Source organism: Rhea americana, unplaced genomic scaffold (assembly GCF_003343005.1).
Source record: "Rhea americana isolate MKP2758 unplaced genomic scaffold, rheAme1 scaffold_21, whole genome shotgun sequence".
In the NCBI taxonomy this organism is placed as follows: domain Eukaryota; kingdom Metazoa; phylum Chordata; class Aves; order Rheiformes; family Rheidae; genus Rhea; species Rhea americana.
Window position 1 is genome coordinate 899,096 of NW_028186258.1, and position 66,050 is coordinate 965,145.

Consider the following 66,050-nt stretch of genomic DNA (forward strand, 5'->3'; position numbering starts at 1 on the left):
CCCCCGCCGCCTGCCCTCGGGGCCTTTCTCGTGAGCCCTGAGCATCCCTGTACCGCATAGCTAAGGGCCAAGTCACCCAGCTCCCAGCAGGAAGCAAGCCAGGAGCCCTGGTCAAATTAGGAAGTTGGCACCTCCACCCTCAAATACCTCCTGCCTCCCTTCTCTAGCGCTGGAGGCGAGAAGGCGTCTAATTAGCCTGGCTTTAATTGGCTCTTGGCAGGCTTTGCTGGAGTTGGAGTCGAGCAGGCTGGCCCTGCGCTGCCCCAGGGCTGGAGCAGGTGCTTTCCCATCGCCGCAGAGCGTTTGGGAGGGACGGCGGCGACGCGCGGGGCCTCGTCACAGGCTCCGCGTCTGTCGCAGGTCACAGTCACCGGGATTCGAGGCTGGGCAGAGTCTCCCGCTGCGCCCTGAAACCGCTCCGACGCGCTCCGGCTGCGAGCCGGTTGCCTCTTGCAGTGGCTGCAAATCGGAAAGCAACAGCGGAGCAAAGCAGGACGCGCGTGGTCTCCCTGGAGGGCGTGCGCGCGTCCTGCCCTTCCCTGCTCTGGCTCTAGCCCGGGGCTAAGGGTGGGACGGGCTGCGGGGGGGGCTCGGGGCTTGGCTGCGTCGTGGCTCCACGGCCGCCTGTGGCAACGCGAGGCCTTTGCTCCAGGCTCCGGGAGGTCGAGCTGCTGTTTGGCCCTTCCGGAGGCAGGGCCAGGCCGGGGCAGGTCCCCTGGGCGTCTGACCTGCACGGCTGCAGGCCGCTGCTGGAGGAGAAGCCACGAGGGCTCCTGCCTGGGCGCCCTGTGGCTGGGTGGCCAGTCGCTAGTGGACACGACACCGTCGGCAGCTTTGGGAGGATAACGAGGCGGATGCTGGTTAACCAAAGGCTCCGCTCCCTGCAGAGGCACCGCGGAGAGGTTCCTCTTCGCAGGGACCGCCGCCACCCGGAGCTGGTTTGCAGCAGCCTCCAGGATGTCACTGGGTCTCAGAGGCTTGGCTGGTGGCCTGAGATGTCCCCCTGCCCAGCAAGGGATGCTCTGGCGTTGGCACCTGTGGTGTTTGCTTGCAAGAGGCACTAACGGAAGGGGGAAGTGCTGGACAAGCTGGTTGCTCACGATATTGGGGTGCTGCTCTGGGCTAGGATGTGATGGTGCCGGTGGGGGGAGGGGGGCTGCGAGGGGCTTGGCCCCAACCGGGGGCTGCTCACCCCGCTGAGGGATGTGCCTGGGCATCTGCAATCAGACCTCGCTCTGCCCGACCGCTCGCTGGGCGCTGCGTCGCCCCACGGCTTCGGTCGGGCCGCAGCCGCGCTGCAGCTCATCCCTGCCGCTCTTCAGCGGTGTTTTGGGGTGGGCTGGTGGGAGCAGACGGTCCCTGGAGCTTTGGGGAGGCCAGGCCTGAGAAGAGGCTCTGCCACACAAAGGCACGTCCTTCGCCAGGCACCCCGCTCCTGGGGCCGGGGGGACGATCTCCCGGGGCAGAAAAGCAGCTCTTGTTTTATAGCAGCTGCTGCTTTTGCTGCAGGGAAGATGGAGAGCCTCAACGGTGGGGCCGGGGTGAAAGGAAACTGCTCGCATAGCAGCTGCCTCCCTTTGCAAAACTGTGCCCAGCTTTTCTTTCCTTTTTTTTTTTTTTTCTTTTTTTTTTAAGAAAGCTTCTTCCTTCTCCTTTTCCTCCCATTTTTTCTTTTTCTGGCTCGCTCTCTGTCTGTCTGCCTTCTTCGTATTCTCTCTCTCTCTTGCAAAGTCTTGCATCAGGCTTGGATCAGAAAGTGCAGCCATAAATGGCAACATACTGGGCCCGGGAGTTTATTCCAAGACAATTTTCTCCCTGCTCTTTGCAGCCTGGGATCTTCGCTTTTCCAGCTGTCGTTTTTCCCCGTCCCGTCCATAGACACCAGGGACTCCCTCTGACTGCGGAAAAGCAGGAGGACCCACCAGCCACACAGCCTCCTCCTATCCCCTCCGAGACGGGAAACCCATTGCTCCGAGGGGTTTGCCCGGGGGGGGTAGGGGGGATGGAGGAAGCAGAGAGGAAACGGCCTTGTTCGGCCAGAAAAAAAGCTGAAAACCAGATGACGCTGCGATGGCGAGTCTGAACCCTGTCTCCCTTACAGCAGGGAGCTAAGTTTGGCTCTCCTGCCTGGGAACCTTTCCCTCGCTCCGGGATAGGGCTTTGCGTGGGCTGATAGAGCTTTGGACACACAGAAATGTCTTACAGGTATCTGCTCCTTATCCCAGGATCTTATCCCATCTTACCCAGGGCTGCAAGCCTTTGCTGGGGTGTTGGAGCCCCTTTCCTCTAGGACTGGCAATGAAGTCCCAGGACTTTGTTGCCCATGGTGGCAAAATCAAGAGCTGGGGGTTTTGGAGGGCCAAGTCCAAGCTTATGCGTCTGAGCCAAGCCTCATTTGGGGCATCAGCACCGAATGAGGCCCTCTGTGGCCAGCGCTGTCCGTGGCTGGAATCTCCCAGGAAGTCTCATCCTCCCTCCTCCTTGACTTAAGCCTCAGCTGCTGCAGTCAGATGAGTACCCAGGCATCTCGGTTGCTGGCTGCTGAAACCAAAGGGTGAAACCACGTTTCTGGTCATCTAACAAATGCTTAAGCTCTGAAGCCAAGACCTGTCAAAGGACAAGACAGATGTATCGTTGCGTTAGTATTTAAGGTTGTCGGATTTGGACACTGAGGTGGTGGGTGCTGGTTTTGGAAAGAGGGCTGTGACTCTGAGGCAGGTGTTGGCTGATTGCACTTCCCATGGCCACCCTGCGAACTCAGTTCTCCCGAGCTTGTTCCTAGCTGACTCCGCTCTGGGGTGAGTTGTCTAACTTCGTTACCAGTCCCCCCCTCGGTGGCACACGACCAACCGTGCTGGCCTTTCTGAAGCCCTCAGCAAGCGATGGAGACCAGGCGCTGTTCAGATGCGCGTGTCCCCGGCACGGGAGCTGCCGCCAGACCTGGCAGGTTCGCAGGCGGGCGCGGGCTGGGGGCGCCGGGGGCCGCGCCGGGTGCGTTCCCGGGCCCGCGTGGCCTTGGGGCCGGGCAGCTGCAGGCTGCTGCTACCACGTCGCCTTCCCGAAGCCCGCGGCGCCGCGAGCTTTGTTCGCTGCAGCAGCTGGCCTGGGCGGCCCGCGTCAAGCCTCCTCCAGATGCTCGCGGATAATTCGCGGCTGCCTCCCGCCGGCCCGCAGCGCTTTTCGCTGCCCTCTCTGCCGGGAGGTTTCCTTGTTAGGCGAGCGCTCGCTCACACAGAGCGGCGGTCGCAGCGCTAGGGTTCTTGCTTCTCCGGCAGCTTGTGCTGCCGTCTGGACCCGGTCCACGTATCCCCTCGCTCCCCCCCGGTCGCTTGAAACGGTCTCCCCGCGTCGCCTCCGGGCTGCTGCGCTTCGAGCAGAAGCTTGCTCTCGGCCGCGGGGCTACTGAGAAGGCCCCCGGGAAGGGGAACGGGCACAGCGGCACCCACCAGCAAAGACACGACTAAGGAGCCAGCCCTGAAATTTGGGGTCGGTACGCGCGCGTGCGTGCGCGCGTGCAGTTTTTGTCCCTGCCGGCTGTTTTGCAAGCCTGCTGGGAGGCTGCTCCCACCCCTGCTCTTGCTATTTTGTGCCGAGGCCAGCCGGACACGATGTACCCGGCCCCTGCCCACGCGTATCCTCCTCTGCGGACACCGGCCTGGCACAGCCCGGGGAAAGGTTCAGCCGAGAGAAGCGTTTGGGCTGGGGAGAGGGCAGGGAAAGGAAAGCTTTGGCCGGTTTTCAAGGCGATTCTGCTTTCAGAGCCGACGTGGGGCTGAGAAAACAGGCTAGCCCAGAGCAGGGGGGGCTTCAAAGCGATGCGACCCTGCGGCCGCGGTGGGGAAGGCAGCAAGCAGAGCGGGCGTTACGGGACCGAGCGGCTCCTTGCCTTTGCTCTCCTCTGCCCCCTCCTCCTGCTAGCCTGGATCTGCTGCATCAGCGTGCCGGGTTGCTGCCTCCGGCCAAGCCGGGCCGCGGAGCCTGGCGGCAGGCGAGACGCCCTCCTTCGCCTCCGCCGGCTCCTCGCGAGCGCCCCGGCCCCGGGGCAGCGCGCCCGCGCGCGCGTGGAGGCGAGCCGGCGAGCGCAGCTCCGTGCTGAGCCCGAGCCCAAGGCCTGGCTGGAGCCACGAGCGTTTCGGGGCTCTTTTTGGTGTTCTTCACGGCTGCGTCGCGGCGTGGCGCGCGGACCGGAGGGCAGCTTGGGCGTCGGGGCAAGAGGCAGCTGCCGGCTGCACAGGGAGATTTGCCGGCGCTGCCAGGGCTGGGGTGGCTAGTGCAGCACAAGGAGGGCTCGGGAGCGTTTGCCAGCCGCCTGCCCAGGCACGGAGCAGCCCTGCCGCTGTTTTGGGCCGGGCAGGTGCACCAGCAGCCTCGGGAGGGCTTTGGGGGCTTTGCTGGGCTTGGGGAGCAGCAGCAACAACGTATCCCTGCACAAATGCAGCCCTGCTGCTCCGCCGTCTCAGGGTAACGCAAAGCCCGCGTGCCGTGCTTGGCCGCAGGCTTGGAGGGGCACGGCAGGAGGGTTCGGTGGCCTTCTCTGCCTTGGCTCATTTAAAGCAGAGAAAAACAGAGTCCGGGGCTGCAAACACACCTGTGAGAGGTGCCTTGCTCGCGTTGGGAGTTTGCTGAGTTTGGTGATGTTACGGCAGCCTCGGGGGTGGCTCTTGGCGGCGGTGCGGAGACGGCTGACGGCTCTCTTCTCCGTTCAGGCGCAGAGCAGCAACTTGCCTGATGCTTGTGCGTCAACGTGGCGAAAGATGTTATCCTTCGGGCAGGATGGGGATCTATCAGGCTGCCTTAGCGGCGATAAATCAGCATCTCCCCGCCATGCGGGGCGGCAGGACCTGTGCCAGCCGCGCGCGGTGGCTTTGGGCTGGCGGTGGTCCCTTCCCGTGGGCCAGCGCCGCCGGTCTGGAGCAGCACCTGGCTCTCTCCTCCCATCCCTGCCACCACGAGGTGCCCGCGGGTAGGCCGGGTCTGCTTGGGGGGCACGATGGGGCCTGGGAAGGCAGGCAGATGGGGACGGAGCTGGGGCGCAGGAGGGGAAGAGAGGTGCTGGCACCCGGCTCCGAGCGATCCAGGCAGAACAACGTCGTGCTCCGGCGAGCTACGAGCTGCCGCGGAGCCGGGGGTTCCCAGGCCGGCTCGAGCCACGTATCGCCATCGCTCGGCCTCCCGGGCTGCGCTCTCCCCGCTCCGATGAAATGTTTCTTCCTCCGGGTTGCAGCTGAGACGCCCTCCTTCCTGGGAGGTGCGGGATGTCTCCCTGCTGGGTGCTCCCGGGTCTCGGCAGGGCGCGAGTGAGCACGAGGCCCCTCCAGGCAGCGTCCCCGCTGCTCGCCGGGGCTGAGCCCGTGGAGCCTGCGGGGCTTCGGGGTGCCTGGGAGGCAGGACGGTGCCAAGCCGCGACGGTTCCCCGTGCTGGGCGTGTGAAGCTGCTGGGAAAAGGCAGCACCCACATTTTCTACTTGCTTCTACCGGCTCTTCCGCAGGCCGCGTTCTGCCTCGCGGGGGATCCGCTGCCCCCGGCTCGCCGGCTGGAGGAGCCGCCTCCGCCGAACCCCCCGGGGCCAGGGCCCGGCGTCCCCACCCCGCCGCCTCCCCGCGTGCCTCTGCCCGCGTTTCCGTGGCCCTGCAGCCACGAAGCGGCTGGTTTGGGTGCTGCCCCCGCTGCCAGCCCGGCCCTGGGGCTGAGCGGGCGTCCAGAGGGATGCGCCCGGTTCGGAAGCGGGGCCCGATATAGCGGTCGCTGCTGGGGGCGGGGGGTCTGGGCGGCGCGTCCCTCCGGGGAGCCCGCGGGCACGGCGGCAAGCAGCAGCCGAACGGCCGTGAGGAACGCGCCTTCCTCGCTGGTGACAAACTAACCTAGTCCCGGGCTCCGGGCTGCGTGCCGCAGGGCCGGCCCTTCGCACGCGCGTGCGCGGGGTCCGTCCGCCTCGGGCCGCGCCGGTCCCTCCGAGCAGCCGGCCCGGCCGCCTTCGTGTCTCCTGTCCCACGCGGGGCTTTGCCAGGTGCTCGGCTCCGCCGGAGGGAGGCCCGTCCGCGGGGGCCTTGCCCCGAGCGCCTGCCTTTTCTCCGAGACCGCGGCGGTCTTTGCTCTCCCCGCTTGCCGTCTGCGTGGCCTTCTTCCATGTGTGCTGCAAGGGGAAGGAATCTGGGCTTGATAAAGCTTGTTGTAGCTTATAAGAGGCGACTTCAGGCATTTCCAAACTTGCTTTGCATTAAAAAAAAAAAAAAGGGTGTTGTTTAACTGCTGCTCCTGCCCCTGCTCCAAAGATAAGCCGGGCAATGGGAGAGCCTGGGCTGCCCGGGGCCGAGGGGCAGAGCAGGGTGCAGGGGTCCCGAGGCAGGCGAGGGCCCGCGGCTGGGTCCTAGGCGAATCCCCCTCACGCCGGCATCGGTTATTCATCCCAGCTGGCTTCTCAGTGAGGCCGAGGAGGCGCTGAAGTCCCCGCCGTGGCCTTATTGCAGAGTGGAGGTGAAGGGGGAAACCCGTTCTTAGCACATCGAGGTCTTGCAATTCGTGCAAGAAGCAATGAGGACTTGAAAGTATTGGACGCGTCTCGCAAGGAAACTGGAAAAACAGGAGCAGAGCAGTATATTTTCAAACAAAATCATCCCCTCCTGCACGCTTTCTGGTGACTTTGCCTTGCTGTGAGCCTTGCCTCCCTATTCTCCATGGATGGTCCCTTCAGCAACATGTGCATCTGCCCGCGAGCCATGTGAAGACATTGGGCTGGGCATAAGTGCTCCAAACCCATATGGCTGGTCTCACTCAGCCCTAAACTAGCAGAGTATTTCTTAAAAACTTTAATTTCCTCTTTCATATGGAGAGATTACTTGCAATTCACGGGCCTTCACTGGTGCTAAGGCTCAGTGGAGAAGCAGGTCCACCAGAGAAGTCTTCAGAAGGCTAGTTCAGGCCCTAGCAAGGTCAAAAAGCCAGCCAGAAGAAAGCAGATGAACGAACATTGCTTGCTAGTGAGAATCCTTTTGCCCTGTTCCCTGGAAGAGGCAGGGAAAGGGTAACCGGCCCTCGCCTGGAAAGCTCCGGTTTGGCCGCCTCTCTGCCCAGCTGGGCCCTCAGGCCCTGGCCGGGCACGGCTGACTTGGTGCAGTGCCTTATCCTCATGGCTCCTCTGTTTTTAACTCCCTCCAGGAGGAAGATCCAGACTCAGAAAACGAGAAGCTGGTGGTGAAAGAGCCGGAGGATGAGGATGGTGAGTGGCAGACGAGACGGCAGCTTGCAGGGAGGATGCAGGCGAGCCTGAGGGGCTGAAGCCCTCGAGTGCTTGGAGATGGTCTCCTTCCTCCAGGCAATGCAGAGGAGGGGGACCGAGGTCCCAAAATGAAAGGGAAATACGGGCAGAAGCAACCCCCTGGGGCCCTTGCAAGCAACCGGAGGGTGCACTTCTCTCCCCGCTGGTGGCAGGGCCTGGCAGAGGGGAGACGGGGCGAGCGGGTGCGCAGGGCAGGAAAACTGCTGCTGTTTTAATTCCCCAGCTGCCACGGCTGGCAGAGGGAGAGAGGTCAGGGAGGCCAGGCGTGAAGAGCGCCATGCCTCGCAGGCCAGGTAGCGGGGTCCGGCCCTGCCCTGGGGAGCCGTCGTGAGGCCGTCACCGTCTATACGCACGAGCCCCCAGACAGGAGAGCCCGGGAGCCGCTCGGCCCAGCGCCGGGAGGAGAAGCGGCCCGCGATCAGCCCCCGCAGCGGCCGACGCTGGGGCTCTGCCTCCTCCCGCCGGTGGAGCCGCGGACCCGGGTGCTCCTCGTGCCAGCGAGATGTAGCGGTGGTGGCATCAGCGGCCTGGCTGCCCCGCGTGGGGACGAGGTGGGCTGCCAGCAGAGACCTGGCCAGGAGCCCGGAGCTGGGGTGGGCGAGTAGCAGCCCCTGCCCTGCTCTCCCCATCCCTCCGGGTGCTTCGTGGCACGTCAGCCCCACACGCGCCATGCCTGGGACGGCTCTTCCTCGTCCTCCTTCCCCAAGAGCAGCCCCTTTTTGCCTCCCCCTCACATTTTGCCGCATCCTTGGGCCTTTTGCCATGGGGAAGGCTTGTGGCTTGGCTTTGTGGTGAAGCTGCCCAAAAAGCTCCTTGCTTGCATCCAGGAAGATCTCTAGGGGCTTTAGCCAGAGCCATGTTTAACTGATTAGTCAATTACTTGATTGGAAAATGATTAATTGACTAATTGGGACGACAACTGTGTTCCTAAGAAAATGAAACAGATGGTGACAAGCAAGAGCACGTCCAAAGGGGACTCTGTCCTCCTGAGCAGCCTTAGAGATGCTGGGACATCCCGGAGGGCCCCTGCTTCGGGGTGGCCGCGGGGAGATGGGAGCAGCAAGAGCTTGGGGTGTTCCCCCTTCCCTGCCCCACTTTCCACCTGCCCTTTTTAAGGCGCCGTGTGGCAATCCCCTGGCTCAGGAGGATTACGCCTAATACTGTAGAGAAGCAAACTTTAATCCTGGTGCCGTGCCCACGAGGTTGGAGGAGCGCCTGCCCCGTTTTGGAGACATGAGCGTGAGGCAAGAGGAGCTCAGGGAGGTGGCCCGGGGGCTGCTCAGCTCCTGGGAAAGCTGGTTTCTGGGACTGCTACAGCACCACTGTGCATCATCCTGATGTGGCTATGGTTCAGGGTGAGATGATGGCCTTGGCCATGGGTCATGGCTAGCCCAGAGTCTTCCCTAGGCATCTGCCGCACACCAATTCCTCTCCTAAATTATTTAGAGCATTTCTTAGATGTTTCAGTGGGACTGGATAAAACGATGCCTCAGTTTGGATTGCAAGGGGTCAATCTCTGTCCTTCCTCTACCGTGTCTCCTATGCGTTATGTAGGTCCTGACCCAGTAGGGACCTCTCACCACCACAGATCTGCATCTGTTGGAGTCCCTGAGCAGATATTCCCCTCAGCTCAAGCGGAGATTTTGGTGATTACCCAAGCAGTCTGTTACTGTGCCAGGAGTGGAGCCCAGGCATCTTGGCTGCTGCTGCTGCTGTGGCCAAACCACAAAAGCAGTCTTCTCCACCCTTTTTGGGCAGTAAGGATTAAATAGGAATTGGTGGGGAGGTGGCAGGTATTTACTGTGCTGCCAGGGTGTGCTGGAGCATGCATGGGGGGCATAGGCAAGCTCCAAAGGGCGCTTTCCCCCTTGGAGATGCTGCCTGCTCAAATGTTATCCTGCAAGCCTGGGGTCAGGCACTTGCAATGCAGGGAGAAAGATGAAAGACAAATGTTTTCTTTAATATTAACTTGCTGAGGCTCTGAATAAGTAGGTCACCTCATACTTCTGCACTGTTTTTGTAGCCCACGTGAAAATCCTGCCTCCCATTTTCCATTTGTTTTCAGTCTGCAAAGAAAGTTCCTGAGCTTAATAAACAGCCAGTGGTTTTAAAAAGCTGCATGCTGGCTCCTTTTTAACTGCAGCATGTGGGCAGTGAAATAGGTAGCCTCCTCTCCTCCTCCTTTGTTTATTCTTTTCTGGTGGAGTGGCAATTAAACTGCCCTTTTTTTGGACAGGCAAAATCCCAAATCTCAATTTACTTGGCAGAAAACCACGTGAGGGAAACGATCTTAATTGTCCTTGGTATCAGGAAAGCTATGCAAAGGTAATAAAATGGCTCCCGGTCTGCATCAGGGTAAGAAACAGGATGTTACACCCTCTTTTCTTTTTTTCTCCTCTTAATATCTCCCGAAGCAGCAGCCAGCTGAGTTTTTTTTCAGTGCACTTTCAGAGCCACCTCGAGGAGCTGATAAGCTGCAACATTACTGCTTGTTTCCAGCTGGCCAGACTTGTTTGTCTGCTGGTGGTGGTGGCGGTGGGGGTTTCCACCGAGGGAAGCGGGATATGGCCGAGTTGAGCATTCAGGGACGGGGTCCAAGGGCTGGGGTGCTTGCGTTTGGATGCTTATAAAGGTGTTGAGGAAAGGGTTAGCCTTGTTTTTCCCTTAGGAGGCCAGACAGCGTTTTAGGATTAGAGAAATGTTCCAGGTCGGTTACTGATCCATTAGGAATTCACAGGGAAGCTCCCCAGGACCAGTGATGCATGGGAGCTGTAGAGAAGAAGGGAGGAAATGTTGTTATCTGCAGGGAGGAGATGTCTGTGAAATCTCTAGCCTTAACTGCTCACAACCCGCTAACATCATGTCACACTGGATGCCAAGCATGTTTTGTACATTGACTCACTTCCTCGGACTCCTGCGGCAATGACCTTGCAGCCTCTGGGACACCCCGGTCCTGTACCTGGCTGTGCAACCTTTGCAGCTTGTTTTCAAGATCTCAAGTTTCCCCACCTACAAAATGGGGCTCTGACTTGCCGATTGCGTGGGAATCCCGCAGGCCTGTGAAGTTTTGGCTGCAGCAGTACATGAGTGAGCTTGGGATTGGAGAAGTCTCTAAATCAAGCGGTTAACCCTTGAGAGGGGGAGAAAATCCTTAAGGACAGTGTGAGCAGGAAAATAAAGAGAAGTAATTGATGCTGAGCCCTTCTGGATGTGAAAAGGGGAGAATGAGAGAGGCTGTGGTGCGTTTTTTCAGTAGGGCAGGTGGAGCAGGAAAGACATCCTTGAATGTGGTGCCTGCCATAGCTGTGGTGTGGTCTGGAAGCAGCTTCTCGGGTAGCTTAGGACAGAGGAAGGGTCCATAGGTTACATACAAGTTGGAGCTTTCTCTCCTGACACAGAAGACCACCTTTGGGGTTTTGCTGGTGCCTGGAGCTATCATCTTAGATATTTAGTTTGTGGATAACAAACAACTGTTCAAGTACATGCAGACAATAAGATACGATTCGTCTTCTGTGGACCCCTTGGAAGTAGTTCCGGGGCTCCTAGGATCCAGAGATTCTGTGGAAACAGCAGATGTTTCTATGTGGATATGGAAACGGCAATGCTAGATGGCTTGATGTGAGGCAGCCCAGTCCTGCAGTCCTTGGGAGATAAAGGTTCACAGATAAACAGCCCACAGATAACCAGTAAAGGCAACTACTCAGAGAATCCGCTCTTCCTGGGCTGCCCTTTGGGTTGACCTCCACTCCTGTTGTTTCCTGCCCATCTGCAGGAAGATAAACCAGAGGAGAGATTTTTAAAAGCAAATAGTGCTGTAACAAAATCCGATTGGAAAAGGATCAGCTTTGGCTCAGAGTCCGTGAGCTTCAGCACTCTAATTAGCACGGGGCTGAGGCTGAAGAGTCGGAGGTGGGTGGGAGTGTGGAGGAGAACACCCGTGCTGAAAGAAGGAGGCCCATTCCTCTTCAGGTCTGTCAGCTGATGTGACACAGAGAGAGACTTGGGCACAGCTGTGGTTGGTGCTGTCGGGGTGGCTTTGGCTCACTTCTGTTTTCAGCCCCAGGATTTGCAGTGTGGCAACCTCCTTTCTTCACAAGCTTTGACAAAGGCTGCAGTTTGAAAGGTTAGGCTGCAGAGAGAGCAGATGGAGCTGACAGGGGCTGTGTGGCTTGTGGCAGCTCTGCTTGTAGCACCCAAAAGCATGGGAAAGGGCCCCGGATGAGGAGGGGGAGAGAGGAGGAATTGATGTCTGGAGCAGGAAAAAGCAGTAAATGTTGCAAGCTAATCAGAGCAGGATTAGCACATCTTGATAAGACAAGATGGACCTGCAAGACTCTGAGTCCAGGCAGAGAAATAGCACATGGTTTCCATGCTTTAGGATTTACTTGTGTCCGAACAGAGCCCATCATGCACAGCAGTCCTCACACTAGTAAAACTTTCACAGCCTTGGGAGTTTCCAATGCTAGCTGCAGCCAGGACTCCTGCTGTCCTCTCCAGCCAGCAAATGCCTTGGTCTCCAGGAGACTGTGGACCCAACTGTGATGGAGTCTGCTGGGATGGCATAGCATCTGCGGTGTGTCCTTGGGAGGAGGGGTCAGCAAGCAGTTCAAGGGAGTGAGCCCATTGCAGTTTGTCGTTGGTCTGCAGTGCCTGCTCTCTGGCTCACATTCTCTCCTGCTCTTCTTCGTCTCTTCCTCCCTTTTTCTTTTGCTCTCCAGCTGCAGATGAGACCTTCTCCTTTAAGTACAGTCCTGGAAAGCTGAGGGGAAATCAGTACAAGTCAATGATGACCAAAGAAGAACTTGAGGAAGAACAAAGGTAAGTTGAGCTTCCTTTTGCTTCTTGCCCAACACCATCATGTTGGCATCCTCTTGAAGCAGTTGAGTGTGTTTAGGTCTCTCTCTCCCCAAATTACCTTGGGAGACTTGGTCCAATATCTTATCACAACAGTCCTCTCCCACCCAGGAAGATGTGAGAACAAATAGAAGAAATGCTGATTTAGGAGATGGAGACACAGTGGCCATAGATTCCTGTGGAGCTGTTCAAACTCCTTCCCTGCATGCTTAGACCAAATTTCCAAGCTGATGCAAGTTGATGTAATTCCTCCAATCCCATAAGCAGTCTGCTGATTTACATCTGTTGATGACCATCTCTAGCTTCTAGCACTTCCTCTTCCTTTACCTTGTGGATGGCCCCCAAACCAAGGATGTGGTTATAGCTCAGCTCACTGGAACAAAGTGAATGATTGCAGAGCTTTGAGTTCACTATGTCTGGGGAAGGCTGGGAATGTCTGTACCCAGGGCTGGCTTCTCAGATGCAATTGTTGGTGAGGTTATGCTGTATAAAGTGCCCAGCAGATAAAAAAGATTATCCATTTCCACTTATTTGCTGAGAAATCTCTAAGGTTTACCTCTGAGCTTGAGCTCTGCCTGAAGGAAGTGCCTGCCCTGTTACCAAAGACCAACTTTCTAACTCAAGAATTCCCACTTCCCAGCCTATACCAGGAAAATCAACCCTAACCTTGCACCTTGAGCTGCAAAACCCTTTCTGAAGCTGATCGGTGCTGTCAGTGCGCAGTGACCCTTTTCACGTGGCAGTGTGGGCTCTGTACAGTGCAGAGGGAGTCCTTCAGCCCATGGGCACCCAGAGTCCTTCAGCCCATGGGCACCCTAAGCCCATGCTAAACTGGAGACCACAGACTCTGTGTATGAGGGCTTTTCCCTACAGACAGGCTCTGTGGCAGGCTGTTCCCAAGCAGACGTGTGCGGCTCCCAACCCTTCTCTTTGGGAAAGCTGCAGAGAACTGATTTCCTAGTGGAAACTCAAGGTAAGCCTAGGAGGTGCTGCCTCCAGCTTCCCTGGTTTGGAGACAGCTTTCTTCCCCTGGGTAACTGCAGGCAGAGGCTGTACCCTCCCTGACTGTCCTTGTAGAAGGGCTGAGGGACCTGATTCTCCACCCTGTGGTGACCACCTTCTGACATGATTTGGGGAAATTTGTGGCCCCTTACATTTGATACTGTGGTTTGGATACCATGGCAACCTGCATGATATAAAGGCTTAACACAGATGAAGGGGAAATTTGAGTACAGCAGGGTGAAGGCAAGGACAGGGGGATTGTATCTCGTCCCTGGATCAGGTGCTCTCCTGCTAGGCAAGCCTTGCTTCAAGGCCGTTGTACTTCTGGCTATCGGGTGTTGGAGGCTGGGCAAACTGGAGTTTCTCTGCATGGCTGTGTGCAAGGGCAGTGCAGTAGGCAGATCTCAGCCTTCCCTCTCAGCCTTCCCTCCTCAGAGGGTTGTGGGGTAGCAAGTGAGGCCTGCTGTATTCCCATGAGCTCAAAACATGGGAAGTGTGAGTGTTAGCTAGCAAATCTTGGACCTGAGAGACCTTTCCAAAAGAGCTTCTCAGAGCAAAGAAAGTCTCTTTCCCCTTCAACCCCATCCTGAACCCACCCAGAAGGGCTGTGCAGGGCTAAAACATAAATCCAGAAGCCTGCCAAAAAAAAGATTTGCTTGCTAGTGGAGCAGTTGCAAGACTGAGTAGGGAGGATTTTTGCCATGGCTTTTCCCCTCTGAACTAATCTTTCTTGGAAGGAGCCAGTGATTTCAAGGTAGTCATCCTGACAGCTTTCCTCTGGGGCCAGACAGCAAGGGATAGTGTTTCCACCTGGAGAGAGCGAAGAAGCTGCACGTGAGCCTATCACCTTCTAGTAGCCTACAGACCATCCTATCCCTGCTGCAAAAGCCCTATGTCCTGTTCCACTAGTGAACGAGCTCCTCAAGAAGGAAGCCAGCAAGCCTGAGTCGGATGCTACTGGGGTGTAGGAAAAGACTAGCTTTGCCAGATGATCCATGGCTTGACAGAAACCCTGGCAAATATCTATTGTTGCTTCGATGCTGGGGCATTAGGAGCCTGTGGGGGAGCCTCATTTGTCCCTGTTGGAACCACCCTGCTGTGTGTCAAAGCCATGGCTGCCTCGAAGGGCTGTGCTTCACACCGAGTGCCGTGCCTACACCGCAGGCAGTAGTACGGTGTGGAGGCACTGGGGCTGGTGCTGAAACGAGCTAGCTTATTCCTGGAGTGAGCTCAGGGGGCCGTGCAGGCTCTATGCAGGCTGCTTTAACTAGCTGAGCCAGCAGCCCGCGGCATTTCTCTCCACATTGAACCTGTATGACTTTCATGTCAAGCAACGGCTTCCCTTTCTGCCCTGGCTTCGAGGCTCCCAGCTATCCTGGCATCTCAGGCTTCACCTGCCTTATAGCACTGCTAGGAGCAAAGATTTGCAAGGGCTGTGAGCTCTGGGGTCAGCAGCTGAAAGGAGATCTGGCTGCTGCTGGGTTGACTCTGCATTTCTAGCATCAGGAAAGATGTGGTTTGCCCTCTTCCTTTTGGTTTGTCTTTATTGTACCTGAAGTCCCTAACTTGTAAAACACTAAGCAGGTCTGTTAGCTTCGTTATGTTTTCACTCGGAGAGGGTGGCAGTGCAATGAACTGAGTGAACGTGAAAGAAACCCACAGGGCTCAGTGGGAATCACTTTTATGGACCCTGCTGTGCACTGATACAAAAATCTACCTGGAACACACAAATTCAGACCAGCCCTTTCCCACCAGTGCCTCCCTCCAAGCCAGCTGAGCAATTGCTGCTTAAGGTGTCAAGGCCAGGAGTCCTGCAGGGCCTCAGGATGGTTCCTCTGTGGCAATAAATGCTCCTGCTTTCAGCCTGGGGGGACTCTGGCAAGAGGCTGGTGATGGACAGCAGTGGGACTGATATGTCATGCTCTGGACTGGGGCCTGAGGGTGGTGGTGGACCCTTCCCAGGCACATGGGACCTCCCAGTCTCATGTCAGTCTGGAGCAGTCCCAGGATGCAACTGTTTGCGTCAGACTTAAAGACAGCTTGGTTGCCTTGGGGTCTCTTCTGAAGCTCTCAGCAACCTTCTGTGGCTAAGGGCCATTGGCAGGCCTTTTTTTTTTTTTTTCCTACTATTCTCTCTCTCTCTCTCTCTTTTTTTTTGTCTCTGTTCTGTATTTGTGTTGTTTGTTTCTTTAAGGCAACTTTGTGGATTTTTTTTGTCTTGTTTTGTTGCTGGCTTATTTCCCTCTGCCTTGAATCTTTCCTATGGCATCAGCAACTTTTCCTTCCAGGCCTCAGAGGTGGTGTAAGGGTGCAGGGCTGCTGCCAGGTAAGGCGCTCACTGGGCGAGCTGAGCTCTGTCCTGCACCTCGCTCCCTCCGTGGTCCCATTCCTCTCCCCAACTTCATGCACCCACCGCTCTCCTGCAACCCGACTGTGCTGCTGTTCTGCTGTGACCCAGGTTTGCCACCTTTATGTTGCAGGATTGAGCTGACCTCTGATTTCACATCTCTGTAGCAAGTACCTTAGGTCCTCGGCCACAAACATTCTTGCAAATCTTTTTGGTAAGGATATGATGTTTCTTAGAAATAGTGGTACCACTGATAACATCTGCTAATGTGTCTTTTGCTTTTGGGTTTCTTTTCCTGAGGGAGGGTTTGTTTCTGAGCTGCAGTTGACCACCTGACCCACCTCCTTCACAACCTCCTTCCCTCTTCCCTCCTCATAACAGATTAATGAGTCTGCTCCCCTCTGCCTTCATCTCCCCTTCCATGAGCACTCCAAAAGGACCTGGGGGAATGAGGTCTCTCACATTTGTATGCTTACCTCTTCCATGTGGATGCTTGAGGTTAGACATTGCCAAGACCACTCCAATTTTCTGATTTGGAAAATTGGGGCCACGCAGTGAGCTGATAGAAGTTAGTCCTAAGGTGTGTAGCCTAAGTTCAGAGACAAGCTTTGTATTTGCTTTTAGCCTAGCACTGTTAGCCCTCCAGTTTTCCCTTAGACCAGCAGGTACTTTGGTGAAACAGCTTGGAAACAACAATTCCCAAAAATCCAATGACCCTTCCAGATCCCCTGGAGGCTACCTATGATCGTACATGTCATCAACAGTCCATAGCTTTTAATCTGCAGACTACTGATTTTGGAGCTGCTGTTGAAAGATTTACTTGCTTTTTCCAGGAAGATATACTGGACTTCAGGCAGGAGTGGACAGATGGGCAGTAGAATGGGTTATTTAACCAAAAACCCATTTGGCTCTAATCTGCATCACTCCAAAAGCTGTGGTTGTCTTGGCTACCATTTGCTGAAGTCTTGTGGCTTCCAACAGAGGCTAAATCTGGATGAAAAGGAGAAGAAATGTGACCTTTACTAAGTGATGCAACTTCCTGCCTCTGGTTACTTGAGTCTTAAAAAATAGAGGGACTTCTCTGTAAGGAGGAAGGGCAGTAGCTGTGGTTGGCAAGTGTATCTGCTTGGGTTATAGCTATGCTTGATCACACCTGGTAGATTACTAGTAGTTTCAGAACAGAAGCACGTATTGTTTGCTCCCTTGGGGAAGAAAAATAGTCTGGGCAGGAAAGGGAAGGGTGCAGGGGAAGGATGCAGCTTTTAGTCAAGCCAGCACAGCATTATTTCCCAAATCCTTCTCCTCTGCACCTGAGGCTTTTGGCCATCCATTGTCAGCTGTAGCTACCATACTGCAAAGCACCGTCTCAGACTGACAAACTTGACTTGTAACAGTGCAGCTTGCCCTGGTTCAGCTAGGGAGGAGTTGTATAGGCACAAGATATAGTCTGTAACTGCTGACCACTCGGTGATGCTGCACTGGCTGGGGCACCTCTGTGCAGATGGGAGAGGAAGAGGAAGAGCTTCTCAGTATGCCTTCAGGACCTGGCTTTCATGGATGGATTGAAGTGGTCTGTGCCAGCTGCTTTTCAAGCCTCTTTCAAGGTTTGAAAGTGGTCAGTGATTTTTTTTTTCTTTCAGTTAGCAGGGAAAATTTTTAGGACTTTTTCAAGCCATGACAACTGCAACAAGGCTGCACTTTTACTAAAGAGAAAACAATTGAGGAGTGATTCGCTTGGGCCTTTGCTTTCAGATCTTTCTTTCCATGGAGCAGAATGGGTCCTGCCCATGTCTTGGTTGGCCTTGGTAATGCCAAGGGGTCGAGCTGTCTGTGCTCTGTGCTGGCTACTCTTCCTGGGACAGGAGAAAGGAGAGTTGATCCTATGTGATGGTCTGTGGAAAGGTCTCTTCTCTCTGTCCTCTCTCTTAATTCTGTGCTTTAGGAGGAGGTAAGGGTGGAAAGCTAGAAGCAGCCCTGTGGGTAGGAGATAGAGGTGAATCTCTGGGGTGAGAGAAAGGGCCCACAGCTGTGTTTCCTGAATGTTCACCTTCGCTGGCCATCGTGAAGCCACTGAGATGCTTCTCATCCCTGAGTGGGCTGCAGCACTAGGCAGGGGCCACATATTTGCTCCATACATTTTGGGGAGAAAAAATTGTGGTTTTGTACACCCTAACTAGCACTGGGAGTGGAGTGGAAAGGGAGAGCTACGGAAGAAGGTCAGGAAAGCCACTGAGCCTGCATGGCCTGGCTGCAAGAGGAAGAAATCCCTGTCATCTCCAGAGCTGGACAAAATCCTGTCCCAGTGGCTGGCAGTGCTGAGGGTCCGGACACCCTCTGCTGTGCCTCACAGACCCATTGAGCAGGATCAAGCAAATGGCACCAAACTGCTCATACACACTCCACTGTTTGCAGGTCCATTCGTGGGATGGAGCCAGTGAACTCGTGGATGAGGTGATGCCCAGACCACAGTCCAGCTTCTGTAAGATGGAGGAAAAGGACAGTTCCCTTGGCTAATGGGCTCTGTTCCCATATTCAGCTGACTGAATTCAGAAACAAATTCTCTTCCTGATTCCCGATTATCTCCTGTCTTCCTGTGGCCAGCCTTGAGTGGGGTGAGAAAACAGTACTTTAATCTAGGCTAAATTTAAGCCTGGGGCTGAATTGCAGATTGGAATTCAGACAAGAAAATGGGATGGGTATAGATGTCAACCCAGTTCTTGGGTGTAGTTTAGCAATGCCTTCTCCCCAGCTGGATTCAGAAGAGCACCTTTGTTACAAGGCGCCTGAATAAACCCAGGCCTGGATCTTGGATTTTCAGCAAGGCAGTGTGCCCTAGACTACCCCTGACTCCAAGGAAAAGCGGAGAGAAAAGACCTTTCCCTGTCCTACCAGACATCCTGGATCAAAATGGGGACGCAGCTGTGCTTTAGGGAGAATCCTGCTGAAATTCAGTTTTGAACTAGACAATGCTTGCGCTGACAACTCTGGAGCACGCAAGGGTAGGAAACAGCTGCAGGGGTTTAATGACCATGTTGACAGACTTTGACCTATTTCAAACACCTCCACTACTGGCGCTCCAAAAATAACTGGATGGACTAGGCTGGGGGAGGTTGCATTTTGGGAGAGCTCTTCATCGGCATCTGTCCTTGTCCACCCCCTGCATCGCCATCACATACCCCTGGCTCGCTCGCTTGCTCTTCCCTTTGTGTAGCATGGGCTCTGGGTCTCTTTCTCCTTCCTTCCCTGCTGCTAACCCTCACTCGCAACCCAGCAGCTTTGCTGTCCTGTCCTGTCCTGTCCAGCATGGTGCTTCTTTTGGATGAGGGAAGCTGGTAAGTTTGGGCTTTCTTTGTTTTTTTTTTTTTATTTGTTTGCTTTTCATCTTCTGCAGCACAATAGTCGTCCTGGGCTGAGGGAGGAGGAATAGCAGCAGGGGACCACAAAGACTAGGACCATGGGGCTCTTCAGGTCTGCTACGTCTGGGGTCACCACTGAGCTCTCCCTGTGTGGGCACCAAGCCCTGCTTGTGTGAGGAGCAAGTCTCCTGATGGCCCAATGCTGGTCCTTGCCTCCACCATGTCCCCAGAGAAGGTATCCTCTGACCACAAGACGTCAGTGGAGTTGAGCTCTGTCCCTATTTATAGAGTACCTGATAGTCATGAGTGCCCAGCAGCTTTAATCTCAGAGCAGCTGAGGATGCCTCCCTCAGAGATGCAGGGGAGGGGGTGACCAGGAAGTCCCTTCCCATTCTGTCCTCTCCATGTGCAACTCTCCTATCCCAGAGAGGAAATTTTTGCAAGCTCACCAGTAGCCTTTGCAGGTCATGAATCTCTGACAACTCCACTTTGAGCTCCCAGGTTTTTTCTTTTGGCTCAGGTCCTGAATTGTCCCAGCTTGTGGCTGCTTCTCCATGTTTCCCTCACCCAGTGCTCTCAACTTGTCTTCATTTGCTTCTGCTTAATTCTGTGCGGCATGGGCAGCTTGCCATTCTCTATCTGCTTACTCACTGGGAGCCTGGAACTGGCTCTCTCGCCGTTTCCCCATGGCCAAGGGCTGCATGGAAGCTGGGCAAAATACCAGGCTGTGTGTCAACTGGTAGTGAGTAAGTGAGCTGGAGCGCAAGCACCAAGGGACAGAAAAAAGTGCAGGCTGGCCTGTCTATGGCTTTCCCCTCTGCTACGGCACTGGCTGGTTTGGGGGATTTTCAGGAGTGTTGTGAAGGGATGGGAACATGATGGAAGGAAAGACTCGCAGCCTCTCAACTCAGCTGTGCCTGCAGAAAACTTGAACCACTTCCCTGGCTGTGCTATGGCTCTTGTGGCTGTAGCTGCCATAGCTGGAAAATGTGGAAGGCTTTTGCCACACTCCTTTGAAGCAGCCGAGGGGAAGCTCAGCTTGGTGGGTGGCTGGCACTGCAGTCCCTGACCCCACCTATGCCTCATGTACCGCTATCCTGATACAGGTGCCAAAGTGTTGGGACTTGTGCTCCCAAATCATATATGTTCTGGCAACCTTGGCTGCTTTCCTACTGCTTCTTAGCAGCAATAGGTATATCCCCAAAACCATAGGTACCTTTTAACTTTTCTGTCCCACAGGAGGAACTTTGGATTTGTATTGATAAAAGCGCCTTTTGGTACCTTTCACTCTCCCTGCTCTTCTCTTTTTTTAAGCTTTGACTGTCTTTCCCTCTTCTGCATTTAAATCTTCTCTTCATGTTTTACCTGTTGGCTGGAGCAAATGGCCCACACTTTTGGGACCACAGAGAAAGCTCAGATTCAGTATGTCTTTCTTCAAATTCTTCCTGCAATACATAGTTCCTGGACAAGACTGGATTATGGTCACTACCAAAAATGAGATGATAGCTATCCCAAGGGTAAAGAAAGGGGAAGTGGTGGTGATGGGACTATCCAGCAATAAGATGGGAGGGAGCTGCCTGAGGACAGCTTGACAACCCTCTGCTAAGTCTGCCCAGCTCTTGGAGCCTTTTCTTGATCCTCAAGGGTCAATCCTAGGCTGTCTGGAGTGAGTAGAGTCTGGAGTTAGGTTGCTATCTGCCATCCTTGCCTGGATTTCAGACCCAAGAACTGACGTTCCCAAGAAGCTCCCTCTGCCAGGCAAGGAGCTGAGAATGCTCCACACTTCTAAAAATCAGCTTCCTGAGTGAAACAGTTTCTGAAAAGGCATAAGTAGTAGAGCAAGATGCTCTGGGACCTTCTCCTGGAAGAGTGCTAAGGCTCCTCTGGAAAACCATGGTCGGTGGATGAGCTACAGGATTTTCTGACCTGCTGTGGATTTTGCATGTGAGAGGGACAAACACATGGGAATGCTACCTGCCTGCCACATTTGCCAGTGCTGGGACACCGTTTGCTCTCAAAGGCAGGAAACTCCTGCCCTTCTGCCAATGCCACTGCAGAGTCAAGAGTGAGAAGGATGCTTCTGAGGCCTTTGGAGGGACACCTCATTTCCATCCACACTGGCGGTACCACTGTCAAACAGAGGAGGAACTGCAATCTGAACTCCTCTTCTTGCAAGAAGTCCCTTCCAATGACTGCAGCAGCAGAGGCCTGTTACCTCACACTTCTTGAATTGGTGGTCTTCACATTCCTACCACATTGCCCTATCCTCAGGAAGGAGGCTGCTGCAGAGCTCAGCTGTCAGCTGAGAGATGAAATCCAGGGATCTAGACATGGTGTGTCAGGGCTGCTCTGGGGTTTCCTGGTGGAAGGGGCCTGAAGGCTCTTGTATGGTCCCCCACTGCCTCTCATTCCTCTGACAGCAAGACCATGACGAAGCATGGTCTTCCAAGATCTTCAGTGTCTGAGTATCGCTTATAACTTAAGGGAAGGGCAGGTGTTCTTGTTCTCTGGTTGTTCCTCGTATGTTTTGTCAGCTAGGCATCGGTTTGTGTGAGCTACTGACTTGGGCCTCAGCTGGAGACAGAGCAGATATTTGCATAATCTGTATCTGAAAAGAGGATATGGGCCTCCAGCAAAGAAGATCCTGAAATGATTTGATTCATGTGCCACAGGGGGAAAGCTCCGACCAGGCTGATTTCATAGTCCAAGGTGAAGGAAAGGAGGAAAAACCTAAGGATAGTAGTGGCTTGCTGATCTCCACCTCCATCCTGAGCTAATTAGGTCTTCCAGGCTTCATGGGAGCATGTATACTTGCCAATGCCAGAGTTTCTCATCCGGGGGGTGCTTAGATGGCCCCAAATTCCCTAGTGATTGACTGCCTTGTGCTCTGCAGTGTAATCCCCCTCACAGCGTACTCCAGGAGCAGAAGGGGAGTGGCCCTGCTGTGCAGATGGGGAATTTATTTCTCTGACAGACATCCTCCATTAAGTTCATGCTTGGTTTAAGATATTTCACCTCCATGGTCTGCCTGGCCCTGTCCTGCAGGTGAGTGTCCCAACAGAGGGGCTGCAAGCTGCAGCTGAGCCCCATGTGCCCTCCCTGACATCCTCCATCCCTCCCTGCTCCAACAGCAGTCCGCTGGAAGGGAGCTCTCCTTCTGGGCCCTTGCGGCAACGAGCTTATGCCCTCGCGCGTGAAATCTGATTATGCCTGCGTGGCTTGAGCGGGATGATCCGATCCTCAGCACTGTGAATCGCACAGAGTGATTATCCACTCCAGAGAATTTCTTTTCTTTGTCCTAACTGACTGGCCACTGGCCTCCTCAGCATTGCTTGAGTAACCCCATCCTATGTGATGCTTCACCTTGCACCTCCCATCCGGGATCCGGGTTGCAGAGCATACTTTGAAGCCACTGGAAAGGGGAACCTTTTGCAGAGTGGTAACCAAGGAATGGGGCTGTTACATGCCTTCATGCTATAGCCATTGCAGGTTCCCAAATCCACCACGGATGGGGAGCCCAGTGCCCGTGTTGATGGTACAAGGGTCTGCTTTGACTCAAATTGTGAGCAGGTGTCTTTCAAATGGGGCTCAGGTATTAGGGACTGTGAATCCTGTTGTCATCAAGGCAAATTATGTTTTTTGGGTGCATCTGCATGTGTTTGTAAGCATTCAGGTGGCTTTCCTCTGCATTAATGCAGGTCTCTGTGTCCATGGGAAGCTGCCCTACCTACTGGCAGGTTTTTGGATGGCACAGCATCTGAAGCATTCAAGCTGAGAACAGATGACCCAATCTTTTAGCCTTGGCACTGCTTAGAATATGCTGCAAGACCTCAGGGAGTGCCTAGATGTGTCCATCCATAAAATAAGTTTTTATTGAGTCTCATCCTCATTCCCTGGGATATTGGGAGAGCCTACCATTGAAAGGAAGCCCTGAGGATAGGGAAGAAGGAAGAACCATAGATAGGAACAGACACATCTGTAGAAAGGTTTAGAAAGGTGAACCTGTTCAGGTTTGCTGCACAATGAAATCAGTGCTTGGTCCTGGCTTATCTGCCTGCAGGTGGGAGGAGGAAACTGGGCTGGAGAAGTAGGCTGGCAGCCCAAGGAGGAGCTCATAGGACAATAAGGCAGTAACCTCGGGAGCTAAAGAAGGTTGCCAATTAGCTAGGCTTCCTCAGCTGTCCTTGGTGTGGCAGAAGGGTTGTGGCTTAGGTTTGGTAGCAGGTGAGAGGATTTACACCTCTTTGGGCTTAGACTATCTTGCTGCAGTTGATGAAACAAAAGATCTTAGAAGCATGAGGATTGCAAACAGTGGCTTGTTCTGCCCTGATGTGGGAAGTTGCCTTGCCTTCCCCTCCCACAGTGAGTTTTCCTCTGCTCATTTATGTGAATAATAATGAAACAAACCTGAGGGGTGAAATGACTGAAATGATTTCTCTTCTCTCCCTGTTTCTCTTTGCAGAACTGAAGACTATATGAAGTTGTCCCTAGCCTCCTCCTAAAGGCATCCCTTGGCATCTTTAAAGGCTTGAGAGAAATACCAAAACCAACCAAAACACACCCATAAGAGAAATACATAAACCCTCAAAACTTGGGACCCCCCTCTTGGTCTGAAGTTGAGTTCTTCAAAACTCCTGTGGTATCAAGTTTGAGGAGATCCTGTTGTGTACCTCCATGGACTGGGGCTGGGCCCACGCAGTGACTTGAGTTGTGTTTGGGGGGGGGGGGCTGGGATGTCCTAGGAGACAAACCTTCCTCCCCCTCCCTCAAGCAGAACCTAAGTTGGACGCTAATTATGCAGCAAGTCTATTAGTTGTATTCATCACCATGTATAGCCCAGCTGTGAAATTTGTGTTTCTTTAGCGGGGTGGGTGAATCATAGCTGTTCTCCCACACCTGCCTGGACCTTTTACCAGACTGTCAACCCATTTCTTCCCAGGGCCAAACTCCTCTTTATTGTTGGGGGTGGGTGAGAACTGCCTACGATTTCAAACATTGTATAGCACTGTTTTATGCCGAGGGGTGGAAGGACAAAGTGGGATCAAAGTGAGGGGTGGCAGATCATAGCTGGAATGACTCTAATCTTGTTTCTGTAGTTATTTTAGCAGAGAGCTGATCCTTTAGATAGAGGGAAGACTCAAGAAGTGATGAGTATTGATAGTTTAGCTGTTCTGCTTGTGGTGGAGGTTTAGGAGACCGCACTTTGGCCACTGTTCATATCTGGATTCACACTTTTCCCTACTCCAGTTCCCAATGGGAGAGACTTGAGGAGGTAGCAACAGTATCATGGGTTCCCTCTGGCTCAGGATGAGATTGTGGGAGTCCTGGAAGAGATACCCTACCCCTTCCTCTGCTGCTTGCTGTTCCATTGCCCTCTTCTTTTACTAGTCCTGTGATTTGTCCACTGGAGCCAGAGCTCTGCATCTCTCCTCAGGTCTGTCATATATAGAAGATAAATTTGGCTGGACATATATATCTGCTTCAGGGAAAGCAGGTTTCAGATCAGACCAGCTGGTCTGCAAGATGTATCCATACGGCAAGAAGGCTCAAGTCCTCTAGCAATGTTTTAGAAACACTAGGCTGGGCGGGGATGTGTCCTTCAGAGCTTCTTTCTCTCACTGCAGGACAACTGCCTCTTGGCTAAAGCTTCAAACATATCAGAAACGCAGGAGGCTGCTTTTTTTTTTCTCTCTCTCTTTAATTCCTGTACAGACAATACTTGAAACCTTGTACTTGGTTGTCCCTTTCAGCGCCCGAGGTTGGCAAACTCTTAATAAAAGGGCTCATTTAAAGAACAGCAGGAGGCTTCAGCTTTAGCAGAGGCTGGGTTGCCCCTCCCCAGCCAACAACCACTAGTGTATTTAGTGGTTTGCATATGAATTTGGACACATCAGGACCCTCTGCTTGAACTTCCCCACTGGTACAGCCGCTCAGTCTCCCCTTGGTGCTGGCTGGCTGATTCTGTGTCCCAAGCACCTAACTATGCAAAGAATGCCTTATATACATTGTGTTTAAGTAAGTTACATGGCAATATGTACATCGAGCAAAGTCTATAGCTGAGTCCAGATTTTTTGCTAGTGGCAGCAAGTCAAACTATTTCTTCAACTCAACTGGCTGTCTGGGTATTTTTTACTTTTGTTTGTTTTGTTTGTTTGTTTTGTATCTGATGGTGGCTCTTATACAAAGGACTGTAATTCTAGTGGCTTGAATCTGTAAAAATTGCCTTTGTTTGGTCCAATAAACCTTTGAATAGTTTATTTGGTTTGTGCTTGTTCTCCCTGCTTCTAGCAGCTTGTAATTTCTTCCTCAAGAGATTTGTGTTGAAAATCTGGAGTTTAGGTTAGAGGTACATTTTGCCTTCACATGCCTTTTACCCTATAAGTGGCTCCACTTCCTTAAGAGTAGTCAGACCAGCAGCGAAAGCCAGGTTTTATGGTTTGGGTTGTTTTTCCCTTAACTCTGCTGAAGTGATGCACTATTGCAGCAGGATTTTGGTCCTGTTTGACGGCGGCAAAGTTAGCAAAATTCCCAAATGTGGAGCCTCTACCCAGGATTTCAGCTGCCAAGAATGTGGACACTCAGCAGTTCCTGAAATGCAAATCTGCTTTAATATACGTATGACTCACTGCCCCAAACTGCCAAGTAATCATAGAAGTTTGGGGCTGAAATGTCTAAAAGAGGCTACGGGAGTTAAGTAGGCAAGTGCAATTGTCTATCAACAAGAATTAGGCTGCTTTTGTAATCTCGAATTAATCTATTTTGTCAGCAATAAGTAAAATCCTATTTGACCTCCTGAATCCAAGTTATTTTGGGGACAGCACTTACAGGAAGAATCATGCTGATTTTACTTGTCAGTCAGGTAGGTTTGATCTGAAACCATTAAGAAAGTAAAACCCAGAGCACTACAAAGTTGTTTTACAAGGTCACCTTTGAAAGGAGAAGCTCCTTGTTGAAATCACTATCATGTTTTTGATATCTTACTCTTACTTCCCAGGCTCATTTCTCCATTTATCTTTGTTTTCCTCTCTCCTTGTTGTAGACTGTGTAGCACAGAGAAATATTTAACAGTAGTAGCAGCTCTTTTCTATTTCTGTTTTTAAACACACAGTCATGATGTTTAACATTATTTCTGTCAAGGGACAGCCGAAATGCATTGATGTTGGCAAAAAGAAAAATCAGAGTGAATACTGTCTGTGATCTTGATTTTGGAGGTGAGGTGTGAAAGAAGCAGGCCTTTGGGGAACTGAAGATTTCTGTGGTGTTAATGTCTGTGAAATAAGGAGGGAGGGATGCAGACCTGTGTGGAGCATTCCCAGCTGGCAGGGATTTCAGACGTGTGAAGCAAAGCTGTGTATTGACTTTCTCCATACCAGACAGGAAATGTGCCCTCTGGTGCCCAGTGATAGTTTAAAATAAAATATTGATCAATAATGACTGTGCTTCCCTTCCTCTGGTCTGGAAAGGGCAGTCTGATGTGTTCTGGGTGAACACAAAAAGTATAGAAGAGACAAATCCAGGCAGCTAACAGCCTGTGACCAGAGCTTTCACAACCAAAAGATCCTACATCATTGTCAGGATATGCTGTGCCTTAAGACAATTGCATTTTAATTGTAATAGAAAATCACTGGCAAATCAGCTTTTTTCTATCAGATTCTGCTTGCTTTCCTCCACAATCGCCTGCTTACTGTGATGGGGCTGAAAAGACAGCTTGTTCCTGCTCCTGCTAAGGCTGAGCCCAGGAGAGGGGGAAATGCAAAGCCCCACTCATCTGGAGCTCAGCACATGAAGGCTCCTCTGCTCATTCCTGACTTTCTCCTTCCCTGATCTTGTTCTTGGTGCAGTTGATTTTGATGCACTCCCTTTTTTCAAACAAAGAATGTGCCCTGGTTTTGCCTGTCTATAGATATTTCCACTACTCCTGTTACTGGAACAGCTAATAGCTTATCCACATAGGACTCACAGGAAAACTACTCCAAGTTAACTAATGGTATGCTTTTAAATGGATTAATCACAGCATATTAAAGTGCTATGCAGGAAGCTGGCTGTAATGGGGGGAGAAGACTCTTGGTAGAATGACTATGCAGAAGTAAAAGTCAGAGTCTGAATTTTCTGCCCAGGGGAGTACTCATCCCAAGGCCAGAGATGCTAAAGAAGCAGGAGGAGCTAGAACTGCTGCAGATCTGTGCTTTGTGTTGCTGGACCATTGCAGCAAAGCCCCTCAAAAAGACAGCCTTTGAAGTAATAGAAATTATTCCTCCCTTGTTACAATCACAAAGCACCAAAACCTAATTAATTCTTTTAATCTCACACAGGACAGTTGGTTATGAACTGTGGTAGGCAATGTTGCAATCTGTTCCCAATCATATGGGTGCCTTGTAGTGAGAACATTCCAGCCCAGAGTCAGCCCTGACTGGAACCACAGTATATCTTCATTTTACCCCAAACTACTGTTTTGTAGACAGCTGCATCATTTCTTGAGCTAAGGACAGTTAGGTACTTCAGAATGAATGACATTCCTGTGCTGCCCACCTTTCTGTATCCCTGAGTGATGATCAGTTGCTGTATGAACGATAAAGCCCTGTGACAGATACTTTGTGCTACAGGACATACAGCAATGATTAACTTCTTCAGGTTTGGGCAAAATGTATTGGCTGGGCATAAGATCTATTATGGGGAGAAAGGAAAGGTTAATCACCTAGTAAGACTAGAAGTCCGAATTAGATGATCCACTGGCCAGAGTATGCCCATATATTGATCATCCTATTGCTTGACTGGCTACATGAGCACATCTCACTATTTGACATTGGCAGATGAACCCTTGAATCAAAGCAGTTTTCTCTCTATGATCTTATCTTCCAGTGGCTGATTTAAAGGCATGTCTACACTGGAAGGAAGTCTAGTCTCTAGTTTTCAGGTAGAGTATACATTTAAAATTTAATAGCTATTCCTGAATTACTCTGTATCTACACAATCTCATTCCAGAATGGAAGTACAATGTGCTGATCAGCCTTAATCTAGTTTTGCTATAGAGTCTGCTAAATTGGGACATGATGGTCTTACAAAATTCCACATGTGGAGTAATCCTGAAACTCTGAGCGTAGATAAGCCCTAAGAAATTGCAAAGCTGGTGTCAAAGCAGTCAGTTTTATCTCCACATTAAAAGAATTGTAGAGAAAAGCGCAGGATGATTGGCTAGATAGGAGGGGGTGGAAGAAGAACCCAAGGCTATCTCTTTCTCATCTCACGTGGGCAGATTTCCTGCAGTCAACAGGGCTTGTAAAATGACTGTCTTTGGCTTCATGTTTCGTTTGACCATGATGTTCTTGCTCAAAGTGCCTTCTGGGGACTAGCTTTTCCTACTTCTCCTTTTCTTCTTGACAGGGTTCAGAGAGACCAGCTGGCTGCCATCTTCAGGCTCATGAAGGAAAAAAGTGACACATTTGGAGAGATGTCTGAAGGAGACATGAAGGAACAGCTTAGACTGTATGATATATAAGCTTGCAACCAGTGGAGACTATGCCCAGAAGTCATCCCAGCCATTATGCAGGACACTGCAGACTGTAGTGTTATAAATGTATTTCGTTAGTTATTTTGCTATTCCAGGGTGTTTTGCAGATGCATATAGGCCCTTGATATATATTTCTAAAGACTTAAAATTTCTCCCCATTTCTAACAATTTTCTTTGTAAAGTTATTTTCATCTCATGAAGAGATTTTTATCTCTTTCTGACTGGGTCATATGTCTCAGTCATACAAAGTAGATAAGCTTGCAATATTTTTTCTTGGTATGCTTTGTAAAAAATACACTTCCTAACCCTACTCGTTGATGACTGTAGTCATCAAGTTGATATCTGAAAAAAAGCCAAAGACTGATAAAACAGCAGATGTAAAATTGATGAAATAATAGAATCATAGAATAATTCAGGTCGGAAGGGACTTAAGGAGGTCTCTAGTCCAACCTCCTGCTCCAAGCAGGGTCAGTTATGAGATCAGATCAAGTTACTCAGGGCTTTATCCCGTTGGGTCTTGAAAACCTCAAAGGATGGAGACTGCAGAACCTCTCGGGGCAGAGAGGCTGCCAATCTTTCAGTTAGAAAATGAATAGCCAAAGCCAATGCATTAGTGCTCAGATTACAGGGGAGTTGCAGTTCTCATCTCCTTGAAAGGAATACTTCATCCTCGTTCACACTGGCTTTTTGAAACAAACCCAAGACGGTTCCAGCTGACCCCACTGAGCTCATCTTCATGCCTGAGAAAACAGCAGCTAATGTCAGCCCAGAAACAGAAGCATCACTTTGCCTTTTGACACTTTTAAAAATGCTAGAGAAATGTAGTTGACCTGTTTGCAAGGATGATTATGTCCAGCTCAGCTCCTGTTCTCCTAATATAAATTTTCTGTGGGAAGCTACATACTTGAGAAAGCTCTGTGAATATACCAAATGTTTTGAACAGTTTTGACCTACTCTTGGCAGTTTGGGCACAGTAAATCAGTAAGCATTCTTAATTTCAGCTGAATGTCTTCTAGTGCACTTTGCTGTCCTATGAAATCTTGTTAAATAATTTAGTATCAGGAAGGATTTCCTTGGTTTATATCACTGCTGACAAAGGAAGGCAAAGTTTTCTGACCCAATTTTAGGGAATATCTCTTAAAAGATTAGTTTTTCTTTATTTTGTGTAATTCTTTTGAGTTTGAAAAAAACAAATATCTCATTATATGGTCATTATTTCCCATTACAGTATATTTGGTAACACTGTACTACTTGACTTCAAAAAATCTTTTTTTCCTCTGATAGTTTTCACTTGAGTGAGGACATATGTATTAAGTGATGAAGCATGCTTTATTGCCAAATCATGAGTTAATCTAAATTTAATGTCTGAAAATTACCTCTTCTTATTTAACATGAAGGAATTTAGTGGGCAAAAGAGTCCCTTGATACGAAAAAGCAAGCAGACCAATAGCTTGCTGGGTGCATAGACCACAATTTTCTTTGTCACACTATTAATGCAAGAGGAGAAACACAGGAAATATGTGTGTGTGTGTGGGAGGGGGAGCTCTCCCGTGTTCAAGCCTGAGAGCAGGCTTTTTTCTCAAAGTTCTCCTTGAAAGCAAGCAAAGGCGAGTTTTTTTTTTTGTTGTTGTTGTTGTTGCCTTTTAGTTTTTGTCTAGTAGACTTTGCAGTTTATTTCCAAAGTATTTTTTATTTCTTCTTTTACATTCGGGCCTTTGCTGAAGAGGTGTATTTCTGAAAGAATTTCTCTACCTCCCACCCTAAGATTATGTCAGCAATGATAACCCGGAATAGGGAAGCGCAGCTGGCATCAACCCTGTCCTTCCCATGCCTGCTCTGGAGCGACCAAAGTGTGAAGACGCTCTTGATGGCAAGACGGTGGTAAAAGACTACTGTCATTTCCAAGGCCCAAATTTAGGAAAGAAATGAAGGTAAGTAGCGAAGGCTCTGCCTGGGACACGTGAGAAGCCAAGGGATGGTGAGATACAAAACCCGTGGGTCTAACGCAGGAGGAAAAGTCCGACTTCTCTGCGTGCTGGCCGTGTCCGGGCGTGCTCCGCGGGCAGCTGCAGCAGGCGGCTCTGCCTGGCACGGAGAGCTGCACGTCACCATCGCCGGCCAACTTCTCATTTCATTTCCCCTCTGGACTCATCAATATTTATACAGGAAATGTCACGGCAGCAAACCCCCCCCCCCCCCTCCGGGGACGCTGTCGTTTCAGTAACGCTGGCTGCTTTTCTTCAGCCTCGCAGCTGCACAGCTGTGCCGGGGTGAGCCCGAAGGCTGTGGGGGGAGAAGCGCAGACAAGCGCTGACGCTCGGCGAGGGCCGCTGGGGAAACGTTTCTCCAACGCCACGAGCTTCAGGCGGCGGGGAGGGAGCGCCCCTGTCCTGGCTGCGGCGCACTCGAGGCCCGGCCGGCGCGGCCCGGCGCTGCAGGCCGCAGGGGAGCCGGCGCGCCGTTGCTATGGCAACGAGGCCAGGCCGCCCCGCGAGCGGCTCGCAATGGGAAAAACCCGTCCCCGCCTGGCACCCGTACTGAGATGCGGACTTGGCCTGGGTTGTCCCTAGCCGGTCCCCGTAAGCCGAGCAATCCGGAGAAAAAGCTGGCTTTCGCCACGCAGTGCGCAGGCGCGTTGTCTGGAGACCCGGCGGCGGCGGTGCCTTGCGCGCATGCGCTACCGGTGACGCGGCAGCACCTTCCAGGCGCCGCAGAAGCGCAGCGCGCATGCGTTTCGCGGCGCGGCATTCTGCCCTACCCCCAAAATGGCGCGGGCTGGGGCCGGGGCTTTGCTGGGCGGCGGGCGAAGGAGGAAGCCAGAGGCAGGCAGGAGCCTCCAGGATGAGCGGCAGCGCCCCCGGGCCGCTCGGAGAGCGCCGTATGGCGGCCGCCCGCGCCTGCGAGGCGGGCGCCGGCGGTGTGAGGGGCCCTGGTGAGCCTAGCACGCACTCGAGCAGGCCGCCGAGGTCGGCGGGAGGTTGGTGCCGGGGGGCACCAGTGGGAGAGCGGTGGTAGCAGTCGAGATGGCCATGGGTTAAACTGTTCTTCGGTAAATTCTTGTTCTGCGGTAGTCTTGGCATCTGCCTGCACCGGCATCTTAGGAAGTGAATCTTCTGTCCCCCTGAGGAAAGCGCCCAAAGCAGCGTAGGTGCGCGCTGCTGCCCCCAGCGGCATGCCCGATTTGAGTGAGCCGTGGCGGATCTTCGCTAAGGCATTTTGTAGCTGTGGCTTTTTGCTGGTACTTGTATTTACACATTCTGCTTACCTCACAGCGTGCATTCCTGTAAACTAATGTTAAGATACTTTACCCTGCAGATAAAGAATAGATTGTGCTGTGTTGATCTACTCCTGTGTGGATCAGAATGAGAGCATTTTGTTAGGCATCTTCAGGTTCCTTGAATGTTTCTCAGCCCTTGTACAAACTCAGGCAGTCTTTGAGCACAAAATAGAGACCCATATTAAATAAAAAATTAGTAAAGGAACTTTAACGGAATGGAGACAGGGAGAGTGCCTCTGCTTCTGCACGTGGCTTTGATGGGGATTACGGGTTTGGAGACTTTTTCTATTGATCTTTTAAATTCTTTTGCATAGATTGCTTGTGAAATTGAGAAGCCATGTGCCGTATGGTTGCATAGCATCAACTTTGCATTCTGGCGCTCCCATAAGTTACCTAAAATTGGGCTTGCCCTGCTGCATTGACAGGCTGGACAATATAGTTGTCTGTGCCAACAATATGGGAAATTGTGCTAGTGAATTTGTCAAATGTATCTGGTAGCAAAGAGATGAGTTTTCATCGTCATTTCCTTTGAAGGAAGCAGTAGAGCAGTTACAGATAGGAAAAATAAGGGTTCTCTGTGGTCTGTACCCACCATAAACCCTCTCTCTTTTGCTCCTGCATTGTTATTTTCAGTTTTACTGTGCCTTTCTCACTATTAAGGGTAGTTCTATGATCTTTGCAAACTATGTCAAATATTTTGAAAAATTTCCTCTGGGGTATTTCTTAGAATGAATCAAAGGTAAAAGTTTGTGTTAGTATCCACCAGAGGAGAACAAGTGGGAGTTTCCAGACCAGCTTTCGAGTTATCTTAGTACTAAAAAAAGTCCCCTTTTTTCCCCCTAGTCCCTTGTGCCTCGTAATCATTGTATCTAGGGTACATGCTTCTGACAGGGAATTAAATCCCCAGTCTCTCTGAACTTATCATAGACTGTTTTTATTCCCATAAGGATGGTGGGAACAAAGTTCAAAAATCACGTTGCAGATAAGTCCCTTTTAGAGAATATCATTTCCTCTGAAGAGTGAAATAACCATTTCTGAACCTGGCAATAACTGATGGCTATAGTTAGTCTTTTTAGTAGTCAAGCAGTAAGTGAATGTGTGGCAGAGACGTTGCCGGTTTTAAGAAGGCAACTTTGCCTTTCCTACCCCTTCTGCTTTTGTTCTTGGATCATGTATTGGTATGACATGAGGACTGTACAAAAGAGGCCGAAGAGACAAATCTTTATAAAACTATTAATTTTGCAGCCTTTTCTTCCTACGTTTCTGTAAGAGTTGTCTGAACAACATAATATCAGAGGCAGTGGAAAATGTACAGTGATCTCTGCTACCCTGTGTCTGTGGTGTGTGTTTTACTATCCTTCCTGCATAATGGGGCTAAAAGTTTTCTTGCAAAGGTGAGGTTTTAAAGGCATTTTGACATGTCTCAGAAATGTGATCTTTCTTCTGAGTCCTCTCTAAATGTCAATGGTATAGTCGAGATACTGATCTGTGAGTACGTGTCCAGAGTTACGGAAGCAGCACCAGGTGGGAAGAATTCCTAAAGGAAAACTCGTGGTATAAAAAATGGAGCACTAGTTTTATGTATTTGAATTTGATCTCCTACTAGGACAGGAATGGAGCAAAATGTGGAAGTCTTTGTCATAGTTTTTTAACTTTGACTATATATATGTTATATATATTACATATCAGTCCATCCAATCAGTAGATCCCAAACAAAAACTCTGAGATTTTTCTAGAAGGAAGAATTTCACATCTTCAATGCTTTTTAATTCCCAAAGTAGGTCAGGAATGTGGTCACTGAGATACTTGTATGTAGTGAGTCATAGTATGCTCAGCTGCTGAGAATGCTGTGTATATTGCTCATATTTGTTAACTGTTAAGTTGTATTGAGACCAATAAATAACAAAGAGTAAGTATTATGTAGTTTGTTTAATTTTTATTTACCTTGAAGAGGGGGCCTAATTAAGAGGGTTGTTTCATACTGACTAGGGACTGTGACTGTGTTTTCACCTGTTAAGCCAAATCATTAGGGATGCTACTATAGAATGAGATGAATCTTCACTGGGAATCCTAAGCAGTCCCAACACATCTCCAAAATTCCCAGTGCTAACTGGGAGAAACATGACAGCAGTAGCTGCATACTTTCCACCTGTGGCCACATGTGGTCTCTTTGCCGCCTATCTGACTACGAAGTTGTTCCCAATAGTAAAATCCAAGGGTGAGATGTGATGAGTGCTTAGCTTTCCTTTGGAGTCAATTTTTCTGTCTCGGTGGTGATTGAGAATTTGCAGGCTGGGTGCAGGGAGGTGTAATATTTTTGAGAGAGAGAGGGTGCTGTGAAATTTGCGGTTGACAGAGCTCCCTGGTGGTAGAAGGTTTGTTTCTTTTTGGAGCTGTTTTTTACCTTCCTTCTGAAGTGTCTCACCCTTTCTTACTCAGAGCTAATGTAAATGCAAGTCCTCCTGGACTAGGAGAAAATTTATATCCTGCAATTTTTTTGTAGATGAATGTAAAAAAAATGTGATGGGAGACGAAGGGGTTATTTCTGCTTGAATATATGTCTCAATCGCTGATACATACTGCTTGAAATTCTGTTCATGTAGCATTGCCCATTGACTTGCATTTGATTAGCAACTGGGCTCTTACTGCTAGTTTAATGAGACTTGCGGCTAGGAAGACAAATGACTTTGAAGTTGAATTCTGATGTTTGGAGCAGTGCTGCGAGAAATGTGTGGGTAACAGGGAGAAATGAATGGGAATTTAAACTTCCCAAGTAGCAGCAGCACAAGTGCCAAGTGCTATCGTTCTTTTGCTCACAGCAGCATTTGCTGATAGCGTGGTGCTTGTGTTAGAGCTTTTCTGACTGTGATGTGAACAGCTGCTGTAAATGTGCATCATTCCAGCAAGCACTGATGGACTTCTTGTTCTGCTGCTGCCCTGCTGTGGCTGTGCTACCTTCTGAACTAGACCTGTCCTGTGTAGAGGAGGACTGTCACAGCAAGAGAAATTGCCTAAACGATGCAACTGCAAGTACTTGTCATCCGCTGGATGGTGCTGTTGTTTTATACAAGCAGCAATGAGGTCCTGTATAGCTTCAACCAAAGACTTCAAATACTACTTTGCTTCAGAGAGGATTGAGAAGGATGTGCACAATCCTTTTCTTCTTAGCAGATTTGTCATGAATCTTGTATGTTGTGATCTACGTATTATCGAGCATTCCTGAGGCTGGCTAGACTTAGGTGATTACTACAGACAGGAAAGCTCATGCTTTTACCAGCTTCAGCCCAGTCCCTTTCATGTCTGAGTAGTTTCCTGGTCAGAATCAGGTTTTCTTTTCTTCTTTTTCCTTTGCTTTCATTTAAAACCTCCCTCAGTCCCCCCAAGAGTAAGCTTTGCTTCATTTGTGGAATGAGTATTTGTTGTCTCTATGAAGTGCTGTAAGCTAGCTAAGAGCTACTGGAAGAAAAGCTCATTTTCAAGATCTGTGGTTATACTTCGTTGTGGGGGAGGGAAGATGCGTTCCTCAAAACCTCATCTTTCCAGAGGCCAGGACTTGAGTTTAGATTTTGTTTGCCTGCTATAGCATCAGATAAGACCGGAAGCATGTATTTGCAATTTGTTTGACGTTGTTCTAGTATCCTTGTACCTTGCTCTTACGTTGTTTTATTAACGCCCTTAAAGACACACTGCAGTCCTTATGATGGAGAAGGCCTTGAGGTTGAAGTCTGTGGATCGTTGCCTCTCTGTGGTGTGCTGACTTACCCAGCAGTGTTACAGCCTTTCGCTGGAAAAGAAACACAGAATAGTAGCCCGTGCACTGTGAGAAATTGCTTTGTGTGCTCTTCCTGTGACTCAGTTGTTGGAATTCTGCTACTGATAATTGATGAAAGTAGAAATTATTCAAGAGGCTGGTTTTAAGGGAAAGGAAGGGTGGAAAAGGAAATAGTGAAAGCATTTATTTGTAGTAAATGAAGTTATTCACATCAGTTCAGTAACTCCTTCTAAACATACACTTCCAACTGCTAGTTCACATGACGGGTGACTTGGCATCTTGCAGTGTCCAGATCCCTCAAAATCTAGTCGCAGAGAAGACCTGCCTCCTGGCAGCAGATGTGCATCTGAAGACTATTGCAAATCTGTGGACTACATGTTGAAAACTACTGTGTAATGGCAGTGATTCAGTGCAGAGCAGCTGGCAAGGCTTTCATTGGTACGGGTGCTCTTCCTTGCAGCAGTTGTCTGAGCTAATCAAGAGTTGACTTGATGGGACGCATGCAGGTTTGCAGCTAACGAGCACTGAGATTCTGTCTGCTACAAACATGGGAGGAAAGCAGAAGGCTGAACAGAGTATCTTATTTTGAGGACATGAGTGGTTCATGTGTGAAGAAAGTCCTGATTTAAGATAAATAACAGCATCAGATTCATGCCTCAGTTTTTCATCTTGTAAACTGTTTGGACTCAAGGTAAGAAATCCCTATTAAACCACAATATTTCTTTCAAATCCCTCTCATCATCCTGAATTCCATGCAGCTGACATCCCTTTGTGCAAAATGTGTCCTTTAATGTCAGCAAGGACCATTTGGAAATTGAGCTTTTTCATTTTGGAAGATAAACGTTACAGCCCAGCAGCTCAAGGAGATGACCGTGACCTTTGGGGAGGGGATAAGGAAGTGAAAATGTGACTGATAGGTAAAACAGTACTGCCTGGGGAAACAAATTTGCGGGGAGGTGAAATGATTGACTACCTAGGCTTGTCCCCAAATCTGACTTATCAGATCACACACACACAAATCACAGCTATATCTTTGAAAAATGTGGGAGTTTCTGTAGTAGTTACTTCTAAAATGCCAGGTAAGACACTAGGCATCACTAGGAACCACAAGAGAAAAGCAAATCAATGCCACAGATTTGAAAAGTCCTTGAAGAAACACCATCCTTGTCTGGGCCTGTTTATCTTTCTCTGCTGGAAGTTTCCTTCTCTTCCTAAGCAATCCATCCCACTGCTTCCTATTTCACTGGCTCACATCAATGATACCCTCCTTGTTCCACCCAACCTTTCTGCTTGGACAGTGTTTGAATTCATATTTACGTCATGACACTGTAACTGTAGGGTAAACACCAGCCCAGTTAACTTCAGAAATTAAAACCCAGCAAGTAAATACACAAAATAATCAAGACCAAGAGGACACTGAAACTCCTTAGGAAAACAAGGACTTAGGAAAATAACACTTATGTCCTTTTAACTAGCTGTGCTATTCTCTAACTGTATGATAAAGCAGTCTGAAAATCCAAGTGTACATAATGAGCACCAGGATTCCCCACCTTTATGTAATTTACCCTAAAGCACTTGCAAATTGCCTTATTGCATTTCCTTCACTTAATACCAAAAGGCAACCATGGGAGGAACACTATTAGCCATGCTACAGCACCAGATAGCCCGTTCCAGACAGAAGATCTCTGAAACAAATAGAAAGGAGACAGAATAGTAAAATTTAGTTAATCACATGAGAATTTGACCAGGGTGGCACCAACAGTCCTGCTTCTGCCCAAAGCTGACATGGATTATCTTTTTGTTTTCAGGTTCACGTGGATGCAAGTGTCTCTACCACAATGTCCTACTCATGCCCTCCACTCAGGCTCCTGCTAGCTGAAGCTGTAATGCTCCAGCAGCTTTCATGTCTCAGCTGGGTTGTTTCACCACTGCCAAAGTGTTTCGCCAATGTTCAGGAGGTCAGTCTATTAAAATTACTTGGGTATGACAAGTGTTCCACAAACACGTTAAGTACACAGTCACCACACAGTTTCTTGGACTTCAGAATTAGCTTTTCTCAATGGTAACTCGCATCTGAGAAAATACATACTGTCTTTTAGTCAAACTCTTCTTTCTCTTCAAAGACAAAGCAAATCACGTGATCTGCTATCTAATCAATCCAGGAAAAAGTATTCCCTGCCTTGTCACGGGGTTACTCTTTGGACTCTCTATTATCCTGTAAATCTACTTCTGGCCTAGGCATTTCTGTTGAATTGCAAGATAGGTTTTCTTAAAGGCCAGTTCCTTCAACTGTTCACTGTTCTCTGACAAATGCTGTATTCAGCCAGCCTCTTACTCATCCTGGTATCAGCATTTGACAAGGTCTGACCTTACGACTTTAAGTAAACCAGAGGATGGCAGCTCCATTTACTCATAAACAAATAGGGCATGCTTTATTTAAAAGGCCTTCCACTGTATATACCTGAGGTGCAAGTTCATCTGCTACAAACTTTCAAGTGCACCAGAGGTCTGCAGTCAACAAAAATGGTATCTCAAGGCTGCTTGATTTTGTGTCGTGGACTCTGGCTCAGATCCATTCAGTCCCATTTATTCTATCTGCCAGCTCTGCTAACCTCACCTGACACCCCAGAATCAAGCCAGGCTTAGTCATCACCAATATTAACAGGCTTTTCCTCCTGGCCAAATTGAGTCACATTGATGCCAGCAATCACCATTTGCAACAGCAACTTGGTCATCAACTCTATTAACCTAGTTTGACTCAGAGCATATTCTTGGGGAAGAAGCAAACAGATCTAAAAGGTGGTCAGCATTTCCTTTTAGCACTGCAATTAGCAAGTGGAACCGATGCACAGAGAAAACCAGAACTGGTGAACAACAGACCGCTGTTACACCACTCCCTCCTATGTTTGCTGGAATCACTTTAAGTAACTTATCTGCCAATACTGCAAGGCAAGTGATCTTGGGAGCACATTTTCAGTTCCACGCTTTGCCTCCTCTTTCTGTAAACCTAAATGTACAAAGGCCTGTAGGATCACACATGGGTATTTTGCAATTCTCACGGAGACAGAAACACTACAACGACATGAGAGACAGTTAATCCACAGCATCCCCCTTTCTGTTAGATTTGTTTGGAGAGGCGAAGCTTGCACAAAAGCATCTCAGTTCTCAGCTCTGCCATCCTACCACGTGCTGAGGTACAGCATGCTGCCACTAAGAGCCCCACTCACTCGCTCACCTTAGGAGAGCCCATCTTGGGCCCATCTGTTGTTGAAGGAAGGTAAGCAAGGACGTCAGCACCACCTCCACAGGCTTTTCATTACAAAACTTACCAAACTGTCATGCACAATATAGATCATTCCGGGGTACAGGATATCACTGGGCAAACAAGGACTCACCCTTTGCTAAGAAATCATTTGCCACAAAAGGCTGTAGAAAAAGGGTGGCTGGAGCACTAGAGAGCAGGTGACACTCCCACTGCTCCACGGGAACCCACGCAGACAGGCGGTATTGCTCAGCTGTCACGGAGCCCGGGGCCAGGCAGGCTTCCCAAGGGAGCACTTTTGCTGGAAACCATTAATAAAGTGCTGGATGTAGATGTATCATCTTCTCTGCCTGCTCACCCAGCTAAAGTTGTGACAGTGATGAAGACCATCACTCCTCACCCTTACTGTCACTGGAGCAGCTCTTTTAGCAGACTAGCACAGAAAAGGGTGCACCTTGCAGGCCTCCACCACCTCTGCTGAGATGATTACTGAGCAGCACATGAAACAGCAAAGTGCAAGATGCTACAGACCATCCTGAATTTTGTCCATACAAGTACCTAGCCTTCAGAACAGAAAGTCACCTGCTAACACCACAGTTAGCAGGTTCTTAGCAACATATGACAGTGCTGTGTCCCAGCCAGGACATTTCAGCACAGGTAGCTTCCCAAGAGGCATTTCCCCAAAGTCCAGAGTACAGGCTCAAGAGCCAACTGTTTTCTGTTACAAATGACTTTGTACCAAAGTCATAAAACTGTGTCAAAATTAGGTAGGTTTTCAGCTCGAGTAACATCAGATTCCTCCTCCAGTATTACTCTCTGATGTGGATGCCCACCTGTGAAGATAGATATAGGAAGAAAAGAAAGCTTGGGATTGGAGTCCCTTGAAGGCAGCTCTACAGACTGCTGGAATGAGGTGTTAGAGCAAACTGCCAAGGAGATAATTTTCCATCTCAACTGTTCTGACAGGAGTTTTTTAAACAACTGAGGTATGTAGGACAGTTTGCAACTTCCTCAGAACATTTTAGTGAGCTGTCACACCACCCCATTCACAGCAATACCATTTAATAAAGGAATGGTCAGGTTGTTGAAACTGTGATGGTTTATACATAAGGACTGAGCCCTAACACTCTTCTGCTTTCATGGGCAGCTTGAAAATAGCTGGAAGATAAAATCTCCCCCTAAAAAACAGTTTTTAGAATGCCACTGCTCCCCTCGCAAGCTTACTGGAGTTCACATACTCTGTTACCCCGGTTCTTCTTCTTTAGTGTCACAGCTCTACCCCAGCATTCCTCTTTTTCTTCACTAAGGTCAAACAGCTTTATCCTGCCATGAGGACAGGGGCATACACTACAGGAATCCTTTATTGCAGGACAGAGAAACCCAGCCCACACAGGAAGAGGATGGTTAGATAACATTGAAGCTGGATGAAATAACCTCTTGAGATCTTTTTTCCAGCTTTCATTGGTGTGGCCCTTTGGTGAGTTACTCAGTCTAGGTGAGTGAGCATGTAGTGACACAGTGCATGAGAACTGCCTGCTAGAGAGAGGAAAGAGCTGTAAGAGCCAGCTAGCACAGCCAGCGGGGATTATCACAGGGACTGGGTATCACTTTAATTTGGCATCATTTTGTTGACAACACGGCTTAGACTCTCTCTGGTACAGGCCTGGTCAGTCTCATTTGATACCTAAAAAAAGACACACAAGGCTTGAGATGCAGAGCTGGGAACAAACGCACTCGGTATGTGTCCTGCTTGACTTCTGTGTGCCACAGTCTCACTGGAATATTGCCTGTCGTAGGAAGTGCAGCTCACAGGAGATGCATGGTGTCATTGCACAGCATTATTATTAGAAACAGGCTGGCTGGTCTTCTTGGCCCTCATTGAAACTGTATAAGACTAGTGTCCTTCCCAGAGATCTAAGGCCCCTGAGACAATCCCCAATTGAACAGATGCTAAGAAGCTCCCAGGGAACCGGGAGAGGATGGCATGTGATTCCTGACCATAAGGATCTTGGATTTCCACTACAATAGCACAGCATGCTGCTCTCCTGCCCAGCAATTACTTTGCTTGAGATTTTCCCTGTGTGAGACAGATAGGTGTTGTATAAGCAGTGTGATAAACAGGCAGTGTCTCTCCATGGCTGGCAAAAGCCTCTGCCAAGCTAACAGGAAGAGGATGGAGATAACTAATCACATAGGAGCCTCTAGGTGCCTAAATAAAACAGGAGAAGAACTGTTAAGGAGAAGAGACAGGCAAAAGAGGGAAAACAGGAGAGAAGCACATGATTTCCAGCACTTGATCCATCTTACTACTTGCAGGACCCTGTGGCTGTGCTAGTCTTGCAGCTGAAAGTGTGACTGCAGTTCTCCCATGAACCTGTCAGTTGAGGACAGAGAGGAGGGCACTGTGAGGCTGGATCTTTTCCGAGTGTAAGGCAGAGACGCAGTGGAGAGGCACTGATTTACACCACTGAAGAAACAGGCTTACATCTTGCATTCCTGCACTTTTCACCTGAAAAGATGCCAGATGGCGTAGGTGTCCTGCCAAATGTTGGGAGAAATGATACTGACTCAGTGGGAAAGGTATGAGAAAGACCTTTAGCAGCAAGAAGACATTCACATCTTTCCAGGGCTCGGTTTTCACAGCCAGATGTGAAATGCTGTGATGTGTGTCTGCATTTCCCACTGAGCTATGGAGAGAGATTTGGGCTTTGTGGTCCTTGTGATTCTCTCCCAAGAGTGGTGGGGTTGACTTTCAGAAAGCTCCTGCTCCTAGCAGCTGTCAGGGGCAGGAGCTGGGGAGGTTGCTTTTCTGATAGAGAGCCAGCTGGTCATAAGGTTAATAAATTACCTGCTCACCTGCCTGCAGTAATGCCATGCACCTGGGGAAGAGTTCGCAGAGATGCCTAGTCAAGGAATAGAATATATTCCACCCTTTCATCAAGTAGGTTTAGAGAGGAAAAAGAAAAGAACAACCCACAAATCAGCACTGAACAAAAAAAAAACAACCCACAAATGAGCGTTGAAGTGTTGTCAGTTTTGTCTGTCTGTCAGCTTTGCAGTGATACGCTGGGCTTCCTGCTGGGGTGGCACAGACAAAAGGCTGTTGAGGGAGTGATTTGGATAAAGGAAGCCTGGTTGTTCCAGCATGTGTAACTCCAGCTGATGTGTCCAGCCATTGTTGCTGGGAAGGTGTTTTTCTGGATTTTGAATTCTCTCAAATGAAGTGGCTCATCAGGCTTTTTGGCTTTGTGTAACTGAGCGAGGGAGCAGAGCCTTGTGAGTGTGTGCAGTTTAAGCAGAATGGGGCCAATGGAGAGAAGAGCCCCAAGAGCAGCTCAAGGAGGAGGAAAGCAGCATGGTGGAAAACTTGATCCACTTGGCTTAATACAGAGCAGTTAATGCCTATAGCTATGGCCATAGGGCACGCACTCAGTAGCTGAGTAACCACTGTGCTAACAGACAGCTAGAGCAAGTTTCAGTGGATGGATGCTGTAATATGGCCAAATTCAGACCAGAAATCAGAGCGTTCCTCCCTGCCCCTTCCTGCAGTGATTGCTTTTGGAAAGGACTCGCTGTGGTGTGTGTGAGTTGGCTGGAGGACCCTGCCCATGTCAGATGACCATAGGAGAACACTTGCAAGTGCAGCACTAGGAGAGGTTGTGGGAGGGTTTGTCCAGTAAATGCTGTTTCCTCTGGGTTTTTGTTCAGTGTTTTTGGAGAGATGGTTTGGTGTGGAAGGAAAGGGACTTGCTGAAAAATGGCCAATGAGCCTGGAAGCAGTGTGGGCTTGGAAGTTTCTGGGCTGTCCTCAGTTTTGTCTGATGGTTAAAGCAAGACAAATACCTGCGCAGAGGCCTGGTCTTGTTATTTCTTCCACCGTATGGTCAGCCTGAACGGGGAGGGGAAACAAGAATTTAGCATGCCCAGACCAAGCCCTGAGTCTTTCAATAATGTTTCCTTGTCGTGCTGCCCAACCTTTGCTAGTCCACGGTGTGGCTGCTGAGCAGCCGTCATGCTGCAGGCAGTGTTGTTCTTTTTCTCTCTCCCAGTTTTAACTTAGTTTTTGTGTCATCAAGCAAAGCTATCAACTGGGGAGGTCCAGACCCTCCCCATTTCCTTAGCAGTTCCTTATTACACAGGCTTCCAATCAATTACTGGGTTTGGTCTGCTGTGGATGTTACTGAAAGACAAGTTTGTCCTACTGTGAACCTTGATTGGTTCCTAGAACAGATCTGCTCTTACAGTACATCTTGGGGTGCCTCCTTCCATCGCCCAGAGCCATGCTAGGGGAATGGAAAGCGCAGAGCGTATGTGAGTAAACAGCATTTGGTACATGATCCTTTGAAGAACGTGGACACTGATAAATTGTTGCCATAGCTTAAAGGGCACCCACAGCACACGTAATTTAAGACCTAATGGTGATATGGTTTGTTTATTTGAAAAACAGTGTGGCAAATTTGCATGTTATCTGTCCAGGATATAACTAAGGATCTACTTATGTGGATTCTGGAATCAAATGGAATATTGGAGATGGAAAAGTGCTAACAAATAACCATCTTCACTGGATAGGTCCGGGTAGAATTTGCTACAAGCATCTTGTTTTCACAGTATTAAAGAATCAAGGAATTTCTGGTGTGAATGCTAATGCAGGTAGTTGCGCATGCTGCATGTGCAGCAGCGTGCTGAGCAAAGAGCCTCGGCACCATGAAAGAAGCGGCATCTCCTGGGATTGCCAGTAGGATTGCCACAGAAGCATGCAAAACCTCTCATTTGGAGAAGGAAGCCGGACTCCGGCCTGTGGGTCTTCAGAGGTTACCAACCCCTGTGGTAGGTTCAGTCTTTGCTTGTTATCTCACTGGCTGTGGAGGTGATTGGAAAATAACGTTCTGTGGGCTGGGAGGCTTGTGTATCCCAGGGATCAGCTTCTTACAGAGCTTTATAAGGGAACAGTGCTATTCTTGGACTGATCTTCCTCAGTTTTCACCAAGGTCATCCCTAGCCTGGGATGAGAATGTTACGGTATAGGCCTGTTTCCCGTGAGAGTCACCTCCTGATCTGACCGTGTTTCTGAGCGAACCAGCCCAGCTGCCTGAGCTTTCTGATTGACTGTCTTCAGCAGTGGGATCAGAGAGATTGTGAGCAAATATTGCAAGGAAATGAAAGACAACGTTTAGTTCTTGGTTTTTGTTTTCTTACACCAATGCAAGAAGGTGAGAAGCTGTGTGTTTTGCATAATAAGCCTGCTTTCAGCTAGTATTGCTTGCTAGAGATTTGGATAATTCCCTCCAAGCCCAGTCTTCCCTGGACATAGAGTACTACAGACATGGTCTCTCCTATTGCCAGAATAGTTCCTTAAAAGCAAAGAAAGCTGTCTTTTTTTCTGGTTATAGGATCTTTCTATCCCTTGTGGCTCTTGATTTTGCAGCAATGTTGTGCGGAGGATGTTGAAAGAAAATGTTTGCTGCCTCGAGAATACCCTTTGGGAGCCTGTTAACAATAAAAGCCTTATAGTTGCACACAAGCAGCTCCTTCCAGGCAGTTTGCCTGAAGGTGCGGAGGGCTTGGAAGAGGAAGACTAAAATGAGGTGATTGCCATGCATGCTGCTTATTAGTACTTTAGGACTGATACTCCTCTGTGTAAGGGAACATAAAGCTGGGGAACTTTGGGGCAAAACATTGCTGCTTTTCTGCTGCATGCCCGAATCTGTAGTCAGTGTCTGCAAAATTGCCTGGAACTCCACAGGGCTGTGCGGGAGCTTAGCAGCACCTTGACCGGTCCCTTTCTAAGTACCTGTAATTATTAAACAGATCTCCTTTGATCCTAGGTTCAGTCTGCAGAAGAGTAAAATGTTCTGCTGTAGATGGAGGCGGAGTTATTTCCTGGCTAACAGTCTTCCCCTGTGTTTCTTCAAGGACTTTTCAAATCTGTGGCATTGATTTGCTTTTCTCTTGTGGTTCCTAGTGATGCCTAGTGTCTTACCTTAAATCCAGAGGCAGTAACTTGTCAGGAAGCCTGGGCAATGCAGGAATATAGCCACCACTGAGCCTGATGCAAGGAATCCCTGCAGCTTGGCTTGGCTGTGATGCGTGGATTAGTTCAAGGTAGCTGTGAAACCCGTTGACCGCATTTCCTGCGGCAAAGCAAACAGCTTAAGCTCTCTGTGTATTCAGTAACTGTGTATTAGCTTCTGAGACTTGTGCTACTGACCACAAAGGGCTTTTTGTATCTGAACTTAATTGTTAAGAGCTGTGCAAAACCAACCTTTTTAGTAAGAGGCAGTATGGCCATCTCCGCTTGAACTGTTGGGATTAATATTTAATTGTTCTCCATGGGTTAAAGCAGCCCCTTGCTGTAGCTTGTGACACTGCATCTCTGGTACTGATCGGCCTTTCCCTAACCATAGTGTTCATTTCTTCTAACCCTTCCCTCTGCTGGTAGGGAGATACATTGTGGACGGGTGAAGATCGATCTCCGGGCAGACTGCTAGTTTTTGAAAAGGATGAATTTGATTGTGTAATTACCACGGAGAGGATGAGGTGCATATTTTGGAACTAGGAACAGAGAGAGAGAGAGATTTTCATGTGCTGCATAGCAAGGAAAAGGCAACATGGTCCAAGTCTGAATGTGCTAATGGGCTCCATGCAAATGCATGCAAACCTACAGGGGTTGTAGCAGGGATTCATTACACCTGGAGCAATCCATGTGCACATTTCATCAGTAAAGCTTTACTTTGGCTGGCAGTATTAATGAGCAAAGCCTGGCTGTATTGGGCAGTAGCTGAATGGCCAGGGTCTTCCTAAGGGCAGCAGCACAGAAGGCATCTGTCTGTTCGTGGTGATAATTCACACATGTGAGAAATATATATAAATAATACATATATATATTACTTATATATATAAATATATTTTAATGTTATATAGAATAAAATTTAGATATATTAAATGCTCCCATGAAACAAAATGAATTTCAAAGTGGCAGTACTGGGGAGGTCACCAAGATGATATTGCTCTTTTAAATTCTGCTACTAGCCACAAGCTGAAATCCATTTGTGCTCCGTTTCAGTAGTAAATTAACATCGCTGTTGTTTTCTGACCACTCAGTGATCACTGTGAAGAGATGGGGCAAGAGTTCAAAACCAAAACTGAAAGACCAGTTCCAGCTCAATACTTGGGAAAACTTGACTGAAAGCTCAGAAAGAAGAGCAGTTGGAGAGCGCACACTGCTGCTCTCTGCGTTCAAGTGGCGAGGTCTTGAGCTGTCTTGGGAACTCAGGTTGCAGGCTGGTAACAAGTTGATCAGCAATGGCAGGGTTAGACTGTGATGGACCAGCACCTTTCAAACAAGTGAGATGCTGAGTTGAAGTTTTTCCAGCTGTCCCAGAGGCAGATCTGCTTTGTTACAGAGGGAAGGGAATGTCTGATTCCAAACCCCATCCTGTAATGCTCTACCTAAACCCTAATTTGCTTTTAAGCACAAATTGCTCTAGTCCTAGGTGTATTTGCAAGGAGTCTGACTTTGACTTGTCCCAAAGCAATCACTAGGTAAAATAGATGCCTATCCAGCCATCAGCTTTTAAGGGCAGGGTTTGTTTTTGGATTCGAACTACAAGCAATTTCTACAAGAAGAAGAAAATAAAAATATATTTTAGGGTAGATCGTAATCTGAAAACTAATGGCTTTGACTATAATGACAGCTATTCACATAACTCACATGGATGTTCCCAGTGATGCCTCCACCAGATTAGAGGTAAACGTTTTTTTCCCTCTTATACCAGACTAACCTCATTGAAGACAGTATAGGAAACCTCCTTTATTTGCTGAAAAAGGTGTTTCTTTCCCCACTGTGTTACAGTAAGCTTAGGCCGAGAGAGAGGAACAGTGCAAAGCTCCTGTCTTGTCTCAGAAACTGAATCCGTATGCAGAGCGTCTGTGAGCGTTAAGAGAGAGGGTGTGCACGTCCTCATAGGGAAATCCAGAGAGAAGACCAGCCCACTCTTTGGACACACCTTTGGGAAGCACTGCATAGTGAGTGCCTCTGGGCAGCAGGAGCAGAGCCGCTGTCTCTCCCTAGCTCCTCACCATGTGTTTTTTCAGGAGAAGGCTTCCTAAAATTCCCAGGGTCCTCTCTTGGCTCCTTGTTTTAACACTCTTTCTCATCTCCATTGCTAATTTTGGCTCCTTGTTTGGCTTGTCGAAGAGAGTATCTTCCAGGTAAGAGACCCACTTCCTTGTAAGACACACTAGCTAGATGGAGTGCTCATGCTCTCTTTCTATCTCTCTCTTTTTACCCTCAGACTTGTACTTCTGATCTGAGTTAGATGACCCCTGCACTTTAGCAGGTCATACTGTGTACAACCAGAGCGCAGTGCTGGAAGATTGTAGTCAAAGACTTGCTTCTACTGGACCGCTGTCCTCCACTGTTTCCTTGTTTCTGTGTTGTGTAGCTGTTTACAGCAACACCAGCTTTCCCTTTTCTAACAGTACATGTTTTCGTATTTTGGCACTACAAAGGATTTGCTTTTACCTGGTGGCTTGCTGAAGGACCTCATCCAGCCTTAGTCTGGATTGCACTGCTGGAAACTGAATTTGGTGGGATACCTTTGTATTTAGAGTTCAGCATTTGATTCCTAACACTAGTACGCAGTGTCCTTAGTCACTGATGTCATGCAGAGGTGATCAATATGCGTACTATTTTTGATATAAATGATTAAATCCTACAAAAATGAGTGTGGAGGGATTTACAATGTAGGCTGGGGTAAAATGTCTCCAGTATCACTGGCAGGAGTATTGGATGTATGAACACAGCTGGTATTAAAGCCTTTCCTGCTGGAAGCTCAGCTTGCTCGTGCTGGTGGTGGCACCCTGTGTTGTGCTTAGGAAGCACTGGTCCCCAGCATCCCCCCCAACCCTGACGTGGTCCCAGCCATGCTGGTGAGCTCATCTTGGTAGGGTTAGCTTTCACCTGGACTCAGCAAGGGCCAGTGCTGTGGGACCAGGCTGGGAATGCCTCTTCTGGGTATGATTATAAGGTGTGAGGTTAGATCAGCTTGAACCACTGTGAAAGCACACCTGGAGGGCACCCACCAATTTGGAGAGGTCAGAGCCTGCACAAGGCATGCAACCTGGAGGGAAAGAAAGGGAAGGCGGTTTAGGAAGGTGAGTTGCTCTTGGTCACAGAACCCATCAGTGGCGGAGCAGGGAGGAGAACTTGCTCTCCATGCCCAGCTGCTTGAAGCCATTTCATTCTGCCATAGGCTCACATGCTGCAGATGTCCCTAGCATTGCAATCTGTAGCGAAGCACCCAGGAACAGGCTGTGTGTGGTTATTTATCTGTGTTTTGGTTCTGTACCTTCATGTGCAAGCTCAAATACAGAAAGTGCCATTTTTGTCATGGCTTTATCCTGTCTTTCTCTAACGGCTCTGTGATTTGGAGAGCAAAAATGACAGTAAATGTCATTGTGTGTCTGCAGTTGTTTGCCAGCGTGGGCTCTAGAGCCAGAAATCTGATGAGCTGGATTGACCCTTTGGCTGCATTTAAAAAGCTGGGCAGGAGAGCAGGACCCTGTGTAGGCACAAGTGCCTCGCTCGCCGTATGGGTCTGACTGCAGGAAGGTTTGGGATGTATCATTTGGATGTGAAGGGCTCTCTGTTTTACATCTTAGTAGCTGTATGTTTGGCTCAGTGTTTGAAATTAAAATGTAATAGGTGTGGGGTAGAATCTATTCCTGCAGAGGCAGTACACGGGGAAAAAATGTGGTGTATGGTTTGTCATACTGTCCTATTTCTGCTGTTCTCTGCCCTTTAATCCTTAAAGACCTTTTAACAACATAACAGGAAATCATCCAGGTATTTAAGATCTGCCTGTGTTACCTTACCAAACTTCTCTTTACTTAGAGTAGTATAAAATTTTCCCTTTATTTGCAGTAACCCAGGCTTATACATGAAGCACTGTGATAGAAAGCAGCTCCTGCATGCTTGGTTGAAAGTGGCTATCGATCGTGAGGGGAAGTAGAGGAAGAGCTGATAGGCTGTTCACCAAAAACTCTTTTTCTTATATGGTTGGGAAGGTCCAGTATTTATCTGAAACAAAATGATTTTTAAAAGCCTCTCTATGGTGATAAGCTTCTAATCAGTTTAATGAATGAGAAAGCAGCTCAAGTGCTACTGAAGCTTCAGAGAGTTATCTACAGCCTGCTATCTACAGAGGTGCTTTTTCACCCATTTGTCATGTTGGAAGCAATCCACAGCTCTCTAAAACAAATGGATCATAAAAAGGGCGAATGAGAGTGTGAAATTAGACTGCCACAACTATGTTGGTATGTCCTGAAAAGCTCTCCTGTACATAAAGGCTCAGCTGCAGAAATTTTGCAACTTCCTTTTCTGGTTCACCCTTCAACTATTTGCAGATAAGCATGAATGTTTGGGAGAAAAACTCAGCGCTTTTGTCCTGACCCTTTGCTGGGTTTCAGCCCAGTCTTCTTGTTGCAGGTGGCTTTTCTGGTGTTTGCAGCTGTATCCCCTTATGAGGTTCATGTACCTGGCTGCACCTCTGAATCAGGCAGTTGTCATATTATAGGCGACTGATGAAATGCAGAGATTTTACATTTTTCAGCTTGTGAACTGATGTTTTCAGGCAGGGCCAGTTCACAAAGAGCACAGTAGCAGTAAGATATGTATTTTTTTCTGTCTGTAATTTCAAATCTCTGAAGCTCAAGCTGTGTAAAAGATAATGGAATGAGTTTCACTTATTAGGTTTCCTCATGCTGCATCTCTGTCTCTGAAGCTCTCTCGGGTAGAGAGAAGGTAGGGAACCAAGCGGCTGCCTTCCTGGCGTGTCCCGTGTCCTGAAGGCAGGCTCCCCAGAACACCTTCCTGCGGTTCTCTGGGGCTGTTGTCGTGGGTCCTGCCTACTTGGGGTGGGAGGAAACTGGTCTGTGCTGGTTCGCAGTTACTGCCGGTGTGGATATTTCAAGAGCCAAATGCAAAGATGAGTGTGAGATATCTAGGATTTCCTACAGAAGGGTACGGGAAGCTGAATAGCCTTTTGATGGTAAAGTTGTAAACAAAATCCGGTTCAGGCAGAGTCCTTCAAACATGGCATTAGGTTACTTTCCTGTAGAAGCTCAGTAACAGTTATCAAAGCAAATCTTCTGACTGTGATTGCTGTATGCAGCTGTGCTCTGAAGCACAGAAAGGGGCTCAATCAAGAGCACTCAGAATAGGCTGGAGGGTGTTTAGTGCTAAGTGGAAAATGTGTGTGATGTGTCTGCTTTTCCTTTGATTGCATTCAGGCAATTCAGGTTTTTCCAACATGCCCCAAATGTTGTACAAGTGGACACCCATGAGCAAAAGGTTTCAGACCATTCTGCTGATAGGAACTTGACGTTCTTAAAGATGACCTTGGGAAAGGATGCTGCACGGCCTGAACAAAATATGACTAAGAGCACATCAAGTTGGGAAGCGGAAGAGAAGCAGAAGACAGTGAAACTAGTCCCTGGAGGGACAGAGAGAGCCAAGAAAGAGATGACTGCAAAACCAGCCCTTGGGGCTGAGGGAGCCAAGGACAAGACAGTGGCAAGACCAGCCTCTGGGGTGGAGGCAGCCATGGAGAAGACGATGGCGAGCCCAGCCTCTGGGGTGGAGAAAGCTCGTGAAAGCAGCATATCCAAAGACAAAGCAAAGCCAAAAGAAACTCTTGCATCAGCAAAAGCTGATGGCTTAAGACCTGTGACTCAGGCTGCTGCAGTGACAGAAAAGAAAAAACTGAAAGCTGCTGACTTCAAATCTGAGCCACGGTGGGATTTTGAGGACCAATACGTTCTGGACAGCTCATCTCCACCATCGGTAGGTGTGCTGGCCGTGTGTATTTGTCCAAGAATGACACCTCCTGTTGACTTCCTTATCCGCTGTCTGCAGCACAAGTGTGCCCCTTGCTATTGTGGATGATCTCCGCTACTTTAAGCAGATGCTGCCAGGACCCAGAGAGGGAGAGTTGTACGAGTACGGCTCATTTGGCCTCGCCAATTCTGTCATGCTGTAGTATGAGCAGTTGTTGTAATTGTGCCCGTTTCCATGGGTTACTTTCTTTGAATGTCAACAGGACCTGCTCTTTCTGGAGCTTAAATGCACAAGGAGCTGGGGAAAATACCACTCCTGTTAGATGTGCTATGAAGTGGGTCCTGCACTAAGGCGCCTTGCTCTGTTGCACTGGAGACTTAGGCACGCAGTGTAGGCTATACACTCCCTGCGACAGAGCATCCCAAGGTACGTGCTGTAGCACCTACACGTGCAACGCCTACTGGCAGGCGTTAGGTGTCTGTCACTAACATAGTGGTCCTTATACAGGTGTCCCATCCATTACCTGGTCTCTCTGGAAACTGAACATCTGTATTCCTATGAAGATTCAGCTTTCCAGCCCCCAGATTTGCCTTGATCTTGGTTTCATACAACCTAGCTAAACAAAGAGCCAGGCGCCTGGTGGGAGAACAGAAGTCGGAATGCCTGTGTGTATGTCTGTTCATCCAAACATATACATACCAAAGTAAATCAAAAGCTTTGGCAGCAGAGGGAAACTTGTCACGCTTGTGCTGTGTTAGGCAGTAAGCTATGATGCTGGCAGCAATGATGAAGAGGGGCTCAGTGCACAGGGGCAGAAGCTGTATTAGTTGTTTGTATTAAGGTGAAAATAAAGAAAAAGGTTAGATGATGATCAATAAATCTGTGCCTGCCTGCTTTGGAGACAGTATGTTAGAAACTGTTCTCTTCTGTAAGGATTTCTGTCAGTATTGGCTAAAATTCTGCTACATGTGGGTGTACCCCACGAGGGAAAGGTACGGCTAAAGCTGCTGAAAGAGTGTATTTATTCTATTCTTGTGGTTTATAATAAACAAAAAGATGAGAGATTCTCCCAGGTGTCACACAGTATCTTGTGTGACAAAGCAGATAAGAGCAGGCTGTGGTGCATAACACTGTCCTCCATCTCATGGTGGTAACTCCTTTAAAGCATACCCAGAGCAGTTCCAGCCATTTTCCCTGGCACCTCTGTCACTGGGAGCCTTGGGCAGGCAGGTGGCTCTCACTAGAGTGAGGAATGTCTTTACATATGGGTGTAAATGTCCTTTATATGATGCTAATGTGCTCAGAGAGGAGGGAAGGCTTAAGCAGCTCAGCAGAGCATGGAAGCTCCTGCTTCAACCTGATGGTCTTAAAGAGCCATATGCCCATTTGAAGTCTCAATGCCACAACCCTCCACTACAGCCATGTGCTGTTTTGGTGGTATTAAGGAGAATGTAGCTGTGACTCCAGGGGCATGCCAGGGCTGCAGGCATCATCTTGTTCTGCCTGGACCTCTACCACTGGAGCAGGGGCTGCTCTTGAAAATGTTGACCCTGCTCCCCAAACTCAGGGTGCCCAGGATGCCCTGGGAGATATGTACAGAGAGCAGAGGTAAATGAACTGGACTGATGAAAGATCTGGGGATGGGTTTCATCATTGTGATGTTTTCTCTCCCCTCCCTGTGGTATTTTAGTGTTACTCCCCTTCACTCCATTTGGCCATATCAGCCATTATGTTGCTGATGGGGTGCACACTTCAGTGTGGCATTGAGCCACTTAGGAGAGGAGCAGCTAGCCTAAAGAATATTTCTGTTATCCAAAGATTTGCCACTCTGTTAAATGCAGAACTTGGCTGTCAGATGCTTGAGCTCATATACTGACCTAGACTTACTGAGTCACAGCAGAAGTGCCTGCTAGCTGTGCCTGTTGGTGGAGCAGAGCGTGCATCCTCCTTACTGGGCTCTGCTGGGCTAGAAGCACTCAGATTACAAATGAAACTGGGAGAACTACGTGGCTGAGAGCGCACATGCCATGTAGGGCTGTCCCTCACTCCTCCTGCCCAGAGTTAGTGCCTGCTTGTAGGTGTACTGGGGTTAAGTCACCAGGGGTCCTGCTCATTGATGGGGTTGGTGACTCCCGGGGGTCTTGTCTTCTCATCCAATGAACTGCAAGAGTGTGTGCTCCCCCTTGCCCACATACCCATCCCAGTAATGCAGAGCAGGACCTGGCACTTACAGGGGAAGGTTAGAGTAGTTGTATTGTAGCTACTCCAGTGTAGCTGGAGTTACAGAGTATCTAGGTGTGCAGAACAGCTGGAACAGTGTGGAAGACTCTTTCTCAGCGTAGGAAAGAGGAGAAAATGCACACAGAGTGTCTTTAATGAAGATGTGGCTCCAAATGGCATGTGTGAGGTCTCACTCTAAAACCTGATTCCTAGCTCTGCAAGGAGAGAGTGACTCAGAAGCAACTCCGTAGCTTGAAGACACCTCCTTCATTTCCTGCATGATCAGACTTTCCCCTAGAACTCTCCCACTTTGATATTCATCCAGTCTAGCTGCGGAGGCACAAGAAATCCCAGACCTTGGACAGTATAAAGTACAGCTTGAGCAGGAAGGGAATGTCCCTTGTTTTGGACATGAAAAGTGCTCCAAGTGAAATGATGCCAATGTTGAACCCTCCACAATGTTCTCATTGCCCTCGAGTTGTGAGCAGGCAGAATTAGGTCTGTCTTCTCAGACTGCAATAAAATTGTCACCATTACTCATAGCAGTTAGCTCAGCTTAACTGCAGAGCACACCCCAAGCAACAGCAAGCAGGAGATGAGGAACCTCCTCTGTTATGCTTTTGCATGTCATGCTTTTGCATGACAGAGGCTCAAAAGGCTTTGGCCATGCAGTGCTGTTACTGCTGAGGATTTGAGCTGAGCCTGCACATCCATTTGGTCCTCTATTTTGTCTTTCAGTGGATATTGTAGTAAATATTTGGGGAAGATGCCTGAGAAAGAAGGCCCAAACTGACTAACTGAAGGTCTACCACAGTGGAGTTGTCTGCTCTCTGTCTGCACACACAGGCTAATAGTTGCTGGCTGTAGTAAAGCCACTCTTGTTACCAAGGGTAAACAGGCTTGGATTCCCATCCCAGCTGTATGTCTCCCTGTTTCCTCTTTAACCTTGAGCAAATTGTTTGAATGCTTTTTCTTATCTTTAAAGGTGATGATAATGGTCATCTGATCCCACACATTTCTCATTGTATTTCCTCATGTGCTCGGTTCTCTGAGGCCAGGACCCTGTGAGGTGCATTACCAACAGATGATGCTGGCCTCATTTGGTATGTTTAGGTTAGGCCTGACGCAGGTGTTGAGTTATGTTAAATATTGATGCCGAAAACCTGTAAAAGTGATTCTGCTTCTGGTAAAAGATGTGAGTGTCGCAGGCCTGTTTGCGGAAGAAAAAATTCTTAGAGACCTGGAGTCAGCCCGACTTCCTTGTGGGTGATTTCCATCAGCTGGTTCTTGTAATACTGAAATTGTGCCTCACATTCATGATGATGGGAACACAGAGGAGGATGTGATGTATGACTGGAGTTTTTCTGTTCTGTATCCTCAGACACAGATGCACACACTGACAGTTAGGTTCATCAGCTCCCTGCTAATCAGGCCTTATCATTTTCTTTTTGTTCTTCAAGACCTGCTCTGACTCGGTGAAGGCCAAAGCTGCCAAGTCTGACTGGCTGCGAGATCTTTTCTTGCCCAACATCACAATCTTCACAGACAGGCGATACTTCAGCGATAGCGAGTGGAACCGCCTGGAGCATTTTGCACCACCATATGGCTTCATGGAGCTGAATTACTCATGTGAGTGCCTCAGGGCATATTCAGGTGGGACCACCAAACTCCTGGCATGGACCTTGTGGCAAGTAGCTTGAGGTTTGCAGAATCTCCCTGTCACAGGCTAGATGGATCCCATGGTGGAAACTGTACAGTTCCCCCTGTGTCTGTTCCCAAGGCTCTTGATGCTGACTCTCCCCTCTGTGTGCTTCACAGTGGTGAAAGAGGTCATGTCCCTGCTGCCTCCAAACCCCCACCAGCAGATTCTCCTGGCCAATAGCAGCAGCAGCATGCCAAGATGCATCAGCTGTGCCGTTGTGGGGAATGGGGGAATACTAAATAACTCCAGGATGGGCGAAGAGATTGACTCCCATGACTATGTCTTCCGGTAAGACAGACCCTTTATTTCTTTCCATCTTACAAAATACCCAGCTATCCTGTTCTGGCTGGTAGGATAATTGCGGCTGAATAACTTTGCCTCTCCTAGTATTGCACTGCCTCCCAAGTGCCAAAATGACAGGTGGTAGAAGGAGAAGCCAAACCAAAAAGGTATTGGAAAATTCCTGAACGCCAAGGGAAGAGTCTGTCTGGATTTGGAGATAAGCCATGAAAAGCCATCCCCAAAGCAAGGGGAAGTAGCTTTTCCTCAGCTGAAGAGGTGTAGCTCGAAATGGGCCTAATCTGCTCTTCCTCCAGACTAATGCTCTCTTGTCCTTTTATAAATGTAGACACCACGGTTTACCCTGATCACCTGCTAACTCTGTTCCTCTGTTTGCTTTCCTTTCTCAGGGTGAGCGGGGCTGTCGTCAAAGGTTACGAAAAAGATGTGGGAACAAAAACCTCGTTTTATGGATTCACAGCCTACTCCCTGGTGTCCTCTCTTCTGATCTTGAGTCAAAGGGGGTTCAGCAAGATTCCAAGGGGGAAAGTAAGTCAGGTCCATGTTGTACATGTGCACAGCTTTGACAGGATACTGTTTGTGGTGTTCAGTTCTGAACTTTCCCTCGATGAAGAGCAGAAGGGCTGAGATAGCACCTTGGTATTGCCCTGTGCGGGGGAACCTGCATCACCGTAGCTTGAGAGTAAGCATTCACAATGGCAGGCTGGGCTTGAGTCCTACCCCAGCCCCTTGCTATATAAACTAGCTGCACACCAAATGTTACCTCCACTCTGCTTCTAGAGAATAGTTAAAAGCTGTGAACTCTAGATCTGTGCCCGTGACATCTAGGTGAGCCTAGATACCTGCTTGCTTTTTGTTTTTAAAGTGCGTTTCTCTCTCATGCTGTTTGTTAACACTTACTTGTTTTCTTAGGATGTCAGATACATTCACTTCCTGGAGGGTGCTAGAGACTATGAGTGGTTGAAGGCTCTTCTGCTGAACAGAGAAACCAGGAACGGATTCTTGAATCAATATGGGTAAAACAAATGGGGCCTTCCTCTGTGACCTTAAATGCACTCCACTGTGCCTTCTTCCAGCCTCAATGCTGTGTCCAGCCCCGCTGAGATGAGGGACAAGATAAAGTGAGGTTAAAACCTCCTTCCCTTGCAGATTTATTTTTATGCCTCATTTCCTCCCTGGCCTTGACCAATAAATTTCCTTCCCAGAAGTAACTGGTTTCAGTGGTGTGTACACGTATGTAGTGAGTAGTTGTCTGTGCTTGGAGAAAGCTTTGTGGACCTCTGGGATGAACACTTCTAATTGTCTAGTTTGGTGTCTGTACCTGATGGCCTACTCATGGATGAAGGTCCAACTTTACCAAGTCTTTTCTACACACACACGCGCGCGCGCGCGCACACACACACACACACACTGATACTCCTGTGTCCTGTTGTTTCCCCTTTTCCCTCATCTCTTCCCCTGCAGTGCACACAGGTTTTGGTCATCTGGGAAATGCTGCAGAATCACTTAACACCATTTGTGTTTCTTTACTTGTCACCAAGTGAATCATGGCTGATGCTTTCCAGCCATGATGAGATATGGGAGCTTGTCCTAAGTCTCTCCATTCCTGTCCTTAGGAAAAGGCCTCGAGACAGATTTGATGAAGATTTCAAGCTGGACAAATACCTGGTGGTTCATCCTGATTTTCTCAGATATATGAAAAACAGGTGAGCTGCTCTAAGAAGCTTCTTTCTTTTTCTGGCTAGCACCTTCTCTCTCTGTCTCTGGGCTCTATCCTCCCAGCTTGCTCCCTCACAACTGCAGTTTAGCCACACCAACAGTTTGAGGGTGAGAATCACCAGTGTGCAGTCAACTAAAATGCTCTGTGGTTCTGAGGTTGGATTTTAGCAATGTGTAGACCTCTGCCTGGAGTGGGATGTTACCCTCTGGCATCTGTGAGCTGGAGGAGCAACTGCTGTAAGTTTGGTTTTCTGCACACAAAAGACGTTCTGGACGCGTGATATTTCTGCATGGGCAGTGTTGCTAAAGCGCCAGAAGAGATGATCTAGTTCAGGACCAACCTTTTGTGGTTTCTATAGTTCAGTACCTTGGAGGAAGGTTCTATAACAGCTCTCCTCTTCTCACATCCCTGACTAAGTAAGTTGTGCCCTCAAGCATGAGAATGGGCACTTCTTCGGTATCCCGTTCCCTTGTCCTGGCTGCTCTTCTTTGCAGCTCTGATGCTTTTAACAAGCCTTCTAGACTCTGTCACTGTAAGATTTGCCAGGCGTGAGCCACATGTGATTATGAGCTACAGTAAGAACTCCTGTTGTGCCGTGCTTTGGCTGCATTTACTCTTCAGTCCCCTTGAGGGCTGAGTTACGCTTTTCTCTGAGAGAAGACAAATGTAGTGACAGATGGCTTGCACTTACCTGCTTGTTCCACCATCTCCCCTCTGGCTTAGGTCCTTTGCAAGGCCAAGAGGGCTCAATTTCTATTTTATTTTATTTTTCTGATGTGGAATCCTACCTTTCTAACAACCACTGGTGCAAAATACCACAGCTCATAACAGTTTTTTTGCTCCTACTCTATGCCTTTTCTACATTTTTTGTTTTCTTCCTAAATGGATGGAGATAAGGTTATACCAAGTGGCTTCAAAGCCTCTCTTATACTATAAGGCAAAGGACAGATGTAAGAACAGGTTTTAATGCAGTAGATCCTTTAATCCACCACCTCTTTATGCCCACTGCTGGATGAGCTACCGCTTTCATAAAGCTTGGGCTGCGCTGTGCTCAGTGCAGATTTGCAGGTTACGGTGTGGCTGATGGCCTTGTGCTTTACTGAGCGTGCAGCAGGACCCCTGCATACAAATGCACTCATGCATACTCGGGTGCTTGTCACACTGTCCTCAGTGCCAGCAGATCCAGCTCCAGTGCTGCTATGCAGCTCTTCACAGACTGCAGTGATACTGCAGCACCCAGTTGGCTGCATGCTGCAGGTGTCTGAGGCTTGATGGATCAGCATGGACCTGCACAGTGCATATATTCTCTGGGGAGCGTGGCCTGACACTGTTGTTGTGAGCACACCTGGAACTTTTGGTGATTCAGAGTTCAAGAGTGCAGCATCAGAGAAGGGAAGAAGGATGAGAGAGAGGGAGATGTCCTGACCTTCTAGCTCTGTATCTGGACCAGCTTCTGTTGCAGGCTTGCTGCCCTGATAGCTTATCTGAAATGCCCAGCGTGACCACATACTGTTGCACACAAGCCACAAGAGGGCAAGCTACAACCAGTTTGAACCATCACACCCATCAGTCGCTCCCTGCTTTCTTCTCTTCTGCTGCAGGTTTTTAAAATCCGAAACTCTGAATAAGCCCTACTGGCGGCTCTACAGACCAACAACAGGGGCCTTCCTGCTGCTGACTGCCCTCCATCTCTGTGACCAGGTAAGGGTGCAATGACTCTTGTGCACAGCACTGTTCAGAAAAGGGAATAGGATAATAGGTAGAGCATGAGTGACTCCAACCTCAACCACCATCTGTTTTGAGGGTAGAGGGGTTCTTGCAAGCTGTGGGGAGTGGATTGAGGACAAGAGAAATTATCCCAGAATAGATCACATACAGGTTGTGAAACTTCCTGTGGCTTCAGGGCCTGAGGGCTGTCCTCGCTCCCAAGGGGAGGTAGTTTGAGAGGAGATCAACCCATCTGGAGCCAGCATTTGCAATCTGATCTATCTGGACCCCCATATAGGGTCACTGGGAGGCTGCCCTTACTGGCATCCCTGTCGTATACTCTCTCCCCATTTGGGAGCTGTGTTCTGTAATATACTCAGCACCTTTCATCCTTTATACCTCTCCAGACTGAGCCCTCTGTCTTTCCCAGGTGAGTGCCTATGGCTACATCACAGAGGGTCACCAGAAGTACTCAGATCACTATTATGACAAGGAGTGGAAACCCCTGATCTTCTACACTAACCATGACTTTAACCTGGAGAAGAAAGTGTGGAAAAAGCTCCACGATGAGAATATCATGAAACTCTACGAGAGACCCTGACTGTGTGGCAAGTACCATTGCTTGGGATGTCTCAACAATGCTTCACAGGGAAAGGAGGAGTACTTCTAGAGCCAGAGTTAGCTCTGGACTTCCAGGCACGGATACCTCCTTACTTTGAACATTTTCGCAAAAGTGCAAGTGCTGCAGGTCAGGAGACGAACAGCCAGCAAATGCAGCAGGCCGACAAAGACATCCCCCATCTGACTATATTGCAAGACCCATTGTGGATAATTTTAGGCTCTGGTTTTGGGAGGGAGGAATCCAGGATGGATCCCAGCAGCAACTGGTCCAGTGTCGTGCGTCTTCATCCAAGTTTACTCTCTTTGCAATGAGGTTTTCCTCTTCTCAGGCTGGAGGTGTTCTAGGTGGTTCCTCTCCCTTAGCAATGCCCATCTATGAGCTGGCTGTCTTTTCTAAGCACTGTCCACTTCTGCAGCCAGTGGACAGAGATGGATGCACAGATTCTGTCTTAGGTTGATGACTTGGGTGAGGTGCTGCTCTGACCCTGCTGCCTTTTGATAAAAAAGGATCTGGACACTTGGCTTGCAGATGGCTGATAGGACAGGCTGAATCTCACATCTGCTTCCTACCACAGCCTACTCATGACACTTCAGAATGAGCGTCCTGATGGCTGCCATCTGATCTGCTGCCCTGAGTCCAGCTCACCATTAGTAAAAAGGAAGGTAAATGCTCTCTGTAGTGCACAAGGCTCACTAGACTTACTCAGTACTCCTGGCTCTGTGGGCTCCCTGGCTGCAGGACATGTTAGCACTGTATTGCAGTCCTGGTGTGCCAAGTCAGTGCTTATCTGGACCTTGCCAGGATTGGCTCCCACCAGTTCCAGGAGCACATTGTTTGCCCTCTGGCCAGGAGAGATATGAGCTCTCCAAATCCAGGAATGGATGCTATCTGTCCCTGCTGCTGGCTGGAGCACCTGTCTCCAACCATGCTGAGGGGGAGAGGCCTGGTTGCAGCCAGCGAGCCTGCAATGTACTGCCTTATGGGGTTTTGCAAGCAAAATAAACATCACTACTTTGGCCAAGCTGATTTTCATTGCAGCCCTGTGGGATGTGGTTATTTAATTTGTGCCCCAAACGGTTACTCAAGTGCTGCTGTGTCAGGGAATGAAGCCAAGAAAGGGAGGGAGAAGAACGAGGAGGACCAGGGGTTTATGAGACTGTCTCCATCTGCTAATGCTCTGCAGCTTGTGTGGATACACCTCAACAGTCTGCAGTTATCCACCTTGCTATGGCAGGACAGGGATCAGAACTAGCTGAGAAAATTAATAAATACCTGGTGAGTCTGTCCTTGTCCCAGTGACTGCTCTTTGGGTGTATCGGATGCTGGAGATGACTGCCTGAAAGGCTGGATGATCTTCCCATGACACTATGCAGCCAAAAGCCACTTCCAGTGTCCAGGCAAGGCCAGAGCCTCACCCTGGGTTTGGGAGGCTCTGGACTGAGGCCCAGCTGCACATTGACTGTCTAGTCCCAGTGGACCTGCTTTGGCTGCAAGTGGTTTTGCTTTCGCCCAACGCTTCTGCGTGGTGGCAGTAGCGTTTCCAAGGACCCCCGGCCTCTGAGGGAGGCGTTTCGGCTCGAATTGCCGGCAGGGTTTGTTAGGTGATTTCCTTTGTCCTTTTATTGCTTGTGCTGCAGAGAGTCTGAACAGTTTCTCATGTCTCAGTAAGCTTGTTTGCAATGTAGAAACCCCTGCTGATAATCTAAACAATGAATTCAGCTTATCTGGGAGAGGCTGTAGCCTGCGCTGGCTGCTCTGCCCGGGGTGTTTGTAGGAGCAGAGAGCTATCTGAAATACTGCATGCCTCCCTTGGCAAGAACGGGTGCAGCACTGGACCTGTGTGCAGCACGGTGACGCTGTCACCCTCCTCGGCTCGGCGCGGAGGCTTCCCCTGGCTGCGCGCGCTCGGCCAGAGCCGCTGACGGGCTTCGGACCAGGCCAGAAATACCATTCCCAAGCAGCGGCCGGCCCCCTGGAAGCGGGGAGCCTGATAGAGATGCTTCACCCTCCAGAGCCAACCGAGGACAACCCCCCGGTGCCCCCCGGAGCTGTAGGCCCTGCTGAGTGTTGCGGCTGCCCTGCATCCCCCAGGCCCTGCCTGCCTTCCCCAGCCCCAGTGCTTGGCTGGGCTGGCCGTGGGGCTCTGGGCTCTCAGTGGGGTAGCGAGGAGGTTTTGTTCCTTGCCCGTGCAGGCTGGGCCGTGCCAAATTGCTACGGGTTGCTAGGTGACCAGCCCCGCACGGGTATTCTTCCCATCTGAATAGGGCTTTTCTGTTCCTGAGAAGTTGGAAGAAGTTTCTCTTAAATCCTTCCCTTCCCCCTCTTCCTCTTTTGTTTCCTTCTCCTCTGGGAAATGGGATAGGGCAGGGGCTGAGTCCCACTGTGCAAGGCAAGTGTAGTGAGCGAGAAGACCAGGCGTTGTGGACAGGATAGTGGCCCTGAGCCCGTGGTTTCCTCCAGCACCCAGCTCTTCTGTATGGCTGTAGCTTCCCGGAGTCAAGAGGAAGAAAACTTTCCCTGGTGCTCTCCTCGCTGGCCGAGCCCATTCCCCTCCGAGCTCTCCTCTCGTGATGGAGTCAGCACAGCAGAGGGTTTGGTGCTGTTCAGTCATCAGTGATAAGTCAAGAGGGTTTGGAGAGAAAGTTTCCCAGCCAATCCTTGGCACAACTCAATGTAGCAAAGCTCATGGAGGACAGTTGCGAACAGCATCCTTGGCAAGAGCTGGGATGCAAGTCTTGGGAGAACCCCCCGCCTGTGCGTGTCACTGGGTGAAAGCGGCAGTGCCAGGCAGCGCCAGACCAGCCTCGGCCTCCCCAGCGCAGCTGAACAGAGCCAAACTGAGGACTGTGGACGGTGCCACGGTGCCTGGCCACTCCAAGCATCCTCAACCAGGCCCCTGTAGTTGGCAGGCCAGCAACATTGTGCCAGTGCCACCAGATGGCAGCTCTTGTCCAGGCACCTGTCAGCCTTGTGCTGTATCTGGCTGTCCGTGCCTGGCACTGGCCATGCCAGAGGGTCGTTCACAGCTCCAGGGCGGCCCACGCTGTGTGGCCAAGTGCTGTAGGCTGGTGCTGTGCTATCACCCCAGTGCCTTTTGTAACACTTGCCTGCCTGAAGGGTTTGTGGACCAGGAACTATTTGGAGTGTACAGGGACTTGCACAGGAGAAGAGATTTGGTCCTTGGAGAGCCACCCTTGCTGCTGGGTGCCCCCGAGAACTGCCGCCTGGATGGAGAAGCACAAGATGTAGCACTCTGTGCAGGAGAAGCACAGCACAGATTGCTATACCTTGCACGGTTTCATGACAAATCAAGGATAGCAGTGACCAAATGGAGTAGTGCAGTGCAGAGTGCATGCCAAGGGGTAGCCTCATCTCGTGCAACACAGCACAGTGCCTGGGACCGCATGAGCGAAGGGGCTCACCGCAGGATCAGGGCTGGGCATCCTGAGAGACAGCTCGGAGAGACACAGCGGCTCACACTCGCATGGAAACAAGGTACCCCTGTGCTATCGACCATTGGTGTCTTACTCCGCTGGCAGCCGGGAGCTCCAGGTTCCTGCTGGATTTAAACCAGGATATTGAACCTCTAACTTGGAGAAGAAATGCACAGCTGTGCTTCAGCCTCCATAGAAGCTGCTGATCTCTACTGTAGTGAGATCTCTACCTTTTTTGGGGGAAGCTGTTGGTGAGTACCCATTATCCATTACTGCAGCTCTGCCCAATTCTTTCCTAAATTCCCCAGGAATTAACTGCCTTCAGACATTCCCTGCTGACCTGGGAGACGGAAATCCACCATTTGCTCAGGAGGTCTTGTAGATGCCACGTTCCTGGCAGAGCTTTGAATCTTTTGTTTGGTTTCTGTTTCTTACTTTTTGATTGTTCACCTGCCTATAGCAGAAGCAGGGACCGCGTCCAGCTGTGCGCTTGCAGGCACGTAGCTGCTCAGCTGGGTCCTGCAGCCAGCTCAGGAGCAAAAGAAAGCATCTTGGGGGGTTGCTGGGCCAAGGGACAGGGATAGTGCCTCGGAAACAGTGCAAGCAGCAGTACGAGCACTTCTGACCCATCTTGTTGCCAGTCCTGGTCATCTCACCCTGCTCTCTAGAGCCTGCAAAGCCCCTGCAGGCCTCCTGGGGCCATGTTCTGGGGCTCTGGGTACCTGTTAGCAGTGGCAAAAGCCAAACTCGGCTGCAGAGCCTGGATGCTGTGGAGTGCTGGGAGAGGGCTGCTGTGCACAGAGCATGCCCAGCTCCAGGCATGGCATATGGCATGATAGGGACAGCAGATCCAGCTTGGCTCTCCTGCTCCTTTTTCTTAGGCAAGAGGAAACCAAGGCGCAGAGTAACAAGGTGACCAAGACAGAGCTGAAAATCACCACGCACCTTCCCAGCACTCATGCTTTCTCTAGAGCCATGGCTGGTGTGTAGCCAAACGCAAGCTTCACGGGTGTCGCAGGAGAGCGGCAGAGGTGTGTGCCTACTCCAGGCCGGCACAAACACCCCCATGCTGGTGATTTGCCAGGTGCTATTTACATTCCCAGAGCCGAGAGAGGTTTGTACCGGGCCCTCTGTGCACAGGAAACTGAAGAAATACACCCTCTTGCCTCTATTGTGTGGATCTAAACTCCTTTCTCCCTGTGTCGAGGGATGTGGCAGCAGGGAAATCCAGTCAGACCAGAAAAGCTATAGATAACAGGGAAGGGAGAGCACGATAAAGGAGCAGCCCAAGACTTTGCGTTACACAAAACAGCAGATGAGTACAAGGAGCCCTGATCTCTGGCTGCTGGAGCAGGTCCCCCCAGGCAAACATCTCCTGGGGGTACAGCAGTGGCTGGGTTCTTGTGTCCTCCTTGCAGGACCTGGGCAGCAGGGACCTAGATGCTGTAGGGCTTTCCCAGCCCAGCCTGACCCTCAGGGAGATGAATCCTGGAGAGATGTCTGCAAGCTGAGTCCTGGGAAGATCCCAAGGCTCCCTGGCACAGATGAGCTCCAAGGCATCAGGCAGGGAAGGCACAGCCCTGATACGCCACCCACAGTGAAGACAAGGATGCAACTCCAACCCATGCTTGGAGATGGTGTCTTCTCTCTTCAACCCTGTCCCCTTCCCCAGCTATGTCCCTCAGAGGTGGACCCCTTGGCCAGATGACTTTGAGGGTCTCATTTCAGCAGATCTCAAGGACGTTCTGCCTGCCAGGATCAGCCCACATCTGCCCTGGCCAGACCAGAGTAGGCAAGAGAGAGGAAGACAGCAGTTTGGGTTGTGTCACCCCAGTTCGCTGGAGGTGTTTTCAGCCCTTTGTCCCTGCAAGAGATAATCTAGGGCTCATCTGTTGCCTTATGCCTGTCAGAGAGGGGATGACCTTCAAACTGTATGTTCAGCTTATCTCAGCTGTGGTCAAGGGTGCCGGGCTGACCACAGGCTCTGCCACGCGCAGGCGCTTGGAGATGAGGCTCCAGACAGGCCCTGCAGCCCCGGGGACAGCTGTCAGCATGCAGGGGAGACCCAAGCCAACGCAGACTGGACACTGCGTGCACAGCCCCAACCTGCCAGCCCGGCCTGTGTCTCATCCTAGGGATGTTCTTGCTTTCGTGAGAAGCAGACCAGGGCCTGAGGAGGGGGTTAAAGGGTATATTTGCCTGATGGGCTGGATCCTGCTGGTTTGGTCATAAAGATGGGCCCTGTCAGCTCCATTTCGTTGAGAAGCTGCATCTCCAAGCTTCTGTCTCTACCTGCAGTGCAGGATTGTACCATGGGACGGGACACCCGTTTCCCTGGACAGCCTTTGAGGTAAAAGTGGGAAGGCAGAGCCCAGCGCTCGGAGCCGCGGTCGCCGTGGAGCAGCGCTGCCCAGAACATCTCCAGCCTTGCGGCTGAGTGCTGCCACCAGGCTGCTGTCGTACCGGCGTGGTGATCCCCTCGCCCAAGCATCCCTCTGTGCCCGTTAGAGGCCACCGGGGCAACGCAGGGGACCCTGGCTGTCAGCTCCCAGCTTGTGCTTGGGTGGGTGACTGGTGCCCCCGCACCAGCTAAAGCAAACCCTGACCTCGCTCGGGCAGCAGGCACCACGTGGCAGCGCTCGCGCCCCCGGGGCCGTCACGCTGGTGCCTCCAGCTGTGCAAGAGCCTCCAGCCCGGAGAAAAGAGCCCCGCGGCAGAAACGCAGCTGCCTGTCCTGCCCGAGCGCTGGTTCTCCTGCTCACCTCCTGACTTTGCTTGCAGGAACAACTAGAAACCCCGAGCAGCGCCGCCCGGGAGCATCGGCCGGACGGCGCGGGCAGTGCTCGGCGCGGGCAGGCGCTTTGCACGACCCTGTCTCGTCGGGCGGACGTGGCGGGAGGCGCGCTGGCTGAGCCGCTCTCCTCGCTGCCCTCGCAGCCCGCCGGCGGGAAGGGGCTGCGCGCCAGCCTCCTGAGACATCTGCTAAGGAAATTTTCATCACGCGGTGGCCTTGCCTCCGTAGGCAGCCGTATGGCCCCACGTGCTCCAGCGGGGCCCACGGAGCAACGCGTTTCAAGTCTAGACTTCGATTTTTCAGGAAAGTTTCCTTTGACCAAGTTTTGGGCACTTCCTTAAATACACCTCTGACCTACGCTGAACAAATTAGGGTACATAAATCCTCTGGGAGATCTTTGGAAACTGTTTTCTCCCAGCAGGACAGTTGATCGTGGTAAAGACCACGAGGCTTTCCTCCACCAGCCTGTGGCCGACAGCCAACTGGTGCAAAACGTTCTTATTTTCCTCTCGCTGTCTCTCGCATTGTGGATGGCTTGGGTTAGGTTTCCAAGAAGTAATTACTGGCATAAAAAGCTCAGGCTAAAAATGATACTCAGTGGTTTTCATTGTAGTTTCTTTGTGTTGTTTTTCTGATCTTTTTTTGGCAACTATTGTTTTAAAAGATTTTCACACTTATTTAACTCCTAAATAAGTACCGTTTAATTTGGAGACGCAGGCCAAAATGCATCCTAGCATAAAATAAGTAATGCAGATGAAGAGCTGTGCATCTCTTTTTTTACTTGTAAAACATGAGTGAAAAAGGAGTTACGTTGTGTAAAGAGAGAGATGGGAAGAACTTCAAGAAACCAGCTCCTCCATCCCTCTGGGCGAATGTACCGAAGCTGCCGCCAACCAGAGTTTGCACAATCGGCCCATGAAAGTCTCCTAGACGGTCAGCCTGCGGCTTCCCGCAGGCCGCTTGCTGCCGAGCTTCCCTCCTGCAGCGCCGGGGCCGGGCTCGCTGAGTGCCCCGCGGGCTGGGGCGAGCCTGAGAGCGCCCGGCCAAGACGCCGGCG

General features: G+C 49.9%; 2 protein-coding genes across 2 annotated transcripts; both read left to right on the top strand.

The window, feature by feature from the left end:
* Nucleotides 1–7,105: 7,105 nt before the first annotated feature.
* Nucleotides 7,106–29,590, top strand: MXRA7 (matrix remodeling associated 7; the record flags this gene model as incomplete). The annotated part of the gene is made up of 3 exons (XM_085304744.1): nucleotides 7,106–7,217; nucleotides 11,996–12,095; nucleotides 28,218–29,590. Coding segments are annotated over 3 exons (327 nt in total), but the record flags the coding sequence as incomplete, so codon positions are not given.
* A 1,519-nt stretch (nucleotides 29,591–31,109) lies between these two features.
* Nucleotides 31,110–60,099, top strand: ST6GALNAC1 (ST6 N-acetylgalactosaminide alpha-2,6-sialyltransferase 1). The gene is made up of 9 exons (XM_085304747.1): nucleotides 31,110–31,276; nucleotides 49,948–50,500; nucleotides 54,175–54,343; nucleotides 54,533–54,704; nucleotides 55,106–55,244; nucleotides 55,629–55,732; nucleotides 56,333–56,422; nucleotides 58,038–58,137; nucleotides 58,574–60,099. Exons 1-9 carry the CDS (start codon nucleotides 31,110–31,112, stop codon nucleotides 58,742–58,744), a joined length of 1,665 nt encoding a protein of 554 aa, XP_085160873.1. The 3' UTR covers nucleotides 58,745–60,099.
* The last annotated feature ends 5,951 nt before the right edge of the window (nucleotides 60,100–66,050 follow it).

Excerpts from the sequence above, each read along its gene's own strand:
- ST6GALNAC1 (XM_085304747.1), top strand. The coding sequence starts at position 31,110 with ATGGCGCGGGCTGGGGCCGGGGCTTTGCTGGGCGGCGGGCGAAGGAGG. Across the intron at positions 50,501-54,174 it reads ACAGCTCATCTCCACCATCG|ACCTGCTCTGACTCGGTGAA; the intron begins GTAGGTGTGCTG and ends TTGTTCTTCAAG. Across the intron at positions 55,733-56,332 it reads GGATTCTTGAATCAATATGG|GAAAAGGCCTCGAGACAGAT; the intron begins GTAAAACAAATG and ends TCCTGTCCTTAG.